This window comes from Anabas testudineus, chromosome 11 (assembly GCF_900324465.2).
Source record: "Anabas testudineus chromosome 11, fAnaTes1.2, whole genome shotgun sequence".
In the NCBI taxonomy this organism is placed as follows: domain Eukaryota; kingdom Metazoa; phylum Chordata; class Actinopteri; order Anabantiformes; family Anabantidae; genus Anabas; species Anabas testudineus.
Window position 1 is genome coordinate 17,609,143 of NC_046620.1, and position 72,089 is coordinate 17,681,231.

The 72,089-nt window shown below is 40.2% G+C and overlaps 2 protein-coding genes across 3 annotated transcripts in view; one reads left to right on the forward strand and one right to left on the reverse strand.

Moving 5' to 3' along the window:
* Positions 1-1,809: 1,809 nt before the first annotated feature.
* On the reverse strand, positions 1,810-22,956 carry LOC113155016 (hippocalcin-like protein 4). The gene is made up of 4 exons (XM_026349472.1): positions 22,792-22,956; positions 8,997-9,172; positions 7,782-7,997; positions 1,810-7,694 (listed from the first exon to the last, which is right to left on the reverse strand). Exons 2-4 carry the CDS (start codon positions 9,156-9,158, stop codon positions 7,497-7,499), a joined length of 576 nt encoding a protein of 191 aa, XP_026205257.1. The 5' UTR covers positions 9,159-9,172; positions 22,792-22,956; the 3' UTR covers positions 1,810-7,496.
* Positions 22,957-49,331: 26,375 nt separating this feature from the next.
* The window catches only part of slc66a2 (solute carrier family 66 member 2), a 25,386-nt gene continuing 2,628 nt past the window's right edge, over positions 49,332-72,089 (forward strand). Inside the window, exons 1-6 of one of the 2 annotated variants that reach the window (XM_026348392.1) lie at positions 49,332-49,762; positions 49,888-50,123; positions 50,581-50,714; positions 52,146-52,196; positions 59,000-59,216; positions 70,473-72,089. The exon at positions 70,473-72,089 is cut by the window's right edge and continues 2,628 nt beyond it. In XM_026348392.1, coding sequence (XP_026204177.1) covers positions 49,921-50,123; positions 50,581-50,714; positions 52,146-52,196; positions 59,000-59,216; positions 70,473-70,683 — 816 coding nt within the window. In that variant the 5' untranslated portion in view covers positions 49,332-49,762; positions 49,888-49,920 and the 3' untranslated portion in view covers positions 70,684-72,089. Of the gene's footprint in view, positions 50,124-50,580; positions 50,715-52,145; positions 52,197-58,999; positions 59,217-70,472 lie in introns of both variants that reach the window. The other variant, XM_026348393.1, reaches the window with a different exon arrangement.

Below are 72,089 nucleotides of genomic sequence, written 5' to 3' on the forward strand. Positions count from 1 at the left end.
TAACCTGTTAACTATCTCTACATTACATATGATATTTACCCAGCTTCACTAACTGGAATGTTTCAACTTGACATCTGAACATCTAAACATTGCATTCAGGTCACTTGTGTGGCACAGGCAGTGACATCTGATCATGGGCTAAAAAAGCTTCATTGGGGGCTGGAGCACACACTGAAAGAATTCAAACACATTTGGAAAATTAGTGTAAAGTGTTTGTGATAGATGAAAAAAACAGCTTGTTTTTCAATCAATAATTTATTAGCAAATATCACAGCTTGGGGGAGATGACCTCCATATCATGCAGGGATTATTTGCTTGGTCGAATGAATTAATGATGAATATACCTTTAATTAAATTAATAAACAATTATAATTCTAACTAGTTTATGACCTATGAAAGTAAATGTATATTGAATGTATACCTTGTAATAATGACTCATTTAATTTCTTCAACTGAAGGCTCTCTGTGATTCTAATAAACTCGCTGTGATTAGTGAGGGCTGTAGCAGTGCGTAGCCATAGCACTAATAGGAGGTGGACTTTTCTTCTATCCTCATTCATTACTCTTTGCTCCTCCACTCTTTGCAGGAGTTGTGTGGGGGGCATGAACAATATGAGAGGAGGTTGCTTAGGAGCTGTGGCCATCAAGACTGGTCATTGGTCTGTGTGGTGGTGACTCTGTGTGGGTTAATGTGTTGTTTTGTTGTTGAGTATCGGTCAACCTCTTTCCCACTTGTTTGTTGTGCTGCATTTTGCTTTTAACCCAGACACTAAAATGTTGTAAAGAAACTGAACAGCTGACCTTTAAATGTTTTATTGCAAGACCTTTACAGCTTAAATGTCACTGACCTGATGTCAGAACATGGATCTGTTGGTTAGTTGAGTGTGACTGAGATTACAGCCCCATCATGTGGCTGCTCTGCAAATTGCACCTTTGTACCATGACCTCTATTGCTGCTGTGTGATTCACTGTTTTCTCTGCTGCTTAAACTCTGTATGGGCATTTGTGGTGTTTGGTTTTCCACTGCCATTGAAGCCTGATAGAGCGGTGCTTAGAATAGATTCACATTGATCCGTGATGGACAGCTAGAGAAGAGGCAATGGAAAAAAAAAAAAAAAAAAAAAAAAAAGAAAAAAAGGGGGGTAGGGGGGTATGGTCAACACAACTTAAACAAAAGAATGAACTGCAACAAAGATATATATATATATTCATAAAATGTAAGTGGTTCTATTGATGTCCATAAATTTTAAACCCAAAGAATACACATTCAGTGGTATCTGAAGTGAAATGGAGTGCTATTTTGTGGATTCTAACCAGCTTAACAATGTGTTTATTTCTGTTTCCTACAGGACATGTTTAAAGTAAATGCTTCTATCTATTCATAAAGTCAAAGCTCAGCCTTCACGAGTCATTTCATTGTGTTCAATTATTTCTTGATTGCTGTCCAGCTGAGTAAACAAGTGTCCACAGGCACCACAGGCAAAATGAATTTCCGCAGTCATTACATGTCTCTGTGGATTATGAGCTGTGTGTATTTGCATCACTGTGTAGTAGTGTATTGAAGGTGCGAGTTTGTTTCGCGTATGTTTATGTACTCACCTTCCCACCTCGTGGCCTCAGCTTGGTTACCATGAGAACAGCATAAATGGTGACATCACTGCAGCAGTGTGACATCATTGCTAGACGGTGACTCATTCCCCTGGCTCACTTGTTGTGTATCCGTGAGCGAGTGTGTTTATATGTGTGAAGATGCTAATGGAGGAAACATATTGGTCACAGCAAGGCGACAACAACACTCACTCATGACATCTATGAGTTTTATTCTATGTAACAAAATGAATCAACTTTGTTCTAGGAAGCCTAACAATATTGAAAACAAATGAAAAAAAGCAAAATCATCTGAAGGGACAAAGAGACATTTACATGAACATCATTGAGAAATGTGGCAGAATAGAATTATATTGCACAACTCAACACAAATGATTCCCTGTCAAAAGAAATTACAGCATCCATCTTTATATTCATGTCCCACAACTCAGTGCGTCTGTTCAGAGCGTCACATGTGATCAATATGGCATCACTTCATGTTACTCCACCACTGTATATTTTCTAACACAACACAATCACATCTTTGGGACGTACAATTTTCAAAGTTTATTTGTCGGTGGGATTTTGATTTGCATGTTGCGTAAATTGTGAATGTAAAAATCAAATCAAAACAACCAAAAGGAATACCATATGTGTCTGTAGTCTTAAGGGGGGAAGTAAGCGGCACTATCGCTCTCAACCGGTGCTAATTAGGATGGACAGAATCTAATCAGTAGAGGAGAAGGAGGGCGGAGGGCAACCCATTGAGAAGCCAATCTGTTCAATTCAAACAGTTTTACCGCATACTGCCCAATGCTAAATAGGATGATTAACTTAACCTCTGACAAATAAAGTGAATCTAAACAGGAGGCAACAAAACACACATGGGGTGGATGTACTGTACTTAGAACTATTTAGAAAGCTTGTATTTTGGAGGAACTGATCTTAATCGCCGCTCTCGCAACCCATTCACATCTCTATGTTTCCTTGTTATGCCAGGTTAAGACTACACAATAATAGTCTGCCTCAAAGACCAACATGCCTCAGGGGTCGTACTGAAAATGGATCTCACAATATCCCAACACAAGCACCAACATGCCAGAATGTTGTCTTCTCTCCTCCAGCATGACAACTTCTGTTAAAGACTTTGAGCAATTGCAACACAAAACAAACCTTTACGCACTTCTGTAAACATGGTGAAGCAAAAAAGGCTTCAACATAGCTGATGTCTAAACTGTAAATCAGAAGAAGATATTTAGACAGAAAATCACCTGTTATTATCTCCCTTTAGGAATGGAATACATTTTATGGATGTATAGCAAAATTGTCCCTGACACCTCCCTCTGATGAATGAATGTTGTGAAGAATGGCACACATGACACGTGCAATTTGACGAGAATTTATCAACTAATCTACAAAAATGTTCTGTAATGTGAAAATTAGTTGCTTATTTGTTTGCGGTTTGGTACAGTTTATCTGAGCCTTTTTTTGGGTCTTGTTGCTGGAATTGAGGTTGATGAGCAGGGATCTGTGTGCTTTAAAACCAAAACAATAAGCTAAAAAGCTCTATTGAGATGAGGAGAGTTGCAGCACTGGGGGATAAAAGATGCCGTTTTTGGTTTTCCAGTGGACAAAAGTTGGAGATACTACCTGGTGCTTTTTTGGTATGATCTCTTTTGCAGTTCCAAATGAGCTGAGGTTATACCGAGAAGCGACATGACAAACACTGCTTTGTCACTTTATCATCTTTGAGCAACCAGAGTCATTTGCAGTTGAAAACAAAGTCTCTGAAACCAAAAATGCATCAAGTTGAGTTTAGATGGTAACATGAGGTGGAAAAATGCTATTAGGGGCGCTTTATATTTATACATTTGACAGACGTTGAATCGTGTTGTATCTTGACATTAACATTTTTTTTTACTTTCATATAAGCACTTTAACATGCCAAAATGTTATGATAATGAATCATTCAAGAAAATCTAATGTACTGTATAACACAGGTTGATCTGGGCAAGACTTTCTCAACCACCTTCATCTTTATATATTTCTTTGAAGACAAACAAGCTTGTAAGGCTGAATATAGCCTGATCAAGCTGTTTGCATCATATAATGGTGCTAGCTTTGATCGCTGGGCATGTTCAGTACATAATAAACAAAGAGCGGCTGTACATTTGAGTTGCTGTGAGGTGTGACATTTATACATCCATCCACAGGGTGACACTGTGACATAGAACAGGTGTTTCATCACTGATACTGTTCTCCTCATCTCTCAGACTTCCCCTGCCAACAACCTTCATGTCAGGAAGACCCTTCGCCCAGCTAAGTACTGACCTGTAAGCTACGCTATTTAGTGAAACCTAACCTCTATATATGAGTGTTACTTATAGAATTGCAACAACAGGCAAAAGCAAAAAAAAAAAAACTGCACACCCCATATTGGAGACAGTACATACTGTACACCAGCAGACCACAAAAGCAAGTGTAGGTATGGGCAATAATACTTGGTGTAGGGGTTTACAATAAAATTTTTACAAATGTAACTAGACTGAGGCATCTCTTGTTACACAAATGATACAAATACAAAACATATGAACACGCGCAAAAGTGTCACACACACTGAGCTTTCACAGGCATTCACAGTTCAGGCACACACCATCACTCTTGAACACACACACACACACACACACACACACACACACACACACACACACACACACACACACACACACACACACACACACACAGCTGTATCATATGAAATTAGGTCTAAGCTAAAGGTACATTTACATTTACATATTATATTTGTTAATATTCAGAAATACGATTACAGTCGTATTATAATGTACATGTCGTTTTATCATTACACTATCGCACATAGTGAGGCTCGTTCTTTAGTTCATTCATTAGTTGAGAAGGAGGAGATGAACTGATTCACTGATGCGAGAGAAGTCAAATGTTTTACATCAAAATTGACAAAGCTGGAAATCCTTAAAAGATCCACATGAAAAAGTGCAATAACCTGGCCTAGTGAATACTGGGTGTATTCACTTCACTAAATAACAGCTTTCAAGTTTGACGCAACAATAACAAATATTGATAATAACAGTTTATGACAAATATGATGATATATTCTAATTCACTTTCTCGTTCAGAGTTAGAAGAAACTGATGCCACTCTCAAGCTACAGTACAGCCAGGAGATGTTTTTGCTTAGCTTCTGCATCAAAGAGTTAGCTAGCTTGATTCTGTCCAAAGAGTAAAAACTCACCGCTAAACCAGTAATTGACATGTTTATATGATGCTTGTTCAGTTTGTGTGTTCAAAAAATTTAATATCCTATTTGTTTTCTCCTGATTTCAGTGTTTGCTAAGCTAACAATTCCTTAGCTCACAGAAATGTGATATATGTTAAAAGAAAGTGAAATTCAGTTGCTAAGCACTTGCTCCCCTTTTTTAAGCTGAACCACTTGAATACACAGAATTATTAATTATTCTTTTCAGTCTAATGCACATGTAGCATTACACCATTTATCTACTTTCATTCACATTTGCAAACAGGTGAGCACACACCAAGCTTCCTCTTCAACCTTTTGCTCTTTTTCGCATTGATTTTTGATCCGAGCTCAGTTCAGCAAAGTTCCTCTCCCTCCACCTATTATCAAAGTGCTTCCTCTCTGACATTTATGGAGGAAGAAGACAAAAAAGGGGTTGAGGGTCAGAGCAGGACGACAGCAGAGGAAGAGAAGAGATGGCTATTTTGGCTTTTCAACAGTGAATCACGGAGGCAGGTTTGGCCTTTCTGAGAAATACCGTTTCTGTCATACAGGCTGCAATTATTGTCCTGATTATGCTCGCTCCACATTCTTCTAGTTTCTGTTGCAACACTTGCTTTTCTTTGACCACGTTTCATATAACAACAACAACAACAACAATAAGAATGAGTTATGGTATTGTTATCAAATTACATTGCGGCTCACTAATTAGAAGGCTTACATTGCTACTATAAAAGTTTCAACTGGTTGAACATATATATATATATTGATAGTAACTTATCTAGTTATGGATACTAAATACATTTGAAATCAACTTTTTAAAGACTTTAAAGCCACAATCTGATGTCCTCACTGTTGTGCCTCTGACAACCACAAAGTTGACAGACGGCAATGCACTGACAAATGGACTGAAACAGCACAGACAGAAAGATTGTGCCCATTTTCAACAGTATCTGTACACAAGAACCTTTGTCAGCACTTGAAGCAATTTGAAGATAAAAATTATACATATGGTGGTTTACCCATGACAAGCTGATTGTCGAGAATATGTTAAGTCGAGGACAAGGTTTTATCTTAATAAAGAGAAAAGACATGTCCTTTTAAACACAAGAATCCTTTTGAGAAGTTTTTGTAAGCATATGTGGATAAGCTTTAGGTGCAGCCTCACTCATAGAACAGCACATCAGTATGCTTCACCATGCTGCGGTAGGCGGTTATCTGCCTGCCTCAACACCATCTTCGAGTGTAAAGCATGTGGACACTGTGCTGTAATCGCTGTAATCAGTAATCTCTCTTTAAGTGCTGTATAAGTGGTTGTGGCTTTAGACATTGAGGGACTAATGAATGCAACTGCACACACAAAAACACACAGAGGGGGCAGTCTGATCTGGGTTTGACCTGGGAACGATGTATTTTGCTCCTGACACGCCCTCATTTTTTCTCACACTCAAACTCACACTTTACGGATTGCTTCATTTACATTATTCTCTATCAGCAGAACATTAGTTTCTCTCTTGTCACCTTAGTTGGACCATATGGACCAAACAACAGGCCCTTAGTTTGGTTTAATGCCATTCCTTTTTTCTCACTATCCCATGGTGCACAGCATCTGAACACTGGGTGTGTTTTACCTGGTAGATTGGATGCCAGAAATTACTTGCACCTGAGAAAACATTATAGGATATTCAGACGTTTTGGGGTTTATTACATCTTATTATCTGACATGTAAATGTAGCAAGCTGCAGTTTTACCAGTTTTTACAAAGTTAACCTTTTCACTATCATCAGCACCTGCAGCTGCTTTAAAAGCACAAGCTAGGCAGGATTTTTGAAACTTAGCATAAAGACTGAAAACAGCTAGCTTTAAGTTAAAATACATCTGTCCTGACTACAGCTTTATGTTAAACTTATCATCAACTCTCAAAAAGTGAGCAAATAAGTATACTTTATAAAATGTCAAATTATTCATTCACACAGATAGGAGAAAAAAAAATATTTTAAAAAAGTGAATCAGTGTAGTGAACCTTTCTTTGTGACTCCTGAAATAAAATATTATCTTAGCTTCAGTTGGAAATGACCTGTGTGCATCTTTTAAGGTGAAAAACATGAAAATGTGTGTATAATAGGAAGAGTGTGTAGGCGTTCTAATAGATTGCTGACTTCTGCACTCATGTCACCCTGCAGCTTTGTAATCTCACATGCTACGCACCTAAAGTGACAGTGTGAAAATGTGAGTGACACTTCTACATATTTTCTTCCGTAAATCTTGACTATATTTCTTAGGCCTTTGCCAAAAGGAGCGGGAGGGATTTTCACAGGTTATCAGATTGAATTTGTAAAGACACACATCAAGACTGAATCAGAAGTGCTACTAGAGTGTACTGCACAGCGGGATGGGCAGGAAGAAAAGAATGGCATCAATCAAATATCAAGTGTGTTTCCAACATGGCTCATTTCCAGTCATCACTGCCTCAAAAAAAGGGGAAAAAGGCCTCCCTACCTCTCTGCTCCTCTCCCCTCAACTGCATTCCTCCCTTCCTTCACCTGCCTCTCTGAACACTCACCCTTACTTCTCATGTTTCAGTTCAACTCACTCCCCATCGCAAAAGCCCCTCCCTCCACATCTTCACCCGTCCCTTTCTACTTCTGCATGTCACACTGCAGCAGTAAGACGATGGAGGGGTCAGACTTGGCAGCCTCTTTAAATTCTTCCAGGGTGATCTCATCGTTGTGGTCCTTGTCCATCTTGGAGAAGATTTTGTCCACACGCTGTTGGGGGGTCAGCCCGTCCTCATTCATGCGCATCATGATCACTGTGCCGACCATCTTGTATATGGCCTGCATGGGGCAAAAAAGGAAAAATGTTTTGTCTTTAACATAGGGATCACAATCTGATTGCTAAAGAAAAAAAAATCAAACACACACCTCGATGATCTCCAGCATCTCCATACGGGTGATCTTTCCATCTCCATCCAGATCATACATGTTGAAAGCCCAATTGAGTTTCTGCTCGAAGCTGCCCCTGGAGGTAATGGACAGGGCACAGATAAACTCCCTGAAGTCGATGGTGCCGTCACCGTTTTTGTCAAACGTTCGAAATGCATGCTGGGCGAACTTGGAGGCATCACCATATGGGAAAAACTGGGGAGTGACAAACAAGGCAACATTAAAAGGGGAATTGTGCATTTAAACTGTAATATTCAGATTATTTAACAAAGTCTTTAATTTTGAATTTAAATTTATACTTATTTATACTATTCTTTAATAGTAGCTAATTATTTTTAGGGGATCAATTATTGTACTTTTTAACTGCCATGTTTATTAAATGGTAAATGGTCTGCACTTATATAGCGCTTTTCTACCTAGTTGGTACTCAAAGCGCTTTACACTGCTTCTCATTCACCCATTCACACACACAAGCACACACACATTCACACACCGATGGCAGAGCTGCTATGCAGCTGACCTGACTCACCAGGGGCAACTAGGGGTTCAGTATCTTGCCCCAAGGACACTTTGGCATGTCACGTGGCAGCCGGGAATCGAACCACCAATCCTGTGATTGGCAGTCAACTGCTCTACCTATTGAGCCACCCCTGAAATGGGGTAGCCACAGCCACCCCTTCTATTACTTAGAAGTTTTAGGGGGTTAGTTAAATACTAACACCCCATTTCATTGGAAAAAAATTCATTTTAGAATCATATAACTTATGATAAAAATGGCTTGGTTTTGTATTTCTGCTGGCATTGCTGGATTTGTTGTTTCCTAAATGAACTACTATTAGTATTTTTGAACTACTGTGAATGTGTATAAATGAGCTTTAGACATGCAAATCTGATCTGTCAGGTTTCAGGCAGCTGCAGAGATGTTCACATTATTCTAGGCTCCGCCTCTTCTCTGTGCCCACTAACATAGGACGATTAGTCAGCCACTGTTACACAAGCTTTCCACGTAAATGTGAAAACCTATAAAGATACATTTAAAAGGAAACTTCTTTCTATTTGTATAGTTCAAGAAAAAATTATCATAATTTTAATTTCTTAATCCAGTTGAAAAGACACTACTAAAAATTGTATATTGAGTTCATGTCCCTCATGTCTCTTGCCATGGCTGCCTCCAGCCTTGCACCTCACCCTCACCTTAACGTAGAGCTGCTGAAACTCCTCCAGGTTGAGAATGCCAGAGGGACAGTCCTTGAGAAAGCCTTTGTACCACTGCTTGAGTTCAGCCTCATTGAACTCTGTGTTCTTGGTCAGGTCATCCAGGACCTCCGGAGCTAGCTTGCTGTTGTGCTTCCCCATGACGTTTCACCTCTCTTGGGTGGTTGGGTGGCAGGGGGGGGGGGGGTGGGGGGGGGGGAGAAAGAGACTGTGTGAACACGAAGGTGAGGAGGTGCTACACAAACAACAGCAACAGCACTAATGCCTCTAGGTTGTTTCCACAGCTCTGATCTCTGAGGACGGATACACACAAGAAATTACCTTCATGTGCAGGAAAACTGTCTTATGTGTTGAAATGTACATTCAATTTCATCTTAACAAGCTGAGTGGTACTGTATTAATTGCTACACTTAAAATAATGGACTTAATAACTTGATACATGTAAAACAGATAATTTCAACTACAACAAATAAAACAGAAGACATAACAATAAAAACATAGTTTATTATAATAGAAGACTAAAAATAGAAGTTAATTCTCACATTTGAGAACTTGTTTTTTATAAAATACTTATATAGTTAATGATTGAAACGTGTCAAAATAGTTGCTGATTAAATTTACCTAGTAGTGGCAGATATAGAGCTAAGTCTAAGACTTTACCATTAAAGCGGTTAGCTGTTGTAAACTGCAAAAAGCCTCTTAAAGTTGTATCTCCATATGTTATATTAGGCAAAGGAACAACATGCACATTTCCATTTTTCTAAATTAAAAATCAATACAGGACTAAATGGCTTGTCATATCAAACACAGGTCATTTCAACTACAACATGAACAAACTGAAAAAACAATAAAAACACCTGCAGTATGGGACTAAATGTCCATGCTAGAAAAGATCTTTCCAGTTCTATAGTGATTCTACTTCCATCACTTTAGGTGCATAATGCCACTGATAGCACTGCTTCTATTTTGACCATAAAATGGCCCATAGCCTGGCATCCTCACCACACACAATATTCACAAGGCTGAAGACCACAGGTGTGTCTTCATGATGCAATCTCTGACCCACGACCCTGTCTGACAGCTTTCACACCAGGGCACAGTGGATGCCAGTTTAGCCAAGTGGCCACTGATCCCCCTCCAAAATATGGAGAGAGTGTGAGGACAGTTTGGTAGCGGAAATATCATCCTGTATCCTGTTTTATGGCGAGTGAGTCATGTAGAAAGAGGCAACAAAACCCCAAGTCACTGCAAACAGTGCAAATGTTTTAGACTTCCCGTGAAAAGTTGCAGCCACTGCAGGGGAGCCAAGAACATAGAGGAAGAGCAGTAAAGGATATGTATGGGAGACAGGCCATTTTATTATTAATGTGTTTGGAAAAGGTCACCTGTGATCTTATCAAGAGGAAACATAAAAAAACGATGTTTCTCTCTTTTTAAATAAACTGTGCTGTTCAGGAAAAAATGTAAAGGCAAAGTAAAATACACACCAAACCTTTCAGTTGGTGCAATCAAACATTTGAAGCTTCAATGGGTCAGCTGGGTGTTTGTCTGTTCACTGCAGTCCTGTATAATATAAACTTCTTTTTTATGTTACTCCCAGAAAATACAGTAACTTCCACTTATAGCATAATTTTTAATAGAATCCAACATGTGCCAGTCACAAAAGAGCAACTGTTGTTTCCACAAAGGTATCTGTATTTACATTGGACAGTGGCAAAGGTCAATTAATTCAAGGTGAGTCAAGTTTACCTAATTAAACAAGAGTTTGCATGCACACACAGTTTCACAAGGTTAACCACTAGAGGATGGATGCAGACAGATGCTGGAGGCATTGTTGATCAGATAAGATGTTTCATGTTGGGACAAAAGACATCTGTAGCACCATTTTCTGGCACGGATGAAGGTCAATTTGAAAGAGCATCACTAAGTAGTGTAATTGGATTAATAAAGGGATGGTTGTAGCTCAGTTGGTAGAGTGGTCATCTACAAACCCCAGAGTGAGGTGTTCGATTCCTGGTTCTTCTTGGGTGCGGGTTAAGGTGTTCTTGGACAAGACATGGAAACCCCATATGAGGGACTGAACATGTCCAACAATATTTTCCCCAAGGGCATCAATAAAATGTTATTATTGAATTTATACAACTATGTGCTTCAGGCTGCAGATATTTAGAAAATGTATTTCTAATTCAGTAGCAGTGTCCATGCAGGCAGCTCTGTAGATCATTGACTGTCTCAACAAAGATACACACAGCAAGGGCACCAACATGTGGTGAGTATCTTTGGCTTGTACCCTTCTGGGGGTGCGTACACACACAATCCAAAGATCTGTAATGTTGTTTCTTGCTACCGACTGAGGCAGATGAGATTTTATCCCACTGTTAGGGACGTAAATGTAGCAGATAACAGAGTTTCCTGTATAAGCAGCGAGACGCGTCACAAGCCAGGCAAGCAAACGCACTGGAAACTTATCCTCTCTAAAGAATCAAAATAAACACTGTTCATGCTGGGCAAGGTGCTTTGTAATCATTCCAGTCAGGTGCTCAGGTGTCTGCTCGCTCATCTTACTGAGGCAGAAATCTATTGTAGAATGACCCTAGCTGTTTCTTTTTCTTGAATTAAGCTGCCTTACAGAGCAGACAAGTTACATTTCGGGGGAATCAATTAAATACACATACAGGAATAGAGATTACAGACTTCTCTTATCTTTTTTCATTTTAGCTGCATTGGAGAAGGTTATGTGAGAGCTTACATATATATATATATATCGTATACATGTGCATATATTTGTTAAAGTATGGTATGAGTGTGTAGCAAAAAGCTGTGAAAAACAAAGAAGGGAAAGGCTAAAACTAGGGCTGTTTAAGGTGAATCTAAGGAGGAATCTTCCTTTTAGTTGCCAAAAATGGTGAGTATGAGCAAATGGTAAATGGTCTGCACTTATATAGCGCTTTTCTACCTAGTTGGTACTCAAAGCACTTTACACTGCTTCTCATTCACCCATTCACACACACAAGCACACACCGATGGCTGACCTGACTCACCGGGGGCAACTAGGGGTTCAGTATCTTGCCCAAGGACACTTTGGCATGTCACGTGGCAGCCGGGAATCGAACCACCAATCCTGTGATTGGCAGTCAACTGCTCTACCTATTGAGCCACAGCCACCCCTTGTGCTTACTTGTAAGTACCTTTACAGCGTAATGGAATATGAGATGAGGTAGTGTTGCATATGGGCACACAGCACTGAAATGTTTCCATGTTTACATAAAATAAGTTGGTCAATCCTAATATGTCTCTTATGTTTTCAGAAGTTGATCATACTAGTTGATGACTGGGTAAGTTTCCTGAAAAGTCTTTTTGGAAAGCAATCCACTATGTTGCTGTTTACAGACAACGAGTTTGCACGACTTGGCACAATTTGATCTGATGCCCAAATTTGAGTTGTTTCTGTGACTTTCTTTCTAGTCTAGTCTGAATCTAGTCAAAATATGTGTAATGATAATAAATAATTTATATTATCTGAAAAATGTACTTTAAATAATTAAAAAAGACAATTTTCTTAATTTCCAGATATCATTTTACTGAATATCACTGATTATTTTCTGATGTGTCACAGAATTGCTAGTGTTGAATAAATATATATAAATAAATGTATTGTATATGTATCCCTATATTAATTCCATAACATCCAGCGGAAAAAATCCTCCAGTTGACATAATTTGGAGTTTATCAGTTCAGATTATTTCATCTGGTTATCCAGAGGCTATAATCTTGGTCAACCTGCTCCTCCAGATAATATAATTTAGATTGAAATCTCCTCCAGACAACATCATCAAACTAACATCTCCAGACTCCTTTGGAAACTGGATATCAAAGTGAAATCTCACCTGTCTACAGATTTAACCCAAAAATACAAAACTTTGTTAGGTAAAACCTTAACACCATAAAAACCCAATGTAATCGCCCTTGTTCATTCAAAATCACTCTCTCTGAAGCTAACACACACAAGTAACAGCTTTACTTACCCAATGTTCCAATTTCCCTCAAACATACAGCTCTGAATGCCTGCTCTGCAGAGCCCTCTGAACGGATCAATTGGCCTGGCAACATGCTGTTGCCGTGCACATTGACGTCTTTGACAGTTTGTTCACGTCAACAGGCAGCAGAGGCCTAAGCACACGGTCGCTCATAAACACACAAACATGCCGACATTTAACCAGGGACAACCATGAAATATTCTATCACAGTGGGAGAGAGGATGTAGAAAAAAAACTAAAAAAATTAAAACAAGAGGATGACTCAATTTGAATTCACACCTAGCAGGGAGAAGACAAACAGGGTTGAGACAGGGAGTGGAAGGAGATGAAGACAGAAAGATGGAGAGAGATCGGAGGCGGCAGGCAGATAAACAGAGCTTGTAGAAAATTGTCTCAATAGGCGTTCAATACAGAAAGACATGTGCCTTATGGAGTCTGAAAGGGGCCTTGACGCATGTTCATTCCAGCTGTCTGATTGATAGTAAACACCAAGTTTCATCTAAGTTGCAACTGTGTCGGAGACTTTGTGTCACTGTGTGTGTGTGTGTGTGTGTGTGTGTGTGTGTGTGTGTGTGTGTGTGTGTGTGTGTGTGTGTGTGTGTGTGTTTCTGCCAGCCCAATCTAGCTGACTGGATAAACTAGTTAAAAATGTTTAAATGCCCGATCAGTTGTAATAATGTTCACATTTGATGCATCTAACTTAAATTATTAAATTAAACTAAAACATTCACCTTTCTCACAGCTAGGACAAAAGCAAGGTTATAAAGCAGTGGGCCTACCCTGTCATCATTATGAGGCTCATGCACTCTGTCACTGAACACAGCCCAGGGGAAAAACATGTTGGTATCCCCATGACTGAAAATGAGTAGCTGGCAAAAGCTGTAATTGAGTTGGAAAGACAGCAAAAATGGAAAGCCAGGCCTCACAAAGAGTAGTAATTTCCTTTGTGTGTGTTTGTGGATGGGGTATGTGTATGTAATGCCAATAACCTTTGTCAGAATGGAAAAAGTACAACAGACTGTAGCAGCAATGAGTGGAATGAGGAACAATCAATGGGATACCAGTCCAATACCAGCTCTCACAATGAAGTGTGCATTTGTGTGTTACCAAGAGAAATAACAAAAATGAAGTACACAAAGATGGAAATTTCTGATCAGAGGTGACCAGTTTATTGATAAGTGAATGATAAACTACACTCTGAATAGCAGCTCAACAAACCATCAAAAGTGAAAGAGAAAAATATATCATGTTGACAACAGTTGCCTGGCTCACCGCCAAACAGCAGTCAGGCAGGAGATGATGCTACTTTTGGCCAATCACAACAGTCTCCCTTCCAACTGGATCTGACCAACTGGCTTGCTGATATACAAATGATGGGAAGATATAATTGAAAATCTTAGTATTTGCCAGCGTCTCATCATCCCACATGAGACCCTGGGTTTGATTGGATTTTATTTTGTGAACAATAGACACTGGTTGTCTGTTGTCTGATTAATTACAGCTCTAATATGGACAAAACAGAAGCTGTACTGACCAATAATAAATTAATTGTGTTGTATTTGTATGATTGATCACACTGTGTGTGTAGAGATTTTACAAAGTAAAGGTGGAAGAAACAAGTTTTACACATGTGAAGGTTCCTCTACAATATAGCATTGTGATGAACAGCAATTTGACTATTTCCCCTGTATTTCCATGTTGAATCATCAGTGCAAAAGAGGAACAATTTAGATGATATTCGTTTCTTTGACAAAAAGTTACAGGTACAAGCCTGTATACCTGAAAATATCCAGTGACAAGTTGACTTCCAAGGTGTTTTTTTAAAAGACACATCTTATCACAGTTTATAATTAATTCACATTTGAATGTTTGACATGACATGCAAATCTACTTAATGTAGATATGCTTAACTCAAAGTCGATTTCAGTAGATTAATGTTTGAATAATGAATTACGATATATTACAATTATAGAAAAGAATCAAAATTTTGGGGGTTTCAGAAAAACAATGACAACAAACTTACTGCTGCTGAGTCTCCAGCTGTGAAGTGAAGTGACAGATCTAAGAGGCATATCTTCCTTTGCTGTTGTTACTGTACCACTTCACCTACCCCTGAGTAGTAGCAAGACACAACCAGACTTGCATCTTGTCACCTAGTCTAGTCTCGGTGGTCTTGTAGGTAATATTACATGCAAATCAATTAGTACCACTGCTTAATGGCAATAACATGTCATTGGTTGCAATCACACTGCCAAGCTCTAACTCATAGTATTGAAAGTAGTATTACATCTTATCTCACTGTCATTGCAGTGGAAAATCCAGACGTTGTGGTAATGTAGGAAAATATCACTAATACGTGCTTAAATCCAGACTGCCCATATGGTCCTGGTCTCCATGTACTGTGAAAGCCTTGTTAATATGGACTCAATATGAATGGTTATGTAAATACTAACAGACTTGTGAAATTATGTGATGGAGTTGAGGTGTTGCATCCTATCACTATGATGTCCATATTATTTCATCTACATACATCTTTCAGGTGACTGGAACAGAAAAGAGGCATCACTATAGAAACGCAGTTCACCTCAGTGTAGTTCAACCTCTAATTTAAGAGGCAGCATGTCTAAGCCTGGGGAGAAACACAGGGGACAAAACTGCCGTGTGTGTACTCTTATGAGTCTCCCATATATGCAAAATATTATTTATTCTCCTCTGTATTTTTATTGCCGCAATTGTTACAGTAGGTGTTTGCTGAGGTCTGAGTGACTCATGTCTGTGTACTGCACTAATTGTTGGCTACTGTTTCCGTCCACACCCCATCTATCCTACAAAGCCTTGTAAAAAGTGACTAATAATATTTCAGTAACACTTTTAAATTTAGGCCCAACTAATAACATTGTAGGATAGAAACATAAAATTCACTCACTCACTCACTCACACACACACACACACACACACACTTATGTGGACAAAAACACACTTATCGTTTTTACATTAGCCCCAATGCACAGTTGTTTGGTTGTTAGGCTCAGGTGTTTCAGCACCACACAAAAACAGTCCCTAGATCAAATAAACCCATGTCCCATAAGCACACACACGCGCACACACACCTGCACACACATACAGTAGCAGTGTGTTTATTGTGTAGTATATTCAAAGTCCAAATTCATACTTTCCATTCTCCCTCTGGTAGATCCACAGTCACACTTTGAACACACACACTTTCTATTATAATTTGGGATATGGACACATTTCACCTATCAGGGTGGTTTACTCAAGAATCTGTATAAAAGACGCAAGGCAGAATTGGATGCTGGGGGTAGGAAACGTGAAATTTGGTGACATTTTATTGTGAGACTAACTTTGTACTGCAGTTGTTTTTCCTGGTAGACTCTCCCACATACACTTACAGACACAAACTACCTTTATGACATGATTCAAACTCGTATAATCAAGTATAGTATATCACTATGTCAACTACAGCTACATTCAACACGTCTTAATTGTGAAAACTAGCAAAAGCACATCAAGGTTCATCCACCTGTAATGTTTTAAAACGCTGCATATCCAAAGTGCATGTTATACATCATGTTGGACATCTACAGTATTACTGGGGTGCTGATACCTCTGTAAAATAAACACTGGAGTATCTTCAGGGCAAGCTCTGTGTAAACAGGCTGCAAAGAGCTGCACACTGTAATGCAGCACAGTTTCTGTATAAAAAGGATGTGAGCTATGCTGTTACAGACATACGACTGCTCTCCTCTAATCACTCTAACTCTCCATATATTTATATGCCAACTTTAACGTTGTACTGTCTTTCCCTTGTAGTTGTGCATCTTCCTCTCTAGCCTTATGATGTATATTTATTATTATTATTTATAATTATTAAATATTTGAAATTGGCTCTATCAATTTGACCTATGTTTCGTTTGTTGTTTCTTGTTGCTGTTCTTTTCTCTCTCTGCCAAAGACAGCCACCTGAGTCTGGTTCTGTTGGAGGTTTCTGTTTCTTCTGTTTCTTCTTCTTCTTCTTCTGTTTCTTCTTCTTCTTCTTCTATGTCTTCTGTTTCTTCTTCTGTTTCTTCTTCTGTTTCTTCTTCTTCTTCTGTTTCTTCTTCTTCTTCTTCTCTTTACTGTCACCTAGTGTTGCTCAAGGAGGGATTCTGAGTGTTTGATTTCATTTTATTTCAATAAGGTCCTTACCTTGCTAAGTAAAGTGCCTTAAGAAGGTTTCCTGAATCACATTATACAGTGTAATTGAACTTTCCATAAATTCCTGACTTATTTTATTTCTACTTATCTTTTGGTGAAGGTTTGATAATTCCCAAGAGGGTTCTGTTAAAAGTTAAATCTGAAGTAATGGATTAGTACAGAAATTTGAAGATTTCAGGGAGTTGAAAGAAGCTGAAAATACAGTTCTAATCTCTAAGCTACAGTTTGTAATGTCTGACACTTCTAGTGGAAATCCTCCAAAACAGGGACAAAGCATTCTGTGACTGATTCTCATACTGACTGATCATTTATTCATAATATTTTGAGTAGCAAATCAGACCAATCATAACAGACCATCATCACAGGTGGGTATTGTGAGTCAATACACAAACACGCGTTTGGTCTACTACTACTCTCATGCAGAGGTTTCATGTTAGTAACAACTTCCAGAAGACGCCACTCTGATTGACTCACGGGCCAGCAACCTAAAGCAAAGACAAAGCAGATGTTGGGTGGAGGGGAAAAGCCTGTTTGCACTCTGACAGATCCATACTAGGACAATGGATGTGCACACACCTGTATTCCTAATACAGCTGCGGATGCGTACACAGACGCATTCCACACTACAAAACATGATGGCAATACTTAAAGTTAGCAACAGTGAGAAGAAGCGCTCCTTTGTTTGTGGTATTTGACTGCACAACCAGAAAAACAGTGCTTCTAGAATAATTCAACAACTTCTATGTATGAAACAAGTCGCTAGTTTACTTTTTCAGCACATGCACAGTTGATGCACTGGCAATGTAAACAGTTTGTGTGAACAATCTTTCGCCGTTCAGACCATTTTTCAGTTGCTAGCATTAACTACATTTCCAGATGTTGCATCTTGTAGGCAGTAAACATAAATAATCAGCACTTCACATATCTCATTTGTATTTGTTGAAATTTCTTATTATTTGTCAAAAATAAAATCTGTTCAAATACAGATTTAGAAGAATTTCAAACCTAAGATAAATAACAAGGAATAGCCACTGCAAGTACACTTTTTTCCAACATGTCCTTAAAATTGAACATTTGAAGTTTGCTACTGTCATCAAAAGATCTTTTGACATTTCATTTTTCTTATTACATTTCTTGCATTTGTATTTTTTTAACCAGAAAATGCAATTCAGCATCATAGGCATCTCATTTTCAGGGAAGTTGCTAATTACTCAATTAGAATCATTTTAGATTATCAAACTAACACCTCTTAACTACTGTCACAATATTCACAGACTCAGTGGGTTTTTAGGCTGTCAAAACTATTCTTTAAAGCACTTATCTCATTCTGAGTCAAAGTACTCTAACTAAAAACAAATTAATACCTATTCATTCTGATCTGACTTCCTAGTGTGCATTACTTTTCCATGGCACCAGACTATATCCATCAAGCCACTGATAACACTAACACACAACACTCACTGTCAATGGTATCCATTGATCGCTGTGGTGGTTCATTAGTCAACTGCCAATGATGCCAGACTTCTTAATTTAACATTCCTTTTTTGTTAAGCAGGTAGGAGCTGGGGGCATGTGTCAGAGTTTTTTTTTTACTGCAACATCTGTCTCCGTGAGTAATAAAGCATGTAACAGAAAAAGATGAATGAATCAGTCAAGAAACAAACACACACATAAACATACACACAATGAGCCAATGATGCATGAGACAGATGCACAGTACACCTGACTGTAGGCTCACAATAAAATGGATGTGATGCAAAAGCAGAGAAAGAAAGAGGTAGACAAAGGAGTGGGAGTTTGTGGGTGTCATAGTATTATTCATCTTCTGCTGCTAATAGAAAAGAAGGGTCCAGAAAAAAAAAACACACACAGACAGGAAATTGAAGCGTAACATGTTGCTCCAAGCTGATATTATTGTACTCTAGTGAATGTGGATCAATAGGTCTTTCCAGAGTAGAGGAAGTAGTTATAATCATATGCTGTCCCATCTAATGATTTGTCATCTGTTTTGTGTAACTGTAGCTTGAGCTTCTTTAAATAACACAGAGCCAGTTCTGTGAACAACATCACTGAAAAGACACAGGAATCAGCTTACAGCAAAGCAATCAAATAACCTGTTGGTTATCACCATTTTAGGTGACGAGAACATAGATGCTACAATTATTCATCTGTCTGTGGGGGATTGCTCCAGAAACTCTAAAGCTAGACAATAAACACCAGAGCATCAAGGGCTTGTGTTTATATAGTAAGTAAGTATATATAGTAAGTAAGTTTATATAATAAGTATTAAAGGATGCAGCAGGTTAATTACAGAACACTAAAACTGTTTAGCGAAAGCTCCATCTTCTTTATTGGGATTATCACTAAAATGATTTGGTTTTAGCATAGAGCACTGCAGCTAGAAATCGGCCACATATACTCTTGTCATTCAGAGGCACAATCCATTGGCACAGTAAAAATGAAAGATGAGCTTCAACAGTGAGTGGAAATGCAAAGCAACTGACACATCTTTTAATATGGATGGACATTAAACTAACAAACCCATTCAGATATTTGTGTTTTAATGCAAACACCAACCTCAACTGTGAACATTTTTAGATCACGCCGTAACTCTGGATGGCCTTTCTCTTACATCTAGTGCAACAGTAAAAGACCTTGATGTGATTCTAGATTCCAGTCTTTCATTTGAAGCTCATGTAGATAATATCACCAGGACAGCTTTTTTTTCACCTCAGAAATATTGCCAAAATAAGGAATATTTTGTCACTAAATGATGCAGAAAAATTAGTCCATGCTTTCATCACCTCTAGGTTGGACTACTGTAATGCCTTACTGTCTGGCTGTTCAACCAGGTGCATAAACAAGCTTCAGTTAGTTCAGAATGCAGCAGGGAGAGTCCTCACTAGAACCAGAAGATATGAGCACATCACGCCTATCTTATCTACACTTCAATGGCTCCCTGTGAAATTTCACATTGATTTTAAAATACTACTTTTGACATTTAAAGCATTAAATGGTCTTGCGCCGCAGTATCCAAGTGAACTGCTAGTGTCTTATGATCCACCACGCCTACTTCGATCAAAGGATGCTGGCTGCCTGTCAGTACCTCGTATCATAAAAACTACAGCTGGGGGCAGAGCTTTTTCTTACAAAGCCCCAAAGTTATGGAATAGCCTTCCAAATAGCGTTCGGGACTCAGACACAGTCTCAGTGTTTAAGTCTAGGCTGAAAACCTATTTATTTAGTCAAGCATTTTGTAAATAGATTTGGGAAGGACTCATCGACGTAGAGCATTATGGTGAACTGGTATGTTTAGATGCTGTCTTCCCAACTCTCACTGATCACTCAGGTTTGTTGATGGTGAAGTGTTCGGCTGCTCTACATCCCAGGGAGCCCTCATGTCTGTGTTTCCTTCTGGCCCACCCTTTTAGTTAGGCTGTCATAATTAGTCCTGTCGGAGTCCCTGCTGCACTATTCTACATATACATTCACCTCAAACTTTATCCGACTGTGAATAAAACTAACTGCCATCTCTCTATTTCTCTACCTCTCTATTTCCCTCTTCCTGTCTCTGTCGAGCTACACGTCATTCCACCCTTTGCCCTCTGGACCTGTCTGACTCGTCCTGATGCCCAACTTCTGGCTGGAGATCTCGTCGCCTGGATCCACCGTCTGCCCTATGGGATGCGTTTGGAGACTGGAGTTGGTCACACAATACTATGAAGTCGGTCTTGGCCTCGGCAGACGTCGGCAGCTGTTTCTCGGAGGTCTCGACTCAACGTTCGATAGTCCAGGAATGGAACAAGTCTGCCTGCAATTAACTAACTGGACTCCACATTAACTTAAAGACAATAAGATATGAGGATGGGTTCCCTGTTGAGTCTGGTTCCTCTCAAGGTTTCTTCCTGTTGCCTTCTCAGGGAGTTTTTCCTTGCCACCGTCGCCCTCGGCTTGTTCATCAGGGACAATCTCATTTCATGATTCATACACATTCACTGTTCATGTACTGTTCTTTGGTTGTGTAAAGCTGCTTTGTGACAATGTCAATTGTAAAAAGCGCTCTACAAATAAAATTGAATTGAACATTTTCTTTATATTTATTTAAAACAATTAAAGGTAGGGCGTTTGGAATTTATTTTGGAAATGAATGTGGGACTGTAATAGATTTCTCAAGGGATGCAAAGCTGACTCTTGAAAACTATATACAGACTGAAAAATGAAAGTGGGTTGTAGAAATGTATTTTTATTTAATCATGAGCCAAAGCTATAATCAATACCACTACTACAGCACGTTATTAACTTTTTTTTGACTGACCCACAAAAACAATTTAGTTTTTATCTGAGTTGTCACTGCCACTATGATGTCATGCATTTGTTTATGTATTTTCATTTTCAAGAAGTCCTTTTAGTTAGTTTAGTTTTTACAGCACATAAACACAACCAGTGTACGCTACATCAGCTATAGACCCAAACAAACATGAAGACACACACACACACACACACACACACACACACAAACATACACAGTTGCTATGATGCAATGAGTCATCAGATATGACCCTTTGGTGCAAATGCTGCATGACGGGCAACAATAATGTGAACAAGCTCACACAAGCTGGTTGTATTGATTGTGCAGGTCCCGGTGTGGTCCAGAGCACTGGACTAAACCTGCCTCTGCTTTTCTTTTTAATCACACAGGTGAACAAGAAATGACTGAAGGCAAAACTGAGAGACTTGCAGCCAACAAGCAAAAGAAACTCATGACTCACCTGTTACATTTAGTACAACACAAGGCAACCCAGGGGGCGTTTGGAGCCTACAACTTGCATTCTTCAAGTGCAGGGAGACAAGCCGAATACAATTTGATTCAATTTTGAGGCATATTGCATGCTTATTTATGCTCCAAATGTGCAGAACAGAGAGCAACAATGTACTTTCACCGGTGCGATACGCAGGTATTTTGTCCATTAACTGCTCCCAGAGCATGAAGGACACTGACAAGCAGCACTCTCACATGCATGCAGATGCAATGCATGCGTCCATTCAAGATGTATAGAGCTTTCTATCACAGACTCACCAAATGCGACATACGCCAGCACATCAGTGTGAGCGTGTTTATATGCCATCGTAGCCAATGACTCCAATAAGTCCCTCTTTTCTGCACAGCACAGAGCACTGTCGCAGGTTGAAGTGCAGCCCTAAGTGTCCTTGAGCAAGACACTGACGCTGGTCACTTGAGTGAGGCTGTTCCGGTAGACAGGTGAGAGTAATTACTGCCCTGACATGACACATAAATGCAGTTCCCTTTTCCTACTGTAAACAACAGAAAGACCAGAAACAATAACAGAAAATGCCCGCGGTTCAACCTTCACGTTACTTTTTCTCCCCCTTCTCCTAAGTTAGCACGGAGCGGCACATTTGACACGCTGTGAACCAACACTTGTACACATTAAAATGACGGTGAAAAATGTAAACAAATGTTTCCAAATGTAAACAAATAAAGAAAAATGTCTTCTACTTACTCTGTAATGTTTGGAAGAAGAATAAGGTCCTCACAGGGGGTGAAACAAAACAGTCTTCTCTGTTTCTCAAGACACTGTTTTTTTTCCGAAACAGTTGCTCTCTCATGTGAAGTGACCGCGGCGTCCACCTGGCTCTGTTCGTCTCTCTATCCGTCTGTCTGTCTGTCTGCGTGTGTGAAGATGAATGGAGCGCTGCGGCTCCCAACACCACCGACCAGGCGGCTCCTCGGAGGCGGACCCTTTTCTCTGATTCGGCGAAGCGGCTTGTCAATCAAAGAAAAAAATCGCGCACGCGCCTCTGGAGCGACTGCGCGCAAAAAGAGAAAGGGGGGGGTACAAAAAAAAAGATTGTAATATTTGTAATATATTGTAATATATATAGATATACATATATATATATATATATACCTTTTGGAATTTCAAGGTTTCTATGTCTTTATTGAGAACAACCATAAAAACTTCACAGTGCAAGTAAACCCTTAAAATTAATTACTGGTTCACTCCCCCTTGGCAGCAATAACCTCAACCAGGTTCTCTCTGTAGCTGTGAATCAGACCTGTACATTGTTCAGGAGGAATTTTTGTCCATTCTTCCTGCAGAAGTGCTTTAGCTCCGTCATGTTCTTAGGACGTTTCATGTGTGTGTGGCTCTGTTGAAGTCATTCCATAGCATCTCTATAGGGTTGAGGTTGTAGACTGGTACATTTACATGGAAGTCTTTGACATCACTTTACAACCCTTTCCAGCTTTATGAAAATCAACAATTCTTGATCATAGATCATCTAAAAGCTTTTGGTGAGGCATGGCTCACATAAGCATATTCTTCTTGTGCAGAGCAAACTCAAAAAGTTAGAGTGTTTTTTGTCAGTCAAAGCTCTAGTCCACACCTCCAAATTAATGTTCTTAAAGCAAGCTAATGCCTGGCCCCAATTAGCTTTTTGAGATCATTATTCCAGTTCACATACTTTTTCCACTCGCATTGAGGTTTTTATGGTTGTTCTCAATAAAGACATGAAAGATCAGAATGTTCTTTTGTGTTATTACTTTAGGCACATTATATTTGTTAATACTCTTGACTTAGATGAAGGACAGATCACACTTTATGACAAATTAATGCAGAAAACCATGAAATTCCATTAAGTTCACATACCTTTTTTGCCACTGTTGGGCCACTTGGGTTTTACTTTTACTTCACTAATATTTGTTGAAATTTTCACATGGACAATAACCTGGATTATTCAGTGACAGAAAAGGATCCAACAGTTATCCAAAAGTACATACATTTTTACCCAGACATCTCCAATTCTATCAGTTTGTTTACAGGTGTTGGGGAGTACGACTGCATAAGTGAAAACTTTATTTTTTTTTTAAAAGTGTGAAAAGTGAAACGTGTGACTGCAGGCAGAGCTTGCAAATTGCTTCAGGTATCACTTAAATTACTGTCGGTTATGCATGAAGACTAAGTATAAAAACGTTGCAACAAGTTTCCACTGCTAGTCAGACAGTGAAGTGTTACTTTCCAATGTGTGAGGGGGACCTGCGATGCCAGTATTATGTCCACACAATACTGCTTGATAATGGGTCATTAGTAAAACCCTGCTTTACATTTACTGACTACTGCCCAACATGAACTTAGGCAACAGAAAAGTACAGTTATGGTTGATAGGCTGAATACTTCTGCAAGTTAGAGACAGTATAAAAACAGCAGTATCCACCCTATACTTTTACTTGCTACATGATCATCCACTGCCTCATAACACCTTGTTGCATTTAATTGTTTATTTTATTTTTAAAAAGGAAAATAAATAGAGACCATGACTGCCAATCAGTCAGTTTCAGAGACTGAGAGGCTCCAGCTATCAGTGGGAGACAAGGAACACATCCATCCATTCTGCACCTTTTGTCCCTTGATAGCACAAAAGTTAAGTGACTACAGGGAATTCTTTTTACTGTACTTTTAAAATAACTGGGGTAAAACCTTGACATACTTACAGACTTAGTCATGGTGGTACAACAAGCAGATAAATTGGATGCCACTTTACTATAAAGAAACATAACAGCAACTTTCTAATGTGGAATTTATTCTTCTTTGAAAAGTAATCCTATAAATGGTATCAAGCAAGATGTTTTGTCTTGTGATGTCTTGTAAGAGCAAGACATTCTGATGATCCCAGTGCACAGATTCATAGTTAAGCTTTTTCATTGCTCTGATGGTTTGTCTGTGGCGAAAGTACCTGTGGAGAGCTCAGGATATTTTAAGGATGTATATAACATACTGTTACATATTGCTCAGTATGTTTATTTAAGTTCTTTTGACATGGTGCCCAAAAAGATTTATATATAATGTGCTTTGTTTTATACTATAAGCTCTGAAAAGTGCAGAGGTCTTAACGTGTGCTGCATAATCATTTTACTCATTTGCTGCCTTACACACAATCTTACATGCAATAAGTCCTATGGTTATTTAATGATTTCAATTGTAGTGCATGTATTGATTTCTTTTGTGCTGACATGGTGTTACACTTTGTCATGAGCAGAATTTATTGATCATAACATCCATTACTATTATTATCTGGGTTTATATCAATTTAGCAGAACAATGTGTTTTTTGGTTTACTCAATTTAATTTAATTAACAGGTGCATGACGTAACCTCAGCTGATAACTTCTTCACCATTTTCAAGTAATGTATGTCTGGATGTGTGTGGGTGTTAAGAATAATAATAATGATAACAGAAAAGGAAAGAAAACAGAGATTGAATAATAGCAGAGAGGATGAAAAACGTATTACAGTGTGATTAACCAAGGTCAGCTAGGGCCTCCCACTGTAAGTGACATGACCTTTAGCACAAGGTAATCAACCATCATGCCGTGGAACCATTGCAACACACACATATTGTATTCTCAGGTGTTTGTGTCCTTTATTCCAAGGTATGAAAAAACTAGTGCCAGTCTCAGTATACAGAATAAGACAGTAACACTAGCACTAGCAGTGAGGTTTTTATAGTTGTTCTCAATGACAAGAAAGACATGAAAGATCAGGATTTTTAATGTCATTATTTTACACACATCATATTTGTTATATAGACTTAGATGAAGATCAGATAAAATTTTATAAAAAATTAATGCAGAAAACCATGGTTCAAAAAGGTTCACATACTTTTTTAGTATACTGTTTTTAAATAATAAACAGTTTTTTTAATAGGGATTATGTACAGGGATTTTTTTTTTTCTGAACTTTCCAGTTCTTGGGTTATATTACGCTAATTTGATGCAGACTGTACAGTTAGTTTAACAGTTATTGTATTGACATGAGAGTAGGTGGCACCGAGGTGTTAGTACTGATAGCACAGCTAGAAGGACCTGGGTACCAATCCACCGGTTGGCCATGTGTCTTTCTGTGTGAACAGACTAGTGACCTGTCCAGGGTGTACCCTGCCTCTGGCATGCTGAAAGAGGCTCCAGCACTCCCACAACCCTTAAGAGGAAAAGTCATTAGGATAATGGATGGATGGATGGATGGATGGATGCATGGATGGATGGATGGATGGATGGATGGATGGATGGATGGATGGATGGATGGAGAGAGTGGTATCACAGGGGGCAGGGGGGGAGCAGCATGTATAGTTTATGTCCACCGACTGCAGGATCAGCAGTTCGAGGTCCACTCCGTATGCCAAAGTGACACTGAGCCTCCAAACTGTCTACATTAAACAAAATGAACCACAGAAGCTGAGGTTTATATAATAAAATGGCCAACTATTCCTTTAGGTATTACAGTAAACTCTTTATCTCCCTCCTTCCCCTTTCTCATCTCTCATTCAAAAATGTATTATTGAAACCACATTAATTGATATAAAATGACTCCCTTTCTCACTAATTGAAATATGCTTTATTGAAAATGGCATGAATATAGTATGAGCCTCTCTCCCTTTTACTTCCATGAATATTCATTGGTGTGCGTCCATCTGCAACACAAGGTTGCCACGGGAGACAACTCATTGAGTCTCATCCTCATCCTCTCATCCCTCTCTTCTCGCTTTCATCTCTCCTCTCCTCTCCGCTCCTCTGCCACCATCGTAGCATTAATCTCCACACTTTGGCACTGTTTGGTGTTGTACTTTGCTCAAGTCTTCTTTTACCTACTTATTCTACTGAGGTCGTAGTTTTTTATTTCTTCATGTCACTGGAATAAAGAATATTTGCAGCAAAAAAATAAAGTGGGATTTTATTTCAGATCTTGTGAATTGCAACAACTTAACTTGTTGATACAGATTTTTTTTACAGAGCAGTTACTGTCCTGGAAGATATGTGGCCCCTTCCCTCAGCGAGACATGATACAATCTCTTCGCTCATGCTAATTGATGGGCAAGTTGGCAGCCTGATAATGAAATCTGAATCTCTATTCATGTCTGTGTGTGTACAATTCTGTGCAATGGCCGCCAGTAAACTGTCTAATTGACCTTTCCACACTCCACCAAGGACGGCTCCTCCACCCGCCTCTTTAAGCCTGCCATTCCCTCCCTTCTCCTCTTTCCTCCACGTGTCCTCTGTTTTTTCCTGACTATTTTTTAGCCCTTATCATTTTTTGAAGGAAAATTAGACAGCCCTACCACAGAGCCATTTTGATGCCACCACTTGGGGTGTGGTGGTGGGACAATTTGAAATTCTATCAAATTTGCTAATATTCAATGCTCAATGCTCTAGGATTAGTGCTATAGCAGCTCTGACAACTTTCTGTGTGATATTACAGAGTAGTTCTATTGCAAATGAACCAGATATGAAATCACTTCAACTGGCTTTTAACTATTTATGCAGTAGTCACCTTGCTCGCTCCATATTTGCTCTACAGTACATTCCTTACCTTCTCTGTTTTTCCTCTCTTCCTCTCCTTCCCTCCTCCTCCTCACCTGCTGTCAAGGATGATGAAAAGTGCATGACATAGAGAGGTGGTGAGCGAGTGTCAAGGAGGCAGGAATGTGTCCTTGCAGCTAATCACTGACGATTAAACACAGTGTGAACACTGTCTGTGTGTGTGTGTGTGTGCGCATTCAGGATTTGTGGCTCAGCCTGCTTTACAACAATCTGTGGTGTGCCACAACTTTCACTTTTTCAGATCTCCAGAAGTCTGCTTCTGCGTCTCAAAGTGAGTCCAGTGACCTTTTCAAAGAAGACAGACAAGATTCCTCTCATCTCTACATTTAATGACCCTTCTTTTCTCTCCTTCACCCTCTCTCCTTTTTATCTTCCCCTTTCTCTCCTTCCTGCAGTGATGTAATGAGATTAGTGAAAAATGTCTTGAGATGAACTCTCAATTGCAGGTCAACATCTGCCTTTTTGTTTGATGGTCTAGATAGAAAATGGGAGTCAGGCTGGCTCAGGGGCCACAGGTACATCAGATTAGAAGAATACAGAGTTATGGTGAAATGTGGATTTGTGAATATACCAGGGGATGATTTTGTTTTAGGATTCTGACTGAATTCAACTGTGGAGTAGTCATTTAAAATCAGCTGAGACAAAGAAAAGCTCAGTGTAAAAGCTTAATTAAACCTGTTTAACCTGATACCTAATCAGGGCTGTTGTATTGACGTTGTATAAACCTTGTGTAAACATGTATTTATTTATTATAAAAGTTGGTAATTACACTTTTACCAAGCAAAGGCTTTTTACAAGAAATTTGTATGGAAACATGTTGTCTGTTAAGTTAATTCTCAGGTCATTCATTCAGCTCATTATTTCAATTTAGAAGACTTCAAGCCAGAACAACCCATGTTCATAAATTCTGACAATAAAAAACTCTTTATTTTTAAGTTGAATAAGCTTGAAAATAGGCTATAAAATATTGTATATTTTTAAATTGAATGAGTGAATGAATCAGCCAATTAGAAGCTGATTAAATGGGGTGTGGTCCAGATTAAAACTTTATACATAGAAAATACAATGATCCCCTAATCACAGTACTGTATACTTAGTAATTAAATTAAACGTAATAGCTTGAGTAATCTTTACTCAACCTTTTAGGTTTCTGGGATATGAAGCATGTGACAGCTTTATATTCTTTTTACAAATAATAGTTTAATGATAGTTTCTCTAACTTCTTACTGTAATACGTATTTCTATGCTGATGATGTCATCAAGTACGTCATTGGCCCCACTCAAAATTGGGACGATGGCACACAAGAAACCCACAATATGTTCTAAGAAAGCGGCATAGGCTAAATACAAAAAAACAAAAAACAAAAGATTGTTTTTGGAATTAAGTTTCATCCCTAATATGTTTATTAATAAAATAGAAATCAAAGATGATATCGGATATGCTACTATGTTGACTAATTAAGTGTAAATAATGATTATGTATTATTATGTACAGCAAAATTATGTAAACATAATTCACCGTATTGGTTAAACATTTAGTTCCAGGTGCTTACCTGTACACTATACATACACATGCCTGCCTTGCTGCAACTAGAACATCTCTTTGAATTGTCATATATAACCTGGAAAATTACTTCAGACTAGTCTAAAAAATTCAATTTTACCTCAAGCATTGGTCATTCATATTACAGTATGAACTTTTTTTTTACAAGGCTAAATACTCTTAGCTGATGGAGTTTGTGGTAATGACCCTGTCTTTAAGCAGACAGAGAATGAGAATGGATGCACCACTTTGGGCACTGGGTCACTTAATCATGTGGAGACAAAAAAGGGACCAGACAAGGAAAGATGAAGTGAGAGGAGAGGAGAGGAGAGGAGAGGAGAGGAGAGGAGAGGAGAGGAGAGGAGAGGAGAGGAGAGGAGAAAGTTAGCCATGTCTATCACCTCAAATCAGACAATGATTTTGCTCCAGTGACTTCACACCTAAAGTAAGAAGAAGAAGAGCAAAGAAGGTGATAGAAACGAGGGTAGAGAAGAAGAAGGTAATCTGACAGATCCTTAAGTATAGAGTAAGAGAGACGAAGGAGATGAAGAAAAGGGGAAGTGAGCTTTCCATTCACAAATTGCACATACAATGAAAAAGGAGCAGATTTATCATGACAAAAAGTTATTTTTAACAATGAGCTTTTGATTTCAGGAAGGTTTCACTGGTGACCCTAAATTACCTGTAGGTTTAAATGTCAGCATGAATGGTTGTCTCTATGTGTCAGCCCTGTGGTAGACGCAACCTGCGGTGTGGTAGAATCGCAACCTGGATAGCTGACAAATACAGTCCAGTATTCACTCTTGTTTAGCACTGTCTTCACCTTTATATGATCATTTTCCACTTTGTTCACTGGCTGGCACTAATTGTGTCTGCTTGCCATTTATGGTTGAGTGGGTAGATGCAACAGGGAAGCATTTTTCCCCTGGGATTAATAGAGTTCTCTAAATCTGAATTGAACTGACACTAGTTAGCCAGGCACCAATTGCAACTTATTCTTTATCATTTGGACTTTGCATATGTGGTTTTAAAATGTTAGACCATACAAATGTTTGATTTGTACAGTATTTCTGTAAGAAGAGCACCAAGGACACAGTTTCAATTACCTACATTCATTTAGATCAGTAATATTTTATATATAGTGCAAGATTAGCATTAGATGGTTAGATGGTTTTTCACATTATTTGATAGCACAAAATAGCACAAAACATTACTCTCATTTCAATATTACTGTAATAAAATGTCACCACCATTCATCCATTAATTTGATATTTGTGTCATATCAATGTGCTCAGAAATGAATACGTTATTCAAACTTTATCTGAAGAACATATTTTCTGAAATGCAATAAAAACTAAAATCTGTAATTAGCTAGTTCCCTTGAACCTTTATTTATCCGACAAAGGTAAAAAGTAAAGCTTCACACTTTGTGCCTAACGTCATGACAGAATTGACAATCAGCAGAAAAAATCTTTTTCAATTAAAGATTGCAAAAAATGTAGGTCTTTCATAATCTACAGGACATCACACTGTGAAAAGATTTAGGGATTCTAGGGTAACCTCGGTGTGTAAAGGCTAAGGAAAGAAACCACAGTTTGTGTGCATGCCCTTGGAGCCCTCAGGCAGTACTGCATGAGACACCGTCTCTGTTATGATGATACAACCACCTGAGCTCTAGAATACTTGGAAAAAACTGTTGTCATTTAACACAGTTTGCCACTGCATCCACAAATGCAAGCTAAAACTCTATTTTACAGCACAAAGAGGGAGCCATACATCAGTTCTGTGAGGAAATGTTGCCAAGTTCTCTGGATCCAAGCTCAGCATGGAGTGAAAGATACGGAAACATGTTCTGCGGTCAGACAAGTTCACATTTCAGCTTGTTTTTGGGAAAAACAGATGTCAGGTTCTCAAAACATAAAGACCATCTAGATTGCAAAAGCCAGCATCTGTGATGGTATGGGGGTGCGCATCAGTCTGGTTCTGCTGGAGGTTTCTTCCTCTAAAGGGAGTTTTTCTCTTCACTGTCACCTAGCGCTTGCTCAAGTTGGGGTTTCTATATAATTCTCTGCTATATTTTGTAAGGTCTTAAACCTCACAGACAATGTCAGGCCTGGCCCTCCATGACCTTTCTTTTTTTTTTAAATATCTGTTTTTGAGCTCACAACTTATGTATCCAGCAAGAATAAACACATATTCAACTTAAAGTTAGTAAAACTGTCACACTCAGTATCCTCACTTGACAATTAAGAGGTGTAATTCAAGGAAAGCTCATGTGACACAATGCTAAACATACACCTGTCCAAATTTTTTTGAATATGTTGCAGATATCAAACTCCAAATTTTATTTTTATTTCATTTTCCTTAAAGTCCCAACTTATCTTAGAGGTGAGGTTTGTAAGACAATATGTAGGCTACCTCTTACACAGATTTACACGTGGACACGCATTTGCACACACACCTGTTCATGCACTTGCTTTTCATCTCTCTGGTCCAGAAAGCTCCCAACATGCACACACGTCAGAGACTAACACACACACACACACCTAGGCCTCAGATATAAACACACATGAGCACACACATGCACATTTCACTGCCATGGCTACCGTGAAGCTGACCCAGTTTCCATGGCAACAAAGATGGGGTCGGTTGCTGGCTGCTGATCCCCTGGGCACACCTGGGAGTGACACAGAAACATGCAGACAGAGGAACAGAGCAGAGAGGCAGATTAGAGAGATTATGAGTGATGAGAGATGAAGAGAGAAAATGGTGAGGGATAGATGAGACAGGGATAGGAATGCTGTTTAAAAAAGGAAAACACCATGTATGTGTGAAATATGAAACTACTACCTAACCTAAGACAATGTTTCACATAGTTATTGTGAAAGAAAAACATACATTTTCACCATTTAAAGTAAAAATACAACTTAATAGTATTTTAATACATGTAGTTTCATAACATCACATTTTCAATAAAACAGGGCATTGATGGAAAATGATTAATTACTATAAATGTATTTAATTTTAAGTTTTTTTTATAGAAATTGTGTGACAAATTGTCATAATGGTACACACATTCCGTGTTAATAATAATCAATTTACAAACTTGTTTCACATGCTGTAGTTTCACAAGATCTGCTCGTGAAGTGAAATCCCACTTTCAAGCAGATGAGATTTTTTTTTGCAGCAAATAATTTTTTATTCTGGTGACAGGGAGAAATAAAAAACTACGACCTCAGTAGAATTAGTAGGTAAAAGAAGACCTGAGCAAATTACTATCTAATTAAATCAAAATGTTTGATGTTTTTGAACACATTTGTTGCAATGTCATTTGAAATTGTTGAGTATTTATGTTACCAGTTTAGCTTAGCATAAAGACTGGAAACAGGGTAAAGAGCTAGTCTAACTCTGTCCAAAAGTGAACAAATCTGCTAGCCACTCACTTGTTTAATCTATACAAAAACTGAAGTGTGTTTCTCATCTAAATCCCAGCAAAAAAGCTAAAGACTAACTGGGCTGTATGCTGTGTGTGCTTTCGCTCATCCTTCCCTGCTGACTTCGACCCTTCTCTTGAGCCAAACCTCTGTCTGCTCTCTCCTCCAGCCACGAAACAATTTCTGTGGTAGAACAAAATTGGAAATCAGTTTCTATTCTTGTAGATATAAATGTATTACAGCAGACAGGAGGTGATGTATGTTACAAAGGCCCTAAAATAACTGCTGGGGTAAATTTAGGTGCAGCTCGCTGCAGGCACAGTGGAATAAAATAAGAGACTCTTATTCTGTAAGAATGAGAGTTGGTTGGATGAGCTTTGAGTTTGCATTTGCTGTGACAAAGATAACAGGTGGTGGTCATTTGTGGTTTGTTTGTTTGCTTGTGTATGGGGAGAGAGAGAATGAAGGAGAGCGAGAGGCGAAGGTGGCAGAGATTTTCACTTCAAAGGCAGACAGGAGCACAGCACAGATTAAAGCACACCAGGAATCAAAGAGCCTCAGGTGGTAGGCAACACACAGGTGTCCCCCCTTTTGTGTGTGTATGTGTGTGCGCATGTGCATGTGTGTTGTAAAAGAGAGAGCACATCTATTTTTACCACTTATCTCTCCCAACAACTCTCTTGGTTCTCGCCCTGACTTCATGAAGTGTTGTCAAAGATGAAGGGAAATCCCCCACAGACCAGAGCTGTTCTCTGTGTGGTGTACCTTGTAAACTTCCAGGGAAGGTAACATTTTGTGCTGAGTTGTACCAGAAGGCCTGTTGACAATGTCTGTATTCATCAAAATTCATGTCAAGAAATAGGCAAAAACTATATTAATTATAATCACTGCTTTTAATTAAAGGCAGCAGCAGGCTGAAAACTGAAATTTAACATAAGAAAGCTTTAATAAACCCATTGTATATAATTATTATTATGCAATAAAGCTAGCCATAATCAGCTTCTAAAGAGCTAGTCTTCATTTTGTCAGTTGGTAGAGACCAAAGATTAGAGCTACTTTCACATTTCACGTTACCAGAAACCCGATTCCAGTTGAACACTAAGGGCAGCAGAATGACTAAATGACATCAAAGAACTAGCAGAGATGCAGACCAAGTGTTGCGTTGCCTCACCTCGCTTTTGTCTGGGCCACAAAGTCTCACACACTGCACAGATGATAGCCAACAGCCCAAGAGCTGCACCTGCATGAGAGGAAGGAACTCGCCAACAATGTTTCTGTTGCTCCCAAGTGGCCAACAGAATTAAACAATACTGCTTTAATTATAGCACTTAATTAAATAGTCTTTAAACTACTTTACTGTGCTGTGCCACTGTGTACTATTAACCCTATAGCAGTGTTACTACCCCTACCAGTGAGACATGTTCTAATGTCATGGCTACATGAATGTATGATTGGGCAGTTATACTAATACAATGATGGGATTTGTTTTAGCATGCAGAGAAATGGTCCAGAGTTTGTCTCATCGGAAGATGAGGCAAAATGAGGGTTTTATACCCTCCCACTTGCGAGTACCATTAGATTGTATGTATCCATAAACAACACATTTTTCAAATCTATATTTTTCTGTGCTCACTCCTGACACTGCTGACGTGTTTCCAGCTTCAATATGTGAATATGCGTTTTCTCAGCAGGGAAGGAAAACCTCTGACAGCCAAGCAGACACACACATATGTGGGTGTTAATCTTTAAATATCAGCCTGAAATAAGATGGACGGACGGATGGTGCAAGGATCCGTGGGTAATGAGAGCAGAGAGGAAGCCACTTTAGACTATTGACATTTACTTTGCGTCTCACCCCGTAAGTGAAGTGTACAAAAGTAGCATTGGGGAGAGAGAGAATTAGGGTGGACAAGTGTACACACTCACATGCAATCACACACAGACACACACTGAAGTATTTCTCCTATCCAGTGCAGAGTGCCAACCATCAGCATAGCCATTAGAGCCTATCCCTCTCTTCCTCCCTGCCTCCCAGTGGAGAGCACCCGGTGTGGGCCACTGGGCTGAACCTCTCAGCCTCACCTCGCTGTTGTCTGCTGCTCTCCACACACCCACTCACCACTCCACCGTGGTGAGAAGAGTGTGTGAACTCCATTTGCCGCTCCAACTGCTAAAGTAGAATCATGCGATGCTAAAAGTGTCTCCGCCCCTGACACTCACTCTGTGCGGGGAGCACAGGACACATCAGCACAACACAGTTGTTTCTCCCATCTTGGCTGTCCTCCAGTAGCACACAGCCACAGATATGGGCAAATACGCACATGCACGCGCATGCATAAATACATTTACACAAGTCGACAAATGTCTGCTGCCATAGCAACACGGTCATAAGCATTCTTGCTCTTTGGCTTGGTTGAGTGTTAGGGCGAGGCTAGTCAACAGTTGAAGTCCACTCATGCACATGCACACATGGAACCACCTCTTTACACAATCACGCACATGCAGTCACAATAACACAGCAGCCACACTGCACAAATACAAACAAACATTGTGAGCCAACGTCCTGAAGTGTAGCGTGCCATCTTGCACTGTATGAGAGTGTGAGGTTTGTGTGTTTATAATATTGGTGGTGGTCTTAGAAGTGATTTGGTGGCTGGGGATTGTCTTAACATGACGACAGAGCAGCAGTGCAAAGTGAACTGATAAATACTGCCATCTACAGCGGAGGCACTGTGAATGCATCCACAGGCTGAAGATCTCAGGCTCCACTCATTAGGGAGGGCTTTGGCACCAGATTGTGCTTGCTAGTAGACCAGCTGTTATTTAGCCTACTTTGGATCATTCGATTGTACAGGCTTAATGGACTGGCCACTGACAGTATACAGGCATAAACTAAGCAAAGGACATTTTCAGGCCCACGGTCAGTGGCATGCACACATACACACACACACACATTCGTTGTAATAAGTAAATTTTACCACTATAGGGGGTACAGCTTCACAGCAGCAGCATGACCTGTGTCATAGTTGGATTCTGTCCACCACTTTGTATTAGAAACTAAAATGCTCCTGGTGGAGAGGAAGTCAAGTGGTTTCAGTCTGTTATAAATAATATTTACACCACCTTGAGAATAGGAAACGTCTCCAGAAACGATCAATTACTGAGTTCTTTTTGTGCAGGTTCATGTGTGTGGGAGCCAGATGTCAGATGAACTGTGTGTATACGTGAAAATAAAAACTATCCATTTTCAAAAACAGACATAGGAAGACCTGTGTCTATGACCAAGATGTTTGTTAACATAAATACGGCACAATTAGTGAAAATCACAGGCCATTAAGTTTATAGCTAAAAGCCAGAGCCCCTTAGTCTTTAATTGCAAACATTTTTATACACAAACACCACTTGTTTTGGTATCAAGTAGTCCAGCAGTTTTTATCTAGTCCTCAAGGACCAGTGTGCTGTCTGTTTTCCAGCTACCCCTGTCCTACCCACTGCCGATTACCTGGTTCAGCTGTGTTCAGTCAATCAGAAGCTGGACAATTTACTTTGTCCAGGAACAGGAGACTCCCACTGCTTGACCTTTGCTTGCCTGAGTAAAAGTGAAGCACAAGGCAAAATATCTAAGCCAAGGTAAAGAAGTGAAGTGTTCTAGAGAGAGCTGTTTCAGTTTGTGCAAAATTGTTTTGCTTTTTTTAGATTAGGTTTTTTAGATTAGGTTTAAGTTCAGAGAAAGTTGCAGATGAGTTCCATTTTCAGCTTTTCAGCAGGTCTGTGAAAATTGGGAGTGAGGCAGCTTAGCATGGAACCACATCACCATCGTGGCACAACAGAGCCTGCACAATGAATTGTTTTGTATAGTCTGAAAGGCAGAGTCTGATCTTTCTGATGTTGAATCAGGCAAATCTGCATGCTCTTGAGACAGAGGATATGTGGTCAGTAAAGCTCAGTTGTCCATTAGTGACCACCCCCAGGTTTCTGGCAGACTCTATGTTAACTACTGCTTAATTAAGCGGTAATGTATCTGTATTGACTGTTGGAGAAACTGCAGCTTTTCTATATATAAGCTTATTCCCTTTGATAGTAATGTGACAATGATAACAGTTATAATCTCACCTTTTTCTTTTTGCTGGTCAGGTCAAATATTAGGTTATGATAATTAAATAGTCATTAAACAGCATTATGTGATCTCACGCACACACACACACACACACACAATAATAAAATGGAACCATTAAGTTGTGTTACATGTTTTTAATTGTACTTTGGGGGAGAAAATATCAATATTAACGTCAACAAGTACTTAAACACATTTTAGGCTGCTGTACTGCATATTTCAGACCTGTGTAAATGCAGAGAGCTCCATTATTGATAGTGAAGATGGGGTTGATGTGGCATATCTGCATCTTCTGCAGAGGTAAAAGTACTTGCCCAGAGAAATACTCCACTACAAGTATCCTTTGATTTTTCTACTCAAGTAAAAGTATTACCTCTTAATGTTACTGAGTACTTAGTAAAAGTACTCAGATGAGACAACAGTATATTTTAAACAATTTAGACTTTGATTAGTTTGACAAATTCTCAAAGGTGGAAATTCTGACTTAAATGTGTTGTTACCACAGACTGTGGGACAAACCTAGTAGTCAGGAGTTGATTTTAACCACCTTATCCAGTGACAGCCCTGCTCTGTTATCTTCTGGAGACTGACCTCCATTTGCCCGTGGAGGTTATCGAATGTGGGCTGCATCTCAGTCTGCACGTGGGAAGCTAAGGGGCTGATCTGCTCCTCTGTGTTTGTGACTGTGAATCTGATTTGTCAGGTTCTTCAGCTGAGTTTTCCTATCCTCCAGAAAGGTCCTGCAGCGTTAAACAAACCAGCACAAATGAAAATGTGAAATACACCTGTTTGACATAGATTTGACATTTTTTCAAATTCTTGAATTCTTGAACCATGAATTAGATCAGAAATAACACAGTACCATCAGAAAATACTGACTTTTTGGCATAAAACATTGTCACACAACACAAGTTATATAATTGAATGAAATATCAAGTGCAATACAACACACTGATGTCCAAACTAGGCCTACAATAGTATAGTATAGTATAGTATAGTAGTATAGTATGGACAGACAGGCAATACATGTATACAGAATGTACTCATTGACACGCACTGGCCACTTCATTAGGCACCTGTGCACAAAGAATGCAATTCAACACTTCTGTACTGGATTGCATTATATTGTACAGACGTACCTAATAAAGTGGCAAGTGAGTGTAGATTCAGATGACGTTGTTAGGTCACCTGATAACTCCACACAGGTTCAGACCCTTACGCACCACCATGCTGCCCAGTGTTTTGTCTTGAATCCGATGTGGTTTGTCTTTGTCCACTAACTTCTCAGCAGCCATTTGTAGGCTTTAACATCCTTGAGAAGAACCCTCTTCAAGAACGTCTTCTTGGGTTTGACTTCAACTGTTTAGTGGCGTCACTGCATTAGTGGCGTCATCTAAGACAGTTTTCTCTGGTGGTCGTTCATTTCCTTGGTCGTCTTTCAATATGTGGACTTCAGTCCTCTTTGCTTTCATTTTCTTGATTTTGTCTGATGGTTTTGTTGACAGCTTCCCCACTTGTCTTATCATACTCATAAAATAGCCTGCTGATGGTCTGTTGTTGGGACTAGTGTCACTAGAAAACGTTCTCATCGCTTGAAAGCGGCTCCTCTGAGCTTTAGTGATGTAAATTCTTTTTTTAGGATCCATAATCAGCATCTGTTTGACAAGTCGTAAAAACGCCCGAGTTTCATCACACTCTAAGAGAGCATTCAGGTGTGGGTCATTCTCACTGGGCATATTTTCTGAAACGCTATGATCTGCACACACAAATGTAGATACAGAAAGGTATTCATGATGTGTATGCAGCCTCCATGAAGGAGTAGGGGAATCACTCTCCTTTGTGAAAAAGCAATCAGTATAAAGTCCAGAATCCAGTAATTGAGAATCTGGCTGACCCTGTATCTCCTCTGTCCCACTGCTGACGCTGTGTTCACATTGTGGAAATAGCCTGTTGCCAAAGTACATGAAGGCAAAAACACAGCCAAGAGACCATATGTCCATAGTTTCAGTCAAGTCAAGGCCCAGGATGACTTCTGGGCACCTGTAAGTTCCTGCATCTTTCTGCTGAGACACCCTTGGAGAAACCAAAGTGGGTGAGAGATACCAAAATCTGTGACTTTAACCTTGAAGGGGTGAAACTGATGATTAACCAGCATTATATTATCTGGCTTGATGTCTGCATGCACCACTCCTATGCTCTTGAGGCCTCTCAGAGCCACCAGAAGCTGCCGTGTGACCATTTGGATCTCAGAGAGATCCAAATGCAGTGGCCCATTGTTCCTCACATAGTCATCAACACTTACGTCCAACATTTCAAGCACCAGACAAATATGTCCTTTGTACTGAAAATGCTCAATCATTCTCACCAAGTTGTTCTTCTCTGGGCCAAGCTTCCTAAGTTCTCGATACTGTGAGGATCCACCGCTTACCTTTCAGTCTGGACTCTTATTTTGAAGGTCCAATTTCCGGGGCACCCAGTACCTGGTGGACTGGGAGGGTTATGGTCCTGAGGAACGGTCCTGGGTTCCCAGTCGCTTCATCTTGGATCCGGCATTGATCTCTGCCTTTCACGAGCGCCATCCTGGGCAGCCCTGAGGGCCGTCCGGAGCCGGCCGTGGGTGGGGGGTACTGTGAGGATCCACCGCTTACCTTTCAGTCTGGACTCTTATTTTGAAGGTCCCATTTCTGGGCGTTGTGGTGTTCGTGCTGCAGCTTGTCATTCATTAAGCTGATTGATTGCACCTGTTGTGCACCGGAGGGTTTTTTACCTGCAGTGTTCCACAGACCTGTTGCCAGATCGTTAGTTGGATTGAGGCAAGAAACAAACTCTGCTTTTCCCTTTCGTTGCAACCTTGTGTACAGGACTCACGGCTGAGGACTTTGTGTTATGGATTATTGCTTTGGATTATGGACTGAGACATTTTTTCCCGGTGTGTGTTTTTGTTCTAAGCCGGCGTATTTCGTTTGGATTATCTTTTGGATTATGTGTGGTTTTCCTTTTGGAGCTTCACGTCTGGTCTCTATGTTTTAAGGACGTTGATTACTCCTGGTATTTCTATGGACTCCTTTTTGTGTTCACTCTAAGAAGAGACTGTGTTCACGGCTCAGCTGAAGGTTTCGCTGTTGTTTTTGTTTGTGTGTGACAATAAACTTACTGAACTGAGTGGATTGCGTTGGCCTTATTAGTGGTCCTATTAAACCCGTGACAGAACGATCTGGCCAAATGGACCCGGCTGAAACCCCTCAGGCTCAGTGGCGTACAGACATTGAGGACCTAATCCGTCGGCATGACACAGCGCTCGTGGAGATGTCCACGTCCTCAAGACAGTTGTCGCACCAAGTGGATCAGCTGTCCTCTCAGTTCACTCAGCTTTTGCAGCTCCTCAACCCACAGCCCCCCTCAGTGGTAACCTCTCCGCCTCCACCACCGCCGCCGCCGCCGCGACAGGAGGGTGGGGAGCCTCGGCTACCTGCCCCTGAACGCTATGGTGGAGAACCAGGGCAGAGTCGGGCATTCCTTACCCAGTGCGAGATCCAGTTTCGCTTGCAGCCCTCAGCCTTCCCTTCAGAAGATGTCAAGGTGGCATACACCCCTGCGTTGCTCACGGGTCGAGCCCGATTGTGGGGAATGGCCGCCTACAACCGTCGGGAGGTATGTTGCCAGTCCTTCCGGGCCGTGGGTGACCGTTTGTCCCAGATGTTCGATCCAGTACGACCGGAGGTGGAGGCCATGTACAGCTTGGCCAGGTTGTCTCAGGGATCCAGACCGATTATTGATTATGTCATAGAGTTCCGCACCCTGGCGGCTGACAGTGAGTGGGGAGAAGCAGCACTATATGATAATTTTTACCTCGGACTTAATGAACGTTTGAAAGACGCACTGGCACACCAACCTAAACCGCTGGATTTGGAACAGCTAGTAGAAGCGGCAATACGTCTGGATCGCCGCTTCCGGGAGCGAGTTAGAGAACGTGGCTCCTCTTCCTTTCTGGAGTCGGCGGAGGGGAAAACAACTACCACTGTTCATGACCCTGTACCAGGGTCGAGGCCGGCACTAACACCCCCTGAGCCCATGCAGCTTGGCCGTTCTCGGTTATGGAGGGAGGAGAGGGAGCGGCGCCTGACTCAGCGTCTCTGTTTCTACTGTGGCGCATCGGACCACAGGATCGCTCGGTGTCCGGCAAAATCCCAGGCTCAGTAGGAGTAGGGAGGTTTCTGCTGAGCCGTTCGTCTTTTTCACCTCCTGTCCACCGGATCAAGACACGGGTCCATCTGGGTTTTTCTACCGACCAGGCTCACCTTCCTGTTCATCGATTCGGGAGCGGATGCTAATTTTATCACAGCCAACGTGGCCCAACAGCTCACGGTACCCCTCACAGCCCTTCCACAGCCTGTTCTCGTCAGATCCCTGGATGATCAAATACTGCTCCGGGTTACCCACCAGACTATGCCTGTCCCCATGAGGCTGGGGAATCACCAGGAGACCATTCAGTTTATGGTCATTAAAGCATCTAGCCATCCGGTGGTGTTGGGAATTCCCTGGCTTTGTGTTCACAACCCGCACATAGATTGGAATTCAGGGCGGGTCCTAAGCTGGAGCCCCGCCTGTCATTCAACATGTCTGTGTGCTGCCTCTTCCCCGGTTCGTTTGGACGGAGGGTCCAAGGAGTATTCCCCGGATCTCACCAAGGTTCCCCACCACTATCATGACCTGAAGGAGGTTTTTGACAAGGCCCGAGCGACGTCGCTGCCCCCTCATCGCCCATATGACTGTGCTATTGAGCTAGTTCCAGGTTCCACACCGCCTAGGGGCCGCCTCTACTCACTCTCTGGACCGGAGAGGCAGGCCATGGATAAATACATCGCAGAGTCGCTGGCAGCCGGCATTATCCGACCATCATCCTCCCCTGCCGGAGCTGGATTTTTCTTTGTTGGCAAAAGAGACGGAGGTCTGCGACCATGCATTGATTACCGCGGAATCAATCAGCTGACGGTGAGGAACCGGTATCCACTGCCTCTTGTCTCCTCCGCTTTTGAGTTATTACAAGGAGCTCGTGTATTAACTAAACTGGACTTGCGCAATGCTTATCATCTGGTCAGAATCCGTGAGGGCGACTATGAGTATCTCGTTATGCCATTTGGACTTACCAACGCTCCTGCTGTTTTTCAGAACATGATAAATGACGTGCTTGGAGACATGTTGAACACCTTCGTTTTCGTTTGTCTGGACGACATCCTTATTTTTTCCCAGTCAGAGTCTGACCACATTGCCCATGTCAGAGCAGTTCTCCAGCGCCTTCTCCAGAACCGGCTTTTTGTCAAGGTGGAGAAATGTGAGTTTCACGTGTCCACAGTTACTTTCTTGGGCTTCCTTATCTCACCTGAGGGCATCAAGATCGATCCAAGCAAGGTGCAGGCGGTGTTGGACTGGCCGGAACCTTCGAACCGCAAGCAATTATAGCGTTTCCTTGGGTTTGCCAATTTCTACCGAAAATTAATCATTCAGGCTGCATCTGCCTTCGTAACCCTCAAGAACCGCTTTACCACAGCGCCTATTCTGATTCTGCCGGACCCGGAGCTGCAGTTCGTGGTGGAGGTGGACGTGTCTGACTGTGGAATAGGAGCAGTACTCTCCCAGAGAGCGAGGGAGGACCACCGGCTTCATCCGTGCGCTTTCTTCTCCCGCCGCCTGTCCCCAGCGGAGCGGAACTATGACATCGGCAACCGCGAGCTGCTGGCGGTGAAGCTGGCATTAGAGGAGTGGCGACACTGGCTTGAGGGTGCCAAATCGCCATTCATCGTCCTCACCGATCACAAGAACCTGGAGTACCTGAAAACAGCCAAACGTCTTAAACCACGTCAGGCTCGCTGGTCCCTATTCTTTGAGAGATTTGACTTCACCCTGTCTTTCCGTCCGGGGTCCAAGAATGGACGCTATGATGCCTCGGACCAAGATGGGGACGCTCCGAAGTACATTCTTCCGGTTTCTGTTCGTGTGGCGGCCGCTCAGCTGCAAATCGAGAAGCTGGTTTCCAGAGCCTCAGCTGGGGCGGCTGCTCCTTCTGCGTGCCTGGATAATTGTCTTTTTGTTCCTCAGAACCTCCGTTCTAAAGTACTGACTTGGGTCCATGCCTCAAAGTTTCATTGCCATCCAGGGATCACCCGCACTCTTCACGTGCTCCGGCAGCGATTTTGGTCTGTTGGGCATATCTGTGAGTCTCTCCTCAAGTTTCCATCCTCAATCAAATGGACAGACAGAGCGACTGAATCAGGAACTGGAGACGGGTCTTCGGCTGCTCTGTGCCAGGGAACCCTCTTCGTGGGCCAAGAATCTGTTGTGGGTGGAATACGCCCCTGCCCTCCGCTACCACCGGATTGTCTCCTTTTCAGGTGGTCTATGGCTACCAGCCACCGCTTTTCTCTTCACAGGATGCCGACTCTGCGGTTCCGTCAGCGGCGGCTTCAGTACGGCATTGTCATTTGGCATGGGGGCGAGCACGCTGTGTACTACGGTCGCGGGCGCCATCTTACTCCGTGGGGCAACGGGTCTGGTTGTCCACTAAGGATCTCCCACTTCGGGTGGACTGTAAGAAGCTGGCTCCTCGTTTTGTGGGTCCCTTTCCCATCGCAAAGGTTGTTAATCCGGTCGCAGTGAGGCTGCGGCTTCCCAAATCTCTCCAAGTGCATCCCACGTTTCATGTGTCCCGTGTTAAGCCGGTGGTCGCCAGCACTCTTGTGCCCTCCTCCGAGCCCCCTCCTTCTGCCCGGCTTGTTGGCGGGGGTCCTGCTTTTGCTGTCCGGCGTCTTCTGAAGTCTCGTCGTCGGGGCCGGGGCACCCAGTACCTGGTGGACTGGGAGGGTTATGGTCCTGAGGAACGGTCCTGGGTTCCCAGTCGCTTCATCTTGGATCCGGCATTGATCTCTGCCTTTCGCGAGCGCCATCCTGGGCAGCCCTGAGGGCCGTCCGGAGCCGGCCGTGGGTGGGGGGTACTGTGAGGATCCACCGCTTACCTTTCAGTCTGGACTCTTATTTTGAAGGTCCCATTTCCGGGCGGTGTGGTGTTCGTGCTGCAGCTTGTCATTCATTAAGCTGATTGATTGCACCTGTTGTACACCGGAGGGTTTTTTACCTGCAGTGTTCCACAGACCTGTTGCCAGATCGTTAGTTGGATTGAGGCAAGAAACAAACTCTGCTTTTCCCTTGCGTTGCAACCTTGTGTACAGGACTTACGGTGCTCACGGCTGAGGACTTTGTGTTATGGATTATTGCTTTGGATTATGGACTGAGACATTTTTTCCCGGTGTGTGTTTTTGTTCTAAGCCGGCGTTTTTCGTTTGGATTATCTTTTGGATTATGTGTGGTTTTTCCTTTTGGAGCTTCACGTCTGGTCTCTATGTTTTGAGGACGTTGATTACTCCTGGTATTTCTATGGACTCCTTTTTGTGTTCACTCTAAGAAGAGACTGTGTTCATGGCTCAGCTGAAGGTTTCGCTGTTGTTTTCCCAAAACATCCCTGGCCCAGGTAATGCTCTACCAGGTACCCACCGGATTTAAATCCAATAATCTCATGTTCTTTTATGCTTTGCATGTATGTGTATTCATACGCTGGCTCCTCGGCGGTCGCTTCCATTTCTGAAAGTTAAATGTTTGCTACGAATCTAAGGCAGAGTGAACAAGCTCTCTCACTGCTACATATGGACAAGTAAAGATTGTAAAGATCTAAGCACTAGATCAAAGATGTTTTTAAGATGCGTTCAGGAAATGATATCACTTAAGATAGGTTGTAAAGGATGATGATGATACAATCACACAACAATTAAAAGGTTTAATTGTGACGTCATCCTTTACTTAAGATTGGTTGTAAAGGATGACGTCACAATTAAAAGGTTTAATTTTAAAATAAACTAAAATAAAACTTTATTAAACAAATCAGATCAAAACAATACAGGGTGTCAGACATCCCTACAGTAAACAGTTCTAAACGTCCTATGTGGTTGTTTCTTTAATTCGGACATTATTATTATGTTAAATATACAAGGCTACATATTACAACAGACCTTTAATTGTCGTATTTCCCTTACACACAAACCACTGGGGTATTAACTGTTACGTCCACACCTGCCTGGATGTTTAACGAAGAAGCACCTTTAAATGAAAAATAATCTTAGCTAGCGTTAAATGCATCTTTTATCCCACCTTGTGTCTTTGCATGTTCATCATGTCCTCCTGTAGGAACGTAGCGCATCCTCCTCCGTGACTTTTCAGACTCTGGAGTAGTAAACTTATGCTGGCCATGTCTTCGTCATGTACTGTGATATACTCCAGTGTTCTCCACAGGTGCCTCTGGTTTATTCGAAAACTGCGTTTCCAGGCCGAGCACAGTTTCTGTATTTCTTAGTGCACCTTTAAACAGCTAGCGTTAACAAACTAGCTAGTTAGCTAACGTTAACTGTTAAAGTTGGGTATCTCGACATTACAATCGTCTCTATGGTGACGAACTGACCCGGAAGTAGACTATATTTGCCTCAAAAACTTTAAAACGTTCATATGGCATATAGGTGTATAGCTACCACGAGAATAGTAAATATAAGTACTGGTACTGTGATTATGAGACTATTAGTCTGTATATGTTTATTTGGTGGAGTGCAAAGCGATAAACAGTGACACCATGTGCATTAACCAGTAGTTGCACAAGGAGGAAGTTTAGAAGACAACACACAGCTGTACAGTACATGATAAATAGAAGTTATCAATTTCACATCCTTCAGTGGCTGTGGCTAATGGTCGCCATAAAGAGATTGTTTTATGGGCACTTTATGAAGAAGTGAGACATTTTACTATTTGGACAAATATGTTGTTAGCTAATTCAAGCCATGGCAAGCATAGTTCCAAGTGCTTTTCAGTACAGTATGATGTAGTTATTAATGTATATGATGAACACCACTGCTGGGTTGGCCACACTGCACAAAAATTAGTTGATATTTATGAGTAATGTTATTATTTATCTGCCATGAATACAAAAACAATTGGTTAATGCAATACACACTTGATTGACTTAAAAAATAAAATAAAGACATACATGACAGTCAACAACTCACTGCCTGCTCTAATGCTCTTATGAACCACCATACTGTTTTTATAAGATTTGAATACCTCCCTCCCCAGCATCTAAAGACAGCCCATTATGTGGTTGACAACCATAGTTGCTGTAGAGTATCAATGTTTTACAAGCAGTTCCCTGCATTGTTTATACCCCTTATTCTACCAGGAAACACGTGCACATATTGTGAAAGAATGTACATAATGTGAAAGGATGGTACAAGTCTGAAATGTGTCAGTAAACGAGAAATATATTTTATGAGGTAGTAGTGACATCTAACTTGTACGTGTTGAGTCCAAACAAGATTTGTCTAGTTAGAAAACATTGAATTGTGCCCTTATTCTTACTTTCTGAGGCTTCTAAGCCTGTATGCCAGTACATGCATTTTAAAGCAATACTGCAGCACCTTGGAAAATGTGCATTTGGCTTAAACCAAAGTGATTTCAACTTCCAACTTAAACTGACATTTACTGAGAAGTCCCGCTTCAAGATGTTTAACAAAAGCGTAGTGTAAAACAGCTGGCAATACACCCGCACTTCTTTCAGAAGTTACATGGAAACATGCAGGCCTGCTGTCACTTTGGGATCCCCTGCTCCTCCATGCCAACTTGTGTCATGAGCTCAGCCACGTTGTTCTCAAAATGATCGATGCGGGTTCCCATCTCATCTAGTGTGAAAGTGAAGGAAAAATCTGCACATGGCCCAACCCAAGCGATTAATCAGACAGTACAGCAAATAGCAAACATGACGAGTCTATCATCCTCCATTCTGGGGCTTTTCACTCTACCTCTAAGACTCAAAGTTCAATTTGTAGGTATTCAAGAAAGAAAAAAACCTTGGATTTAGTTGCGTACTGGCTGAAACCAGTGATCTTCATTATCAAAACACCTGACAACTTAGCATGTTCAGTGCAAAAACTAAAGTGACGTGAAGTTTATTATGACACAAAACTATAGAGATATTTGGAAATATTCACTACTGAGAGACTCGTACCACTAGGGAGTAAAAGGGGCCCTGAAACTAATTTCTTTTCCTCTCTGGTTAATACCAGAAGATGATTGTCCTATTAAAAGTATTTTCTGTTGTTGTTGTCCACTTGTTTTCTCCATATTAGTTGCAAATGAATGTTACAGATTAATTAATGTACAGTATGAAGATACCATAATTAATTTTATCAAATTATAATCTGTATTTATTGTATTTACTGTAACTACCAGTGGAAACCCATTAATGAATACACGTTACTAGAGATGTGATAACAGCTTTTTGACTAATGAGCCTATAACAGGAAAAGGCTTCAAGAATTGAGCACATTGTCTTAACCAAAACAGTTTGCTGTGTCATTTTTTTGTGGTTCAGTCTCAAAGTGCAGACTCTGTAGTGTGTATATAGTTACAGAACAGAATAGAACTGTTTGTAAAAAGGATATTTTTGGACTCCAGCTGTCCAGATATTGCCTGAAATCTTTCCTGAAGTCGCTGCATCGTTTCCTCCATCTACAACGGAGAGAAAAACGCTGTCAGGAAGAAAGGTGCACAATCCGTTGTGCTTTTAAATGACAAGAGACACAACTCAGCTCACAGCAAACCAGCTTACCGCTGCTGTCATGTCTTTAGCTGCTTTACATTCTGCTTTTGACATCGTCCTTTTGTCCACAGTCACATATATATTTCTATATAAACGGAATGTCAAACACGCAGCCTGACTACTAGTGCAATCGAAAAAAACACAGTTTGAACAAAGGCGTAAGCTATGAGTCTCCTAACTTTGCCCCGTGTGTGCACAGCATGCTCGACAGGCTGAGAGAATGACTTCCGGCGATCGTCAGTGTCGGTCATTTCAGAATAAAGGTCACTGCAAATAAAGTCGTTGATTTTCTTCTTTTCTTAGATTTTTTTCTTACAGTATATTGTACTGTAATCTCAAATATTACGCTACTATTGGTCCAAATTATGTAAAATTCACTTCTTTAACAAACATCATGCATGTCATTATTTTATAGTCGCCCCAGGGAAGGTATTTCCTGTATGTATGTAAAAATAACCGTTTATATATCAAAGCCAGCCCACTTAGGCCAATCGTTATCACTTCAAACTCCTTTCCCAACTTTGCGATAACCCAGACATTTCTCAAAAGCCACATCTTTTGTATTGTTGCCACAAAGGTCAATGCTACTGCACTTCCGGCCTCACGCTGACCTACTTTGTCTGGCTTGACTTTGACATCTTGCATGCATGGTTGCAAATGGGAAGAGCATTCTTTTTAACTCTCTGTAAACTGGTTGATCCTGTCTTTCAGGTCACTGTGTGTTTTGTATAATTTAGATGAGTAGAAGCAATTCCCTCTCCCGGCACTGAGGCTTTGGCTTTTATATAAGAGATGATCCCAGTTGACAGTGACAGATGAGGGATGAGAAGCTGTCACCCATGAGGGTTACATAACTTTCATTAGGCCTTTATAAATCTTTGTCATCGGGATTTTGTGCCAGTGAGAGTCTGCATTCACTCCCACTAAATATGTTCTACTCAGATCATCAGAGAAGCCTGTAAAATAAACATAAACTTCAAAAGATGTTACGTACCACCATTAAGTGAACTAAAATAAACCAACTTCTATGAAATATTTAGGAAGCACACAACAGGAAGAGGAGGATGTGTCACTTTCTGATAGGCATAAAGCCCTAAGGCGCACAAACTTAGTCTGCAGCAGGGCCGTATTAACTCACTACTCCTAATTAGGGCCAAAGACCTACAGGGGCCCCAGATGGCTACACTTTTAGTGTGTTTTAGTTGATGCACTTTGTGCTTTACCATAAACCATTTTCTTTGTGTATTTTAATTTGTACTCAAAGATGCTTTACTGCAAACACCAAAAAGAGGTGAAAAGGTTGTTTTGTCAATATACTCCAGGCAAGAGATTTCAGTGCAATAGCAAATTAATCATGATGTACATGTAATGTGTGATCTAGATGTCCACTGAAGAGATCAAGCAAGAGATCCCTGTGGTAGACAAAAACCTGGACCTTGAGCAGCCTTTGTTATTATTATTGTTTCTCTACGTGCTTTTCTACCCATGACATGTCAACATGCCAGGTTCAGCACAAGCACAAGTAATTACTGCTGCCAGAGTCAACACAGACACATTAGCAAGCTAAGAAAGTTTATTATTATTATTATTATTATTATTAATAATAATAATAATAATAATAATAATAATAATAATAAGATTACTTAGCACACATTCAGTGACGTTCAATGGAGTTACACTTTTTTCATAATCAACACTATAATTAGACATGTTTATACTATATGCTTATACATGCTCTCACTGACACTGTCAGGCTGCATGTTCCAATAGCCTCCTGCTCTGTAGCTGTTAACAACAGACTGTAACGCCGAGTACCGGGAACTATCTTGAAATACTTGGACATCTTTGCTTGAACGTGACGTGGGACGTTTCAGGAAGTGTGGGTTAGACCATAAACACACACACACACAACTGAATGGGCCAGTCAGTGAAGAAACATTTGTAAGACGGGGACGCCGTGCAAAACCAATATCCATTTTATTTCAGGTCCCCTGTCAACTTCAAGGGCTTTTTATACAGTTTCAGAAGGCTTTGGGAGTCTCCTCTCCTGCGCTAAGTGCAGCCTTTCAAGCAACGCTAGCTAGCATCAACACAAGTGTTGAATCACAGAGATGGGACGTATCGATCAGGATATCATTCGAAGCCGTCTCCTCCTTGTCCTGTGGGTACAGTAGTTGATATATTGATGTTTCCACCGTGTAGACTGTCCTTAGCTGTTACTGTGACCGTGTCCCTCGGGCTCTGATGCGCTGCTCTGTGATGGCGTGGCAGTAGCTGCTCCTTTGTCTGTGTTGGAGGAGTATGCACGGGATATACGGATGTAAGTCTTTTCACACTCTGAGAGGTGAAATAAGGAACCAGAGGAAGGATTGTCACGTTAAAGGCGATATACACGCTTCCGTAGAGCCAGCGACAGCCACTTGACATCACTTCACAACTTCCTAGGGCTGGTGTTGGACTGGTGAGCAGCAGCTGACCATGGACGATGAGGCGTTTGACCAGATTTTCTCCGTGTTCAGCAGTCTGGTGTCGTGGGTCGCTGCTGGTGCCATGGTATTTGGTGGGGTGGTACCCTACATCCCCCAGTACCGAGACATCCGCCGGACCCAGAACGCAGAGGGGTTCTCCACCTATGTGTGCCTGGTCCTCCTGGTGGCAAACATCCTCAGAATACTCTTCAGGTAAAAAAAAAACATTCCCTGTCTGTTCACCAGCTTCTGATGTATGGACTAATTCGCCAGTTACATGCTGTCTTGTATATCAGCCCAATTATGTACTTTGTAGATCAAGACCTATGTTTTTAAGAATCAAACGCAAATTCTCTTGCATGAAACATCATTCTACCTCTACTCTTACTACTAGCAATGCTATCTTACTGCTGATAAGATCTTATCATTGTTGTCAGTATTTTACTATTGTTTGGTGTCCTAATCTAATTGACATGCCTACTGGGGGGTGCTGGAAATACGAGAAGTTTAGTGGAAATCCTGTTGACCCCAGAGATAATTCAGGAAAGGGTAAAAGTTGTAAGATCCAGTCACTATAAGAAACTGTAAGGGAACTGGAAAAGCAGGCGAGTAAAGGATTCCTGATTGTGAATGTCATAATCAGGTTAACAAGTTTTCCTTTCCTCTTCAGATTTGGCCGCTACTTTGAGACGCTGCTGCTCTGGCAGAGCATCATCATGATCGCCACCATGCTCGCCATGCTCAACCTGTGCACCAACGTACGCATGGCCACTGAACTCAGCACCAAGAGACGCTCCTTCATAGGTCAGACACCCACTGCGGGTCCCCTATTTTGTAGTGCGACTGCATGTGAGTGAACAAGCGTATGTGAGCAACAAGAGGATGTGTATGTGGAGTATAAAAAATATCAGAGAGCAAGCGAGGGTGAATGTGTGTAGGTGGGCGCATCCGTGAGTGTTGCAAGGAATGTGAGAGGCTGTGAATGATTACGCATGAGAGTGTCTCCTTACAGGTACCTCTCAGCCTTACTGAGCAAAGGGGCCTCTTCTTAAGTTGGGAATGTTTAGATAATCCAGTTTAACCTGCTTAAACATTTGCACAATCAGATGTGGACCACTCTGCCCAGTCAAGCCGGATGTGTTTGTTTGTTTGAATGGATAATGCAGAAGTTAGACTTAATATTCAGCCCTCTCAACACAAAACGCATACTGTATGTCAATGCAACACAAAAAATGCGTAAAATGATCACACCCACCTGCTTAAGCCTCAGTTTCAAAGTTATTCAGTAACATACATGTTGGAACACTTGCTCCTGTTATTCCACATACATTTTCTTTATACACAGTTAGACAAGAAATGGCCCTTTATGGTTTTGTAAGTCATGTGCTTAGTCATAATGGGTGGTAAATGTCTGCAGACTGAGTGTTGGATAACTAAATATGCTGTGTATGTGAATAGAAACCGAACCAGTACAGAAAGCTCTAAGTGAACTTCATTTGAAGGCAAAACACTGAGCCTCAGGCTGTTTAGCTAGAGTGACAGTCAGTTATAGGAATACTTTAAGATTCTTGAGAATATGCTTGGTCACGTTTATAGTGGCTAAGCCTACACTTAAAGCCACTGGGGGGCTGTTGGACAGGAAATAGTAATAGTAATAGTAATTGAGGCTCTCACCATGAAATGACAGTGTATAAACATTGCAAAACTTTATCTAGCAAAATGTGCCATCTATCTGGTGGTTCCCACTCAATTTAGGTACAAACTCAACTCTGCCCAAAAGTATCAGATTCCACACCTCCTAGAATCAGCACTTGTAATTCACACTTTATAGCTTGTTTAAGTAGTTTGTACTAAAAGTGGTCATTTTTCAAGGGGTTATGTGCAAAAGTATTTCATGGCAAAACCTGCCTAAAATCTTGTTGACATAAAAACTAAACAGCAGAATTGAATTTTAGCATTTATTTTTAGCATTAAAGCCACTCACTTCAAAGCACTCCAAAGAGCACATTGCTTTTGCACCAAATGCTCTGTAATCAGTGATAAACATCAGTAATAAATCAGGGAATCAGACAGTTAGTTAGTTACTAATAGCTCACAAAGACTTAAAATGTCTGATCAGTGCCCATGTTGACTAAACATCAAAGGTCACCTGTGGCTTTGCTGAGAAATAAGAGAAACCAAGCTCTTTTTCTTTTTGTCCTGTTTTTTTTTTTTTCCTTTATTTTGTGTCTGTAGCAACAGACTGTAAGGATGATGAAGTCAGAATCCCTAAGAGGCTCTTTCTGGGTATGTACAGAACTTAACGTGTCATGAACCATCAGTTGTAGTTCATCTTTCCTCTCCCTCTCCATCTCCTTGTGTCTCATGCATGATGGCCCAGTGTGGCTCAATCACTAACCGATAATGACTAACAGCATTTACAATGTGGTTGGATGAAGCATGAGTCCATTTTTATCACGTGTAGTGCTGCCCTTACATCCATATTTACTCTCCCACTGTTGTAGCCACTGTATGCTTTCAATGCATGTTAAACTCCGTGGTCAGTACAAACATGTTTTCCTTTAACGACCTGTGTGGATTTGATTCTGCATGATTAATTTGTGCTAAAAAGTGGCATGTTTATGAAATGACAGGGAACAAATCAAAAGTTAATGTATACTAAACTCATATAAATCCATCATTAGTCATCAGTTGACTAACCACTTTAGTATGTTTCGCAATGCACAGTGTTTACATTTTGTATGTAAACTGTATCCTATGTTAATGTCGTTTGAGATGCAAAAATGTCATATGTTATCTCTCAGATCAAATGTTTCCGTGTGTGTTAAATGAACTGGTGAAACTGGTGCATGCCTATCTTGTCCAGCCCTAAAATATGAATGTAAAGCATCTCTTCTAATGGCTGCTTTTATGCAAATTCAGATTCTGATAGATTGTGATGAACGTTGTCTTCTAACAGGCTTCTTTGTGTTTTTTTTTACTACACATGGTTTCAACATGTTACCCTCTGTTTTTTAATAATGGTAACAAATCTATTGAGATGCAATGAGACACTGCAGAACTAATGTTGCACTTAAACATAAGTCCTACTGTTTTCTTGCTGTCAACAAATGACATGAAAAGACTCGAATAAATGGATTGTATCGCCCGTGTTGCCAAAACCTGAGACAGTGGTGTTTGACAGTTTGTCAGAAGCCCTTTATAATTTCTCTTTTCCTGCGTAAGCATGGCCTAAAACATGACCAGATTTTCACAACTTCTAAAACTAAATAAAGGGATCCCATAATGAAATTAGACAAAAACGTTATCCTTGTTTATTCATTTATTAAGGAAAATGATCTATTCTTAAAGATATGTATGGCAAAGTATGTGAAATCTAGAGTATGAGGATGACAACACCTTCTGTATAGACTGTACAGTTATAGTATAGTATGTAGGAGTACTGTAAGAAGAAGAAGAAGAAGAAGAAGAAGAATGAAGCCTTACAGGAAGAGAAGGCTCGTGTTCCTGGTATGGACACTAGATGGCAGAAGAAAACAATATATACATGATGTGAAAACGCACAGAGTAAACTTGGAAGATTCTCCTTACAGATGACTTAGTGTTGTAGTGCTATTTTATATTTTATTGGACTTATTCCAATCAATCTAAATAAATTATTCATTATTCAAAACTGACAATCATTGGCAGTTTTCATCATCAGAATTGTTGCTTTATGTGGTTCAGCTTCAGTTGGTCTGTCTGTGGCATCTGAAGACATATTCCATGAATGGTCATTAATAAGTGAGGTTTGTTTCAGGTTTATTAGAAGTGACAGGAACCCATGTTCTTTTCGATTGCAGCTTTGCTGGTCTGTGCTTGTTCATCTGCTTGTGGGAGAGTAAGCATATTGCACTCCACTATTGAAAGAAATTTTGAAAACATCTGGTTAGACAGAGGAAATGGGAAAATGAAGTAGTGCTGTGGATTGGTTAGACATGCAGCTTTACTCGTAGGCCTGGAGCTAGCTGCGTTTTCAGGACTGTTGCAGTTGAAGGGATTTTGGAAAGGAAAAGCAAGTTATATAGAGCTCACAATATGACATAAAGCACCACACTGACATTGTAGCTTTCTGCTGTGACTCACCATAGTGTTGTTTAGTCAGCAGGACAAAGTCTCCACCTGTACATTTCCCTGATTGCCCCGTTTGTCCCCTTTATGCTCTCCAAGCTGTAATCATAGCATATATTTGTTGTCATGGCAGCATGGAGTCATTATCACACCAGGCACTTCCATCAAACAGCTGGACACTTGTACCAAGACAGAAAAGCATAATGCAGCAGACTTTGAATAGAAATTCCTAGCACGACAAGCTGTGGGCATTTTATTTAGAGACATTGCAATGTGTAATTTGGAAGCTTAGATAACATCCTGTAACTGAGAGGATGCATAGGTGCAAAGAACACCTGTAGTGCCGTAACTACAATTATAGCAATGGCCACATCTGTGCTGGACATTATGTATAGCACAGGTGTGTGTGGCGTGTGTCATTTTAGTTCTTAAACGGGGTATAAATCCTAGTAAAATAGCAGCTTGGTGTGATTTGTGTGGAAGACTGCATGCCTATAAGCAGATTAAAAGATCAGCTCATTTGGCTGTTTCAGAGTCAGAAATGCTGGTGATTACTCAGATGGAGGTAAAAGAGTTTGGAAGGAAAAAGTAAGATGAAATACCTGTAGAAAAAGTTCTGGAAAATAAATTAATATCTGGAAAATATACCTTCATATAGTGCCTTTTGAGACTTGCATGTAGATAAACATTAGCAATGCATTTGTTGTTAAAAAAGTGCCTCAGGATAGATGGTAAGGCTAAAGTAAAACTTGTCTGTATAACAGACATTTATTTATATATGGGGTAGATGTACTCATCTGAGCCTTCTCTTAACATCAGTAATTGTTGTTGTCTTGATAGACTTGGACGTACCAACGTAAGCTTACCATTACTTGTTCTGTTTAATTGCGAAAACAAAAAAAAAAAAACTCAAAACCTTTGTGAAATGTCGGTGAAGATTCTCAGTCGTCCAGGTGAAGTTATCTGGAAGTTTAGTCATGGCAACTGGACTTCCTTTAGTTAGTTGAAACATTTCGCTACTCATCCAAGTAGCTTCTTCAGTCTGAAGATAGTTGGTTAGAGGCCGCAAATTTATGCTCCAAGGCTGGTTTCACTCCACCCCTTGCCCTGAATAGGCTCGTTAGGTGAAACAAAGGATGGGGGGGATGTGAAGGATGTAATGATCACACCTCAGCCCACCCCCTCGTAACACCTAAATGGGTCGTTAAGTGTGTCCAACCTGGTGCAGGTGTGAACTGGTTCTGGCCTTTTTGGGGATAGATGAAAGGGCAGCATGATAAATAGAAGACAGGTTGTGTCTAAGTCCTCCACCTCTGTTGAGAGAGGGAGTGTTGATTTGCACATGCACGGCTTCCCTCACCCCTCTCTCAAACTTTGTGAAATGTTCCATTACTTTTTCCAAACAGACTTTTCTCAGAAAAATTTTATTGAAACATTTCCTTTGTGCCCCCTCTCATGTTCTTCTGCATAGCTGATGTTTTTTAAAGATAAATTCTAGTTAAATCAATAAGGGTTTTTTAATATCATTTACAAATGTTAAAATAAACGTTTTGATAAATTCCACAGAAAATGTGAAATCTCTTCCTGTGCTTGCTGTGGCTTTCTCAAAAATAAATCTGCAGTTATCTCAATTCTGTCACAATGACTGAGTGATCCCATGGACCCGTACTGCAGATGTTGGCTTACTGATGTTACAGAAATACATGGCAGTACAAGAGAATTTCATTGCTTTCCATTGTTATATGTTGGCTCATCACTCAGTCTGGTCACAGAGGGGTGTATACCTGTAGCTTCATTAGGTGTGGCAGCAAAGAATAAATCACCTTATCTTGTAGATACAGTTATCTCTAAGGGCAAGTAGAAGCCTAACTTGTAGCCCCAGTGCTTCAATAGAATAGATATAGCATTTACTCTTGGTGGTAGTGCAGAAAAGTTGCTGTGCTTCTGCATGGCAGTGAAAGCCCATTAGTCATGGTGCAAAAGCTCCCTGTCCAAATTTCAGAATATGAAGCTCGTTGAAAACCAAGGTTCAATATCCTAGGCTGTTGTAACTGTCTTTCACAATAAGGTCCCTTCTTCTCCCACGGGTGCTTTTGAGTGACAACAAGCCATTATTTCAACTACCCTCAGACTTTTCCAGAGCCTAACTATAGTTGGCAGGGAACTATTGGTAAATAAGCAATTGAAATCTCCAACTCTGACCCATGTCTTCCTACACATCTACCACAACTCCGTGGGACTTTAAGACGAGCTGCGCACAAGATTTTTAGCCACCACTGGAAATGTATTGTGTGCTCCAGTCTGTTCCCACACAGCACATGGATTAAAGAGAAAGAGGAGAATGCTCCAGGGTAAACAAGTGGCACAGCAAGCCACAGTGTATGGCAGGGGATGGTTGAGGTACAGTACTGTGATAAACAGCCCTTAGTGATCAGTGTGAAATGATGGGACATGGATACTCACACACACAGTTTTGTCTATAGGATTCTTTGTATATTAGCAACTGCTCAGAATTGGAATATGCTATGTTCACCTATATCTTAAAAGTCTGAAATGCAGGATTAACAGATGATGACAGTGAGTTGCTGGGACAAAGGAACATATTTACTGACACCAACTGAAGCTAGAATAAGGACTATACAAACAGCATAAAAGCATAAAAAGTCTTGCCTTTTTTGTTAAACCCCCCGACCGCCAAATTAAGATGCAAAAAAAAAAATCTTTAATTTCAGCACAGTGGAAATGTCATGCAGTACTTCCTCCAGGCAGGGAGTGAATTAAACGTTTTTTAAGTAATGTTTTCATTTTAACAACCTGGAAACAAGGCTGTGTTCATGCAGTCTTTGCAATTATGTCCACACACTTTATATTGTTGAGATACGTTCATTTCTTAGTAAGGGTTCTACAAACAAAAAAAAAACAAACAATTATTTTAGATTTCAAAATCTGTTATTTCTTTGAACAAACATTGTATGGAAGACAACTGCTGTATATTTTAGCATTAATATTTGGATTTAATAATTTGTCAAACAAGCTAACGGACACACAGTGAAGTTGTTAGCAAGGTTAGCATTCTTTCAGAGCTCTGTTCGACGGCCTCGCTCAGATACTAGTCTAATACTCTTCTGGCTGTTCTAGGAACCTTTTTTTAGTCAGCTTGGTAAAATGCATGAAACTGTTTTCTTAGTCACAACTTTAAAAGTCATAGTTAGTTGGAACAGACTGAACAGCTTGCTAACTAGCAGGCAAACTAACAAAGCTGTGCAAGTTTCCAGGCAAAGCTAGCGCCCAGTTGTATCATCACTCGAACCATTTTAATCCGTGTATCATATGTTCAGCTTTGTGGTTAGTGTGAGTCTCTGCTTGCCTTTAGCAGCCAGGCTGGCACTGAGTGCTGCTCAGCTGCACTTGATTGCTTCCCGTGTGTTTGGCTGTTATCAGGCACAGGCAGCCTGGTGCTAACTGGCTCAGAGTCACAGTCCTCTGGCTCGACTGTGGATTGGACTCCATAGGTATGCTAGGCATCTGCATCCACAACACCTACAAAGTCTCCTGCTATACAGTATGGAGAGCAGCTCTCAGTGTATAATGTTAATGGTCAGAGCTGTGTTTGCAGGAATACATGCCCTGCTATATGCTATAAGAACTTTTCACACATTGCACTATGTTGTCATTGTACAGCTGGTGTTCCCATGGTAAATCTTGCTGTATGAAGTGTATAGGTGGGTTGACAGAAGAGCCTGTGATCTGGTTTGAACTTTCTCTGAGTAACATTTATGGGATTTGTTTTCCGCGCCTATCTGGCAGAAACAGTTGGATTGACTCGAGTATAGTAAAGCCAGGTTATCTTGCAAGCGTTTGTGCCTGCCATGCGTATTCGTTTAGAAATGCCATCTAAATGTCAGAATGGGCCACCCCTAATTCTCAAATGAAACCACATTTCATTTAATCGTAGAATCAAATGTCAAAAATGCTTGTATTCTTTCATATCTAGTTTTATTGTATTTTTGGTTATTTTATTTTATTATTTATTTCATAAAGATATTTTAGTATGGCTTATAGGGCCTATTCCCTATCAGCTACAGTTACAGCAGTACCTGAGGCAAGACTTTCAAGTCTTGCGATATTATCACTGGGCCTGTTGCTTATTACAGTCAACGTGTTGGGCTCAGAGTCTTTGTAATAATTTGTTTAGAGACATAAAACACAAGAGAGGTGTTATAACAGGAAACAGGATTCAAGTCATTAATCAGTGTTAAGATTCCCACCCAGCCCATTTCTACTGCAATAGAATAACCTCAGCTGACTGTCACCCTCCCTCAGGGCTTTTCAGCGCTTTATCACTTCCTCACAAAGCCTCTGAAGATAAAAGCTTTTGATTGAGAATCAGTCAAAAATGCACACTGTTGCAACACCCAGTTGTAGCAGTGAAATATTTGTTTGTTTGTTTTTCTGAATACAAGAAGAGGTTTGAGAATATTCACAGTTCAAGTGTGAAGGCAGATTAAACTCTCACGTTTTTGCTTAACCTTATTAAAAAGGTATCATTAAAAAAAATGGAAAATGAAAACTGGGGAGAGAGTGAAATAAAAATACATTTTGGATAGTGATAGTAACGCTACTACATTAAGTATAGCAGTGTCTCACAGGGTGTGTAACTACAATTTATGTGTTATAAAAGTAGAAGAGTATCTTCATCATCTATCAAACTATGACTCTTTGCACCAGCATGTGAAGTGAAGTTACCGAGTAGCTTTTGGAATGACTTAGATTATTAAATATAACTTTATGTTGATGCTTCGGACAGGACCACATTACTGAAGCTAGTCATCAACTAAGTAAGATAAAGTAGTGTTTCTGTTGCTGTGCCAGTATTGGCCAGCTGGTTATGTTCTCATCTACACTCCCCCCCAGTAGCCGGGGGGGAACATCCATTTGTGTAGACTAATTTTTGCTTTCTGAATGTTGTGCACCTTTAGACTTTGACTGGAACTACTTCTGGTCATGGAGTCGCTTTGTGGACTACGTGCAGTGCGTGCTGGCATTCACTCTGTTGGCGGCCTACATCACCTACCTCCTCCTGGACTCTGCACTGTTTGTGGAGACCCTGGGCTTCCTGGCCGTCTTCACTGAAGCAATGCTGGGCACACCGCAGCTCTACTGCAATTATCAGAACAAGTCCACTGAGGGCATGAGGTACAGATTTAGTACTGTTAGTTATATTCACAGAAAATTCAATTGATTTCAGCCTACAGCCTTTAGGAACAGCAACAGAAACAGAAATACAGTAAGAGCTCTGGGTCAGGGCATGGAGAGTGTAATTTTGCAGTTATCATACACTCCATAGGCAACTCCAGGATATTCACTCTTATTTTAAACAAGCTGCAAAGGTACTGAGACATTTTACCTATTTCATTTTGTGGTTTTCATGTCTGCATAAACATAGCTCTGTGGTAAAAAATTGGATTTTAAGCAAAGCAGAATATAACCATTACTTGAAAAGCTCATTGAAAGAGGAAATTAGTTTAATTATTAGTTCCTCAGAATCATTAGGCTCTGATTTCATCTACTGACACTGGGGAAAACCCTGATATATAAGACATGATTGAAACTCTCATACACCATTGATGCCAAAATGACACGCCCACACCGGGGGTGTAAGAAAATATCAAATATCACAATATTATGTTTTGTGGGTTTGCTTTGTTTCTCAAAAATACTGTATTAATTTTGAATTAACAGTTTACATGCAAAGATGTGGCAGCAATTGGTTAATTTTGTTTAGTGTTTTGTTTAAAATAAATAGATGATCTCATTGCATAAAAACGTTAAAACTCATACTGCACATGGCAATAGATCACAGTATATTGACTTGTAACCCCTCTATCATTATTCAGATCATATCAACAGATTCTTGCCAACACAAATGATACATGCGAGTCTACACAAAATGTTTCAGCTAATTTCTGCAGTTATGTCTGTCCCTATTACTTTTCTTTCCCACCAGTGATAATAAATGGCACACTATATTTGTTTCCATTCCATACGTTGTTTATAGTGAACAGATTACAAGGATTTTAGCAGATTTTAACTTAATTGTGGCTCATTCACAAAGTGTTTTAACGTAGATTCTGACATTTAACAATGTTTTCATATTCAGGATTTGTACACTTGAGACCACCCTTAGGCACATTTTAATGTGACATGCTTGTGCTTTTGTTAATTCTCTAATTGTATAATATTATAGAAGTTAAATTGCAATCTTGTCATTCATATTTTTTTAATCCATTGTCTTACAAAACATTATGATGATTTAGAATAACTTTATACATACTGTACTCTACCAGCTCCTAAGTATAAAGTTAGCATAATGTCTGATTGGGGTCACACGTGAATAGAGCAGGTCACTGTCTGAATTCACAGTGAATGAGCAGGTTCATTCACTGTTCCTATCTATGGGACTGGCACTACGTCATTATGCTCAGAACAGTATTTCCAGTAGGTGAAATCAGTGAAATGGCAATTTTAAACCATGCGAGAAAAAGCCTTTTATTAAAGTGACTTGGTGACAAATCTCTTGACTAGGAATAGAACAGTTTATGGACAATATTTTGGTCTTGGGCCTCTCAGCAAAGTTCATACAGACAAACTGCATCACACATACAGTGTTTAGGCTGTAGTCTCTCACCTGGGCAAAATGCAGACAATCAGAGGAGGCTAGCAACACTTTGGTGCTCATTCTTAATACAGTGAGTAAAGGGCAGTATTTCCTTTTCTTTCCTATTATATTATTAAGACCGCTGCAATGTAAAATACAGTTTGAATGCAGTAAGGTTATTTTCTGTTTGAGCCTCAGTTAAAATTTGCCAAGAGTCACTCAGATGGAAATTAAAACAGAGCTTGTTGTATCCCTGATTAATGATAACGCCTCTATCCTGACGAGTGCTATTTTATTTATGAGTGCCACTTCCATCATACACTCTCTGCGTGTGTTGTGCTGTGTGCTGTGTGCTACTGTCGTGAGTCATAGCTTCAGATTATATTGTCTTGCATGTGGTCATTAACACTGACACGTGCTTATTAAGTATTTCTGGCACCTGTCGAGCAGGAAGTAAAGAAGGGGTTCTTGACAACTATTTATTACTCTAAACTGTGCCACTGAAGTTACTCGAAAAATCAATATGGTAATGAGGTATTCTGTCTTGCTGTATCTGTTGCTAGTGTATCACTTGGGCCCATTAATACTGATTTGCATCAAGTTTCAGGCTGTAATTAGAGGCTTTGACGTAAAAAAGATTGTTGAAGACATACAGTATATGGTTACAAAGTCAGTGCTACTAGCTTTCTGAGCTGTAGCCACTAAAGGGAGCTTCTAAATGCTGTACACCATTTTAATTGCATACCACTAAAGTGAATGAAAAATAATTACTCATAAGTGGATATTAAAAGAGCCAGAACTGATGATTCAAAACTGACAGAAAAATGTTTTAAGTGGTAAAAAGTAATTGAAATGGATTAACTGATTATATATTGAAATATGTGGGAGTTAAAGATTGTCCAGAACACACTGGCCTTATTGAAAAGGTTTCTCACAATGTGTGTCCTGCCTCGGAGCAGTGCATGTGCCCCCCTCACTGCTGGTCAGCTTTTCTGCAGCAGACTGATAACAGAGCTCCAGCAGGGCTGCCTGTTCACTTAACCTGCCATGACAACTCCCACGCTGGGCCCTTCCATACCCCCTCTGCCCCATGCCTTATTGCATCCTTATTGTGTGGTACTTCCTACCCGTCTGACCCTCTGTCTACGAAACTCATTGTTCATGAAGCTGTCTACAGAGTGTGTGCTTGCAGAAGAAAGTCACCACTCACTGTTACCACTCATGTTTAATTTTGTGATGAGCTGGTATTTTTGCTGATCTGAGCTATTCAACAAATCTTAGTTGTGATGTGCTTACCCAAAATACATTTCAACAAATCTCTACACAATGGCTGTAAACATGCTTTCAATGGATGTGGACAGATGGGAATTGATAAATGTAGCTAGTAGTGTTGAAAAATGTCTATCACCGTGGCTGTGTCCTATACACAAAAAACATTTACTGAGGCTGCAATGTATTAAGATCTATTGTGTTTGTGTGTGTGTATGTGTGTGCTACTTTTGATGGTGGATTTCTCTCTGTATGATCGTTGAAGCATGCAGAAAAAGCACTTTTATTAACGTGGACTGACGACAAAACCTAACGATCGCCATTGGTGTCCAAACAGACTGCAGCAATTTGTTGCTGTCAAATCCAGCAGTATCATATTGTCTACATTTGGCCAAATACCCCTGGGGACAGGATGTGTGGATAAACTGATGCAGACGTAAATGTCACATTGCTCAATAGCCGTTTTTAATCCTGTTGAGTGTTTTTGTGTGAATTATCTCCTGAACTATTTTACAGTTGCTGTGGCCCTGTTTTCACAACAGATTACAAAACCCTTAATACAAAGAACCAACCTGACTCACTAAATTCTTACCTAACGTTTTTGGTTTGATCTCAGACATCTGTGTTTTACGAGAATAACGGGAAGTGCAGTTTGATATTACGCTATCACACAGCCACTTTGACAGAAATCTCACAGAAGAGCAACTGGTGTGCGTGTTTCAAATAAAAAAAAGACAAAAACTTTCACGCTGACGTGAGTGTTTTTCCACATAAAATCCTTCTTGTTCGATTATAAAATGCAGAAACTTAAAATGATCCCCTTTCAAAAAGTGCTGAAAATCAATTAAAACTTGTTTTTTCACGCTGCGTTTGCTTTAATACGAATCAGGATGTTCATGCTTTCGCAGGCGCTCAGACTCCAGCAGAGAAGGGCAGACTCTAGCTGAGTGGCCATTCCAGAAGAAAAACTGTTAAAATTTTATTTAAATTCATTTCATGAAAAACCTATGCCTACACAGCACAAAACACTGAATCGGGAGATCAGCAGGATTAGCACGATTTTCCTTTTACTCTCAAAATGTTCCATTGTACAGATTATTTGTCAAGGCTAATGTTTTCCCGCACAATTGTGTCACTGTATTTTAGTTGGTTAGTCCACAAAGTTGTCTGTATGAATTACACAACTGATCTTCCTGCTGTTTGCTTAATCCAGTGGAAAAGATCACTGTGTACTGTATTGAAGAGAACCAGTCGAAGTTTTACGGTATTTATTTATTTTATTTATTTGTGTTTTGGTAAACACAGTGTAATGCCTTAATTATCTACAGTCTTTTCTTGTGCGATTTAAGTTTTGACTGAAATTTCTTCTAAAATATACTTGTGCCCTGCCAGGATGAATCGTGATGTTTCGTATCAACACTGCTTGTCAGACCCTTTGTCTTACCCTGCAACAGATTCTAACCAGCCAACAGCTAGTGCAGATACAGCTGACACAGAAAGCAGAGAACGTTGTCATTTCCAGTTCTCTTTATTGTGTATGTCCTCTCCTCCCTCTGTGCTCAACCTGTTGAGTCTGGCAAGCTGTTGCTAGGTTACTTTACCTCAGCATTTCGTTCAAGGTTTTGTGATTGTCTGTGTGTATGTGTGTGTGCGCACAGTATGTGTCTGTGCAGGAATAGCAAGCAAAATTCTATATTTAGGTTCATTTTTAAGGCTTGGCTACACGGTTAACATCAGGTTAGCATTTTTAGTAGAGGCTATGTTTGTTTAGGAGAACTCAGAGATAACTTCTGGGAAATGAATGACTGTTTGAATGAATAAACACACATGCAGAGACAAAAACAAACAGAAGAGATAAAGCAGAATACCCTTTCCTGTAAGTACCAGGAACAAAACAAATAAATCGGATCACCATTCCCACTGGAGTGTCAGGCTACCTGCTTCACCAGTACTCATACATTCAAAGTCACAGTAGGAGTCTTGAACCCCCTATACACACCCAGGGGATGAAGTCAGAGGAGGGTAAAGGTTTCCAGTACATGGAATCGCATTAGATGTGTGTATACACTAGCACTGCAACATGACCACTGTCTGACAGGCAGCAGCAAAGCAGTTTTTCAATAATGAAATATGCATAAAGTTCAGAGGGGCACTGACGAGTCTTGCATTGGAAGGGTTTGTCCCATGAGGACGTTGTTGAAGGCATTTGTCAGGTTCTCTATTAAGCTCCTTGAAGCAGTTTGACACTAGTAACTTCTATGTTGCCATAATGACCTGATGCATTTGACAAAGTTAGCATTATCTCTGGTTCCCAGTTTCCCCTTTTTGATCAACACAAAGTTGCTGATAGTACTGAGTTGGTGCTAGTTCAAAGTTGGTTCAACTTGGGGACCTTTTTAAGATCTAAGCTACCATAGAGCCACGTCGTTACATCGACATGTTTGATTCTTTGGCTCTTGAAATGCAAAGAACTGGTTCAAAATTTAGCACTAGCTTTAAAGCAGCCCTGGAACTGACTTGGTGGAAAAGTAGTAAGAGTTTACTAAATAAAGAACAGACAACAAAAACTAACATTAACCTAAACTCTAAAAGGGCTTTTTTTATAACATAACCTGTAACCCCACAAAGTAGAGTAGGCTATTAGCAAAGGCACTGCTCTCTGAATACTGCCCTACACACACCTCTTAATCACAACATCACTTTTCAAATATCATTAGCAGTGAAGGCTAGGTATACTAAAGATGATAAATTATTTGCTACAGCGTACAAAGCCAGTGTTAAAATAAAATAACTTTACGGTGACGCATTATTGTTTAACAATGCAAATAAGCAGGACTACTGCAGCAAAGTAGAAAGTGTCAAAGATCTTTGCTAAATCTCTTATTCAAATTGTGACAGGGAGCTTGAACATGCAAATACTGACAACACAGTCACAATTTGAATAAGAGATTTAGCAAAGATCTTTGACACTTTCTACTTTGCTGCAGTAGTCCTGCTTATTTGCATTGTTAAACAATAATGCGTCACCGTAAAGTTATTTTATTTTAACACTGGCTTTGTACGCTGTAGCAAATAATTTATCATCTTTAGTATACCTAGCCTTCACTGCTAATGATATTTGAAAAGTGATGTTGTGATGATACACCACTCTTCGTTATTAGTCCATAGAATAACCATGTATTGTATCCCTTCAATCCTTCCACCAGTTGCTGAAGCATAAGTCTAATTTTCACCCTCTTCCTCTACTGTGCTGTAAAGCAATCCAGTCTGTTTGTGTTGATGTTTTTTCTGTTTCCCTCATAGACAATAATTGTAATTATCCCTGCATTTAATGTAAACAAATGTGTGCTAGCTGTTTTATTGTTGTCCAATAGTTTCATATGTAAGACAGATATTTTATGGTGTGTGTGTGTGTGTGTGTGTGTGTGTGTGTGTGTGTGTGTGTGTGTGTGTCTGTGTGTGTTCAGGCTGCTGCTATTTTTGGATGGTCCTGAGCCTGCAGAACCATAAGCACATACTGATACTGATACTGACCAGCCAGCCATAAAATAAATAAAATACAACAATGCAGACAGAAGGTACACACATGCTCACACACAGACAAACACAAAACAGGGAGCTTGAACATGCACATAGCCAACCGCATCCTTATAAGGCCTGTGGTCTTGAGCTGTATCCCACGATGCTAGGTAAGAGTGCCAGAGCCTTATTTAGTTTGCAGGCTGCTGTCCACTCACACACACACACACACACACACACACACACAGCCACGTACTGGCACAGATCTGTACTGACTACTGATAGTGCCAGGCTGTCACCCCTGTGGCCGGCTGCATGCCGCTGCTGTGTCTACCAGAACTGTAGAACAGACTTCAGCTTCAGCTCCCTGCAGCGGATCAGTGCAGCTGGAGAACCTTCAGATCGTCTGTCCAACCTGTCCACCCTCCATCTGCCCACATCACTCAGGGGCCTGCTTTCTCTTTCTTGCAACAGATGAAAATTCATTTCAGTTCAGTTTGGCACGTTACATAGTAATGTGTAGACCTCAAAGAATTATATGAAAAACATATACACATAAGATTGTGACAAGTAAAAGCTCTGCTTTTTGCATGTCATGTATTTTTCCCCAAAGTGCAATTATCCATAATTTTGCAATGACAGCACACAAAGAGGACAAAGAGCTGCTAAATGATTGTTAAAAAAGTTTCACCTAATATGACTATGACAATGCATTTAATGTGCAAAAACACAAAACGTAAATCAGGTTACTTTCATGTCAAACTCAAAGAAAATACAACTTGTGCTTTGTCCACAAAAAATTATAAAGCAGTTACAGACCAGAGCCTCTATATTGAAAGAAAATTGAATGATGCACAGCACAGCAAAGTTCCAAACCTCAGACCTCTGCAAAAAAGTATACAGTGTTGCATAGTTTGTTTCAAAGTTACCCTTCACTAAACTGTCTCCTAGTTTAAGTTGCTCGCTTAAAACAATACCTCTCTAGTCTGGAGTGGACACACAGCTGCTGGCTGTGGTTCAGGAGGTGGAGGGGTCGCCCAACAACATGTGTGTGAATGGATGAATGTAGATGCTACCACATTCCCAAAGTGGGAATTTGGTCCCAGAAATTAAAAAATAAATACTTTTAAATATATCTATATGATTTGTCTAACTCAGGCTGCAGAGAAATGTAGTTGGAAGTAATTTCTTACACAGAAGAAGCAGCAACAAATAACCCAAATAACAACATACATAAGATGTTAGAAGCTGTGTTGATCATAAAATGGATGTAAATCATTTTATACACACTACCCCAAAAAGGGAACATATTTGTTCCATATCTTTGAAAACTTTTGGATTTCCTGTAGGATTTATAATGGTAAAAAGGTTCCTTGCTTGGTAAGTAAGGTTGAAGAGTTGAAAAACTATGCTAATTTTGTGTTAAAAAACTTTATTCTTCCCTACAACACTTTCCCAGTGAACTTTATAGGAATTCCCCGGACATTCTCCCCAGTTTCACTGCCTTCTATTCGATGTATAAAGACTTTTGTGCTGGACTCTTCTTCACCTCCATCTTGTGCTCATTTCTGCGTCATTAGTTCGTATGCTCATATGCCTAAAAGCTGGAGAGAGACAATAAATTAAAGAAAATGAAAAGCTGTAAACTGGAGACTTTACTGAGTCTGATAATAAGATTATATGACCATATATAAAAATTATATTATAAGAATACACACACAATACGTTCAGCATCATCAAATGTGGGTTTTGGGCCAAGATTGGTAGGCTAGCTAGTAAATAAACAAAATGACTTTTACAAATTAAACGTATAGTAAAATGCTGATTTTTTTTTTTTTTCTTTCATCTATGGCACCTGCACTACTTTCTGTTGAAAAGTCCACGAAGCAATACAGCACTTTTTGTAGATGTAAAAATATATATATAAATATCTAATGCAAAAAATAGTTCCATCCCTCCATTCATCTTTGGTGGGTTTAAGACTAAAGAAAAAGACTCAAGTGAGGGAAATGTGGAACTAAGGGAACTGATATATCAACATCTTAGAAGCACATGGAGGACATTTGTTTGCCTATTCATTTATTTTGCCTCAAGGTAGCCTGCAAAATGTAATATCTGTGCTTTATTCCTTGGGCCTTTTTTTTTTTTTCTATTCAAAGCAATACAAATATAAAACCAGTGTTGCTACACGATGCATCTTCAGCCCATATTGTCCATTGCAGTCCCACCTTTCTACCACTCTATTTCTAGCTGATTGCTCATGGTTCTTTCCCTCTGTATATGTCTCAGAAGGTGACAAATAAGTAGCCACACATGGTCTCGCCCATTTCCCAGGTCCTCCCTGCGTTACTTCTTATTAGAGAACCAGTGGAGGAGATGATCAGTCACACAAACACCAGCATCTCTCATCTTCACCTGAATGTACAGTTTGTCATAACTCAGACAGCAGCTGCAGGAGAATGAGGGGAGAAAGGAGAGGAGCGAGGATATGGAGGGAAGGTCTCCTTCCACAGAGCTAACAAGCTCCTTCTGAGAGAGAAGAGTGTGAGGATGTTGGGTGGGGGGGAGGCAAATGCAAACAGGCAGAGAGAGGAGACTGTGGGAGGAGGTGGTGGGAAGATGAATAGAAAGGGAGAAAGAGAGAAGGTGCTGTAGAGAGTGGGCTTCTGCAAGAAGAATGAGAAAATGGAAGACAGTAGGGACATTGGGAGAGACTGCAGAGGAGTAGCTGGGAAAAAGTACAACAAAAATAGCAAAGTTTGCACAAATTGGCCTTACAAATGAAAAGGTTAAGGTGATAAAGTGACAGTTGGGGTAATTACCACGACTAGAATGTGAATTCACTGCTGTAGTACTTTTAAGTACAATGTCACTTCAGCCACTGCTGGCTCAAAAAAAGGCTTTATTTGACCTTCATTCAAAAAGCTAGAGAAATACCAAGTCTATAATTTTCCCACTGTGAGTCATTATGGTCTCATTTGGTGGTCAAGTGATGGCTTCTTTTAATAAGATTTTTAGGCTTATACAAGACCTTTATGTCTGCTGAGTGGGCATTAATTGACAGCTGTGATTCACTTGTTGCTCTCCCTGACTTCTGCAACTATCTGACTTTTGGAATCTGAAGTCCTAGTGTTTTGATGTAAAAGTAACTCAGTTTAAGACAAATTTTGGTCATATGGGTTTTTTTAATGTAGTTTTTGTCAGTTATTCAGAAGCTGGATTCACTTACATTTTAACAAGTAGAACAGCTAAAGAAAATCTCCATCAAAGCTTTTATTGAACTCATGCTGACTAACCAAACCAACACACTAGAGTGAAAGGATTTTGGTGTTTCTGTTGTAGACAGGTTGCTGTAGGAAGCACATGTGTGTATGTGTGCAGACGGGTGCGTTGTGGATCCAGTGCTGGCTCAGTCCCTTCTTTTGTCAGCATTACCTACATGTATTCCTGCCTCAAGCAGACAATAAAAGTTTATAAAAAAACTCCAGAAGCTTTTAGGTGTGTTGATGCTGTCACAGACTGGTGCAGAAAACACTCACAACCACCAGAAGCAACATTTTAATGGAGTCTTAAAGGACTGTTAGAGGTGATGTCTCTATAGTTCCTGAATGCAGTTGTACACTGACTTGTATGCGGAGTGTGACATACATAAAGTTGTGTGTTTGAACCCCAGGGCTCGTTTTTTTTTTTTTTTTTTCTTTCTTTTTTCTTTTACTGTCATTAGAATTCCCTTTCCATCTCATTAGTTGAGTTCACAGTGCCAGCACAAGTACTGAGACTTATACCTAAAAGAACTTAATCTTCCCAAATTACACAAGCGCTTTTTTCGTGTTTCTAAAACAAAAGCTTTCATTTTACTGTAAAACCCATCCCCTGGATTGTCTCATGAGCCCACCCCAATGAACATTCAGTTAAGCTTATAACAGATTTGCTGTTATTAGTCTTGTAGTAGTGCCACAGGATGCAGGGTTGATGGGAAGCTTTAGCCCTCAAAAGATTCATTATTTCAATTTCTCATGGTTGTTATTGTGGCAAATGTGCTATTCCTTCTTGCCTGAAATGATATTGCATTTCTGTGACCACTTTTCCTACGGTCATTAATGTCTGCCTTTGGCACCCAAATTTAATTTACACAAAGGAAAAATACATCAAAACCACATGTACTGTATCTAAGAGGCAGTAAGTGTCTGCTAAATTAAAGTGGATGCTAATGCCTAGAAATATATGGAAATAGTACAAAGTGAAATAAATAAATCATTCTAATTATATTAATATTTTTTACAGTTGTGTTGTAGTTATGCAAGTCAGTAATTGTGATATATATTAAGACATTAGTAGAATTCCATCATTATATTTATTGTTATTATATTATAGTTGAGTTGTCCCTCATTGATTTTATTTTAAAATGACCCTTTTCAAATATTTAGCTTACCTAGAGTTTCTCAAAGTTTTTTTTTTGAGTTGTTGAGTTTTCTTGATTTGCTTAAATCAAGAAGACCCAGCTAACACAGCTACCATTGTAATGCAATGCAATGCTTACAAGGCCACTTGGCTCGGCAGGTAGTATTAGCATGAAGTTGGTTAATGACATATTTTGTTGTTGTTGAAAAGCTGCACATACTGTATGTGATGGCTCTACTCCAGGGTTTCGGTGTCTTGTCCACAGATATGGCAGGAGGAACCGGGAGTCGAACCTGTTGTTCATTTATTCACAGCATTTAAGCTGCATCAGTGTTGTTGCTCTTGCTAACAAGAGCCAAGTGGAACAGTTAGGTAGCCGTCATCAAGTTCAACCAAAGAAGGAATGCTGCTTAGGAAAAAGAGCATCAGAAAAAGAAAATTGCACAATGAAATCTAGACCTTGAGTAAAGGTCTATATTCACAGATACTTAATTTGATTACATGTGTATATTTTACAGTGTTTTCCATATTGTATTGAATGTATTAGACACAGAACACATCATTCTCCTTAATTCATCCTCAACTCTCTCACTCTATCCTCACAGTATCAAGATGGTGCTGATGTGGACCAGTGGCGACACTTTTAAAACGGGCTACTTCCTGCTCACCCAGGCCCCTGTGCAGTTCTGGACATGTGGCCTGCTGCAGGTGGGCGTGGACATTGCCATCCTGTTCCAGGTTTACTACTACAGCCGCTACCCACAGAAACCCGTGTCCCATACGGTGTCTCACACCACCAGTGCCAAAGCCCTCTGAGAGCCTCCACAAGCTTTCCAAGGACACTCACAAACAGGAGTTAGGGAGCATTTCTAGAGGCGCACATGTAAGGATGTATGGACATGTATAAACATACATGAGTACCAAAGCTCCTTGAGGTGATGCAGGCTGCTCACCATCAGCTCAAGGTCTACATATACACACATACACTCTCTTAAGACATCAACACATACAGACACTTGGTGTCTGCTGTGATACCTGAAGGACGCTTGTTTTTTAAAAGTTATTTATTATTCTTCTGACTTCTTGTGAATGCAACAGTACATTTTTGTCTTGGAATGCAGACTTCTTAAAGAATATAACCTTGAATTAACCAGTGCATGTAGAGAGTATTATGCACATACATAAATACACAGTGTAAGTAGACTGCAAATGTACGCACTGAAATCTGTGCTCGAGGAAATGTGGACTAGCTTTTCTCGTCTACATACGCTGATGATTGTTGCATGGACCCTCTGCCTTAAAAATCCACACATTCAAACATGGCTTGCTGCATTACCAGCAATATAAATGTATGAATCAATAAAAAAAAAACAACTAAAAAACAATATTGATATACAATGTTACTGAATGTACAAAATGGCATTTGTTTTTTGTTTTTTTCTCTCAACACAGTGGAGAAATGCTGGTCAGTCTGCCACTTGTTGGACAGATGGTTGCCACATGCTGAAACTCACAGGCACAGTCTTGTGGGACGAAACTGTTAAACACAAGAGGCAATCGAACTTTACCAAAATACTTGGAAATGCAATGGTTTTAAAAACATGATTGATCATAAAAAGCAAGCTTTGTGAGAGACAGGAGTCTGAAGTCGGATGACTGGCAACTGGTATGATGACTGGTATTTGACCTCTATAGATTGACAGAAAGCCAAGACTTTTGTACTGAAGCACATGATAGCATTTTTTTTTCTATAATTTTACACCACAAAGATGAATATGGGGATCTTTATATTCTTAACGTGCAAAAACTAATTTAGTCAACATACAATTGCTCAGAGTTATTGAAGCAAGTGGGTGGAGTGTAAGTTTGAACAAAACCTTGCTTTTACGTTGGGTTCATGAAACCATTCCATAAGGCTACAGGGACAAGAGGTAAAATATGCAGGCGTGAAGTAACTCAGAAAAAAAGAGATGGGAGTAGAGGCTGCCGTACAGCCACAACACAGAAACACTCACACATGCTCACTGTGCAGGTTGCCAGTTAGTCATAGCTAATGTTTCTGTTTAGGGCAAATGAAGGGGCGGTGCAATATAGCACTGCATTCAGTCTGAACACACCTTTTGAATGATGGCTGCTTCTTTACCACCTTATTATTATGGAATCACTGAAGCAGCTCCTTAAAACGTAAGTCTGATTTATTTATGTTACATTCATGCAATGTC

Excerpts from the sequence above, each read along its gene's own strand:
- LOC113155016 (XM_026349472.1), bottom strand. The coding sequence starts at position 9,158 with ATGGGGAAGCACAACAGCAAGCTAGCTCCGGAGGTCCTGGATGACCTG. Across the intron at positions 7,998-8,996 it reads TTCAGCAGCTCTACGTTAAG|TTTTTCCCATATGGTGATGC; the intron begins GTGAGGGTGAGG and ends GTCACTCCCCAG. Across the intron at positions 7,695-7,781 it reads AGATGCTGGAGATCATCGAG|GCCATATACAAGATGGTCGG; the intron begins GTGTGTGTTTGA and ends TGCCCCATGCAG.